Source organism: Dendrobates tinctorius, unplaced genomic scaffold (assembly GCF_039654945.1).
Source record: "Dendrobates tinctorius isolate UK_male_01 unplaced genomic scaffold, ASM3965494v1 ptg000086l, whole genome shotgun sequence".
In the NCBI taxonomy this organism is placed as follows: domain Eukaryota; kingdom Metazoa; phylum Chordata; class Amphibia; order Anura; family Dendrobatidae; genus Dendrobates; species Dendrobates tinctorius.
In genome coordinates this window covers 53228022-53300110 of record NW_027361754.1, presented here as the reverse complement: position 1 = coordinate 53300110, position 72089 = coordinate 53228022, and the positions used below count along the sequence as shown (strand labels likewise).

General features: G+C 46.3%; 1 long non-coding RNA gene across 1 annotated transcript; it reads left to right on the top strand.

Moving 5' to 3' along the window:
* Positions 1 to 26280: 26280 nt before the first annotated feature.
* On the top strand, positions 26281 to 68339 carry LOC141098065 (uncharacterized). Its single transcript, XR_012234138.1, has 3 exons — positions 26281 to 26696; positions 35780 to 35918; positions 67647 to 68339. It is a non-coding gene; the product is annotated as an uncharacterized lncRNA (long non-coding RNA).
* Positions 68340 to 72089: the final 3750 nt, after the last annotated feature.

Genomic DNA, 72089 nt, shown 5'->3' with positions numbered 1-72089 from the left:
ATCACAGTGAGAACCTGTTGCTAATCCTCAAAAAGCAGAGAAAAAAATAAAAAACATAGAAACTGTGATAAACTCCAAGCACTGATTAGTCAAGAATGGGCAGTCATCAGTCAGGCTTTAGACTAGAAGCTGATATCCAGCTGCCAAGGCAAAGGGCAGAAGTTTTAATAGATAAGGGACAGCCCAGGAAATATTGAGTCTTTACATAAAGTTAATGCATTTGTCAATAAAAGTTTAGGCATCTGACTAAAATATCTAAAAACACTGAAGCAGCAAATTTTGTGAAAACCAAAATTTGTCTCAGCCTCAAGACTTTTGATTACGACAGTAAAACGTCAGTGCGCATGGTCATTTTTATCACATCATAAATCACCCATATCATTGTACTCTAATTCTAATTTTCTGTATAGATTTAATTTAATCAAGGTTTTAGGGCACGAGCACATTACAGGTAAAAAAAAAAAATAAATCAATCAATTTATCCAAAATAACTCTCATTTTACTTGAATGAGATGAAAATAGATAAAAATGTCAGCAGAATCCGACTCTTCCTGCAGAAAACGTGGAAAATGTCAATTTCCCATAATTTTTAAAGTCAACAAGATTTTTGCTGATTACCTTATCTGTACATCACGGAGATAATTTATACACAGCAAATTTGACCTAACTTTGAGTCTTCTGTTGTCAACACTGCACATCATTAGCAACTTAAAGTGAATCGCTTGTTAAATGCTTGTTATCATGACTTTTTTGGTGTAAATTTTTTGCCTTTAATTATTTACCGTATTCATCTTATCTACAGGAAGTGAGCTTTTTTTCATGCCCATGGCTATTAATATTTTACAGTTCACTGACAACATCACTATTACAAAAACCTTAATTTTCCTATTTTTTATTTAAAAAACCTAAAGGCTATTTGTCCACAATCTGGAAGTAGCAGCGCTTTGAAAGCTGTACATCTGCCCCAAACCCAAATTGTAAGAGAAGAAAAATAACTTTTATAACAGTCACTTGTGGGGCAGTCAGGTCCGAGGGGAATCGATGTTCTTGGTCCGGCGCCTCCAATCTTGTTACTATCACTGTCCGCCTTTCTGCTTCGTATGGATGACCCATCTCTACATCATCCACACAATTTTCCCCATCATCGCTCTCCTGCGCAGGCGTACTTCTAACTAGGGCAAAGTAAAGTACTGCAGTGTGCATGCCCCGGGGCTCTTTGACCTTTCCAGTGCAGAGAAGTATGCCTGCGCAGGACCACGATGCTGAGGAGACTGTGTGGATGACGTAGGGATGCGTCATCCACACGAAGCAAGAAGGAGGACGGCCAGACCAAGAACATCAACACGCCTCGGACAGGACCACTCTGCAGGTGAGTATAATAAAAGTTATTTTTCTTTTCTTACAGGTCGAGTTGGGGGCAGATATACAGCATTACAGAATGTACATCAGTCTTGAAAGGTGATGACTGTATCTCATATAGGCCAAACATGGTCACAGCCAGGTTCTGTTTAACTTGAAGCTCATGGGCCCCGATGAAGCATATTGTCTAGATCACGTGAAGTAAATATCCCCCTCTACTCCTCCTTGGTCAGGCCTCATCTGGAACACTGTGTACAGTTCTGGGCACCACATTTTAAAAAAGACATTGAAAAACTGGAACAAGTTCAGAAAAGAGCTACCAGGATGCTGAGCGGACTGCCAAGTATGTCCTACAAGGAACGGTTAAAGGGATCTGGGAATGTTTAGCTTGCAAAAAAAAATAGGCAAAGAGGAGACTTAATAGCGGTCTACAAATATCTAAAGGGCTGCCACAGTGTACAGGGATCATCATTATTCTCATTTGCACATGGAAACACAAGAAGCAATGGACTGAAAATGAAAGGGAGGAGATACAGATTAGATATTAGAAAAAACTTTTTGACAGTGAGGGTGATCAATGAGTGGAACAGGCTGCCACTAGAGGTGGTGAGTTCTCCTTCAGTGGAAGTCTTCAAACAGAGGCTGGACAGACATCTGTCTGAGATGGTTTAGTGAAACCTGCATTGAGCAGGGGGTTGGACACAATGACCCTGGAGGTCCCTTCCAACTCTAACATTCTAGGATTCTATGATTCTATGATATATATACACACATATACATAAATATAATAAACAAGCTTGGTGTCATCATACCTGTACTGACCCAGAGTACCATGATATCAGACTACTTTTACCACACACTGAACGAAGTAAAAACAAAACTAAAAACGATGGCAGGGTTATGTTTTTATTTTTCACCATTTCATCCCACGTGGATCCCCCCCCCCGTTTTTCAGTACATTTGATACCATTTAAAATTGCAACTCATCCAAGGCAAAGCAAGCCATCATACAGCTAGGCTGATGAGTAAAGAAAATGGTCATGGTTCTTGGAAGAAAGGGAGGAAAAAGTGAAAGCGTATAAATGGAAATTGTCCCTGGTTGGGAAGGGGTCATGGAATGTACAGTATATCTAAGCACTCCTTATCTAAGTTGTTAATGAGTAAAGCCTGACTACAACTATGCTTTTCATGCAGTAAACACAAAAAAACATTGTATTCCCAGTGATTGCCAACTGTGTTATCCTATGGAGCTAAGTCACCGTGTTAATTTGCACCTCACTCCTGCAGTCAGCGCAACAATCATATGGTCGAAATGCAGATATTCAGTGTGGTGAATCCAATTTTACAGAGGACAGGAAAAAAGGTTCTTGTTCTTCTCTTCTGGGCTCATCAATACTGGGGTGATAGTCTCACCACATCAAATTCATTTTACAAATTCATTCTACATTCCAAAGTAATGCACAGCAATTAGTGAAACATTAAAAGCATTGAGTTCAATGAATATCGCTGATTATCTTGGCTCCTGTCGAGGGGTGAGATTCTTGGAGCTGATTTGTTGGATGCTGGAAAAATGGGCAAGCGTAAAGATCTCGGCAATAGGGAACAAATTGTGGTGGCTAGACAACCGGGCATTGCTGTTTACAGTATGTATGCATGCATGGTTGGACCCCACCAAAAGTGGTCCAAGTAAGAACAATGGGTGAATCATCAACAGACTCATGGCTTGGTTCTTGTCGAGATGAGGGCTTAACCTCTTCACATCAGATCCTACAGCAGAGCTACTGTGAAAATTGTGAAAAATTTTAGTTGGTGTTTCTAAGATATGAGAACACTCAGTGCTTGGGACTGGCCTTAGTGGTAATGGTAGGACTGTTGGTACTTGACATCTGTGGCTGCAGTGGTCACATGCAGATTAGAGCATCAAAATGTAGTGGACTACCAGAGTGCCAATGCTGCAGCAGTGGGAAATTTTAATGCATTTCCTACTGTTAGGCTGACATGGTGAGATGGATCCACTAAGGGACATGACTGGCTGAACTCACAGACCAAGGGCAATTGCACAGGAGCAGGGATCTGGATAGCGGGCAATGTTGGATGGCAAGCAAGTGGAACAGAACACTCTAGAGACCACAGAGCCAGGAGTAACAATCATAGGAGAGCAGATGCAAGCTCAACACATGTCTGAAACCTGTTATAGAAGCAGGTTGTAGGAGCTGTAAGGGGAGGCCAGAACTATACTCGTGGCCAGAGACACTAAAGCATCTGTGTCCCAGCCTTCCCTCAAAGAGAATTGCATTTCATTGTTCAGTGTACCTGTGTCTCCAGATTCAGGTCCCCCTGGGCACTTCCAAAGCGGTGTTAGCCCTTCTCCGAGGCGACTCCCAGTAATTAAGACACAGTCCAGAGTAACTTGAACATTTTCTCTTCTTATGACTTCACACATTATATCCACAGTTGGCACGACAGGGGATACATATTCAACTTCACTTCTTTCCTCAGCTCTCCCTACTTTGCTGACGCTTCTAGCTTCTATACGGCATACGACCAGACCGGACCGTCTTAGACTGCTTCTCAGTTTCTTCCTGGCCTAACCTCACCATGAAGACAATTCCTTCTTCCTGTTTTGCCCCAGACTTGAAATCATCAGCCACCCGGTTTGGTTGCCTCTGGAAAAGCATCCGACCCATCTGTACTGTTCCTTGCGAAGCTCCAACTTCTTTCTGTTCCTCACTCCAACCCACTCCCACCCTAAAGGCGTCCACCCAGGCTATGAGTCACCACATCTTCACTCTACTGTTCCTGCCCACTGTATTGATGTACAGCGGCCATGAATAACGTGGGCTGGCGCTGCTTAATATTACGGGGCTGCTGAGCCGTCCTGGGCCATGTGGACGCTTCAGGCACCCTGGCCCATCTGAACTAACTTCCCTTCTTCCCTATCCTTAACTCCCGGGAGCCCCTCCTACACCTAATCCTATCCTGCTATGAATTCTATACACTAGAGTGCCTCCTTCTAGTGTCCAAAACAGAGCACTACGCTTTCTCTATACTATAAAAAGCAAACCATGAAAGCCATTAAATATTATCACAACTATGTGACATACATGTATGTCATCCCCTGAGGAAGAAGTAGTTCATGCTTCGAAACGTGTTGGGAGTAAAAACATTGATATTTTAATACATCAGTAATTGTGCATTATGTTAAGCAGTGCACGAAGTCCAAAAAGAGCTCCATAGGATTTGATGTGTCGGCGGTCACTTGTTTGACCCTTGGATGTGCAGCAGCTGATCACTAACTCTATGTGCTTTAACCTCTCCTATAGCAGGTGAGTAGATTTTACATACGCTTATAATTTTATCATCGGATAAGACCCTATTTGTGGTTTTGTGTTCCTATAGTGCAAAAGATAAAACGATGGTAATACCCATAAGAGGTAGCAGTACCATGTCACACATGTGGTAATACATGTAAACATGTAGCAGTACCAGTTAGCAAAGAGTAATAAATACAACATGGAACATCTTCACTTAACCCCTTTACACTCTCCTTTCCTTAAGTTTGGTCATCCCTGACCAAACACTTTTAAAAACTTTAATATTTACAACACATACTCCGTGCAGGGAGATTATATGAGGTAGTCACATCTGGTACGCACCAATGTTTATGTCCAACGCATGGGACAGCAGTCCTGAGAATAAGCTCCCCCTTTTCTTGAGAGAAGCACAGTCCTTCTTCTTGTGGTCTCCAGCCAAGAAGACAGTCTCCGCTTTTCCAGCAGAATGGGCGCAACAACAAAAAAACAACGAGTCCATGGGCTCCAAATGTAATGCCTAGCTCGCAGTCCTCCAGGCCAAGATGCACAAATAAAATAGATCAAAAACAAACAGTTTTCATAGCCATTTTTGCCGTACAACCTCCCCATCCCCTCGTTAGGTGACCAATCTGATTTTTCCTCCACCCTGAAGGACGCAGAACAGTCCTTCAACACGTTCCATGAATAACGTAACACAAAAAGGAAAAAAAATTTCAATGGCGTGCTTTCCGTGTCCTCTTCGTTGGAACCCATACTCTGGTATGGGCCAAAGTGGATCCTGCAGCCGCAGAGTCCACAGTCCAGCCTGGCATGGCAGCAGCAGCGCAAAACTGCAGCACAAACAAGGACGGGTTCTCTTTCGCTTGGGCAGAACAGGGCATATCCACCCTTAATCCAGCATCGGCCCCGGGTTCAGTTCCCTGCACCTGGTGACTGATCGCCAGGTCTAGAGGACCACTCTCTGTTTCGCATGGGGGCGGGACTGGCCAAGCCCGGTGGAGTCGGATCTGGGGTGTACTCACCACCTCCCTGTAGAACATCCTGCACACCCTGGTCCCGCGGCTGTTGTGTTCCTCTGCACTGGCAGCCAAACAATCCGGCTCCCAGAGGCATAGCACCGTACCACTCCACTCTTCTGGCGCAAGCCCCTCTGGGACGTTCTCCATTTTCGGCTCTCTACTTTTCGTCGCCCGGCAACTCAGTTCCAGCTGCTGAAGGGGAGACTCCGGGCCCCTCCACAATGGCTCCAGTGGCTGAAAAAAACTCTGACTCCACCTGGGAAAGTTCCTCTCTCCACCGACATTCCAGTCCCCACTTCCCCATTCTGTCTCCCTTCTCCAGCAGGTATCGACATACTCGGTCATACAGTACATGGCTCATCCCTTCAGTCCAAACCAGTTTTCAGGGGGACCTCCTCCGACAACTCCACCCATCTGTTGTAAGTCAGTGGGAGGGGGCGAGGTATTCTCTTCATCTGCACCCACCAGGGGTGGACCAGGGCATACCGACAGGCTGGTCTTAGTACCAGGGGATGACGGCAATGCCCACGAAGGACGCGGTTCTTGTTGTTGTTTACTTCTTCTCCACAATCTCCCACCAATTCCACAGCCGCCATCTTGATCACAGTAATGGTGTCAGATTTTATCATCAAATAAGCCAAATCCAAGTCAGTAGTCAAGTCTGGTGTTGTCACAAAATCTTTAGTAGGCATAACCAGTATTTCTTCACCAGATCCAGCAACCACTTGCTCCTTTTCCCGATCACTTTCCAGGGGCACAGCAGTCGCATGCACATCATCATCATCAACTCTTCTTTTGGGTCCTCTGCATTGTGAGGTAGTCGTATCCTGCCGATTACGCCAAATGTAAGGGGAGGCCAGGACTATAGTCATGGCCAGAGACACTAAAGCATCTGTGTCCCGGCCTTTCTTGACAGAGAATTGCTTTTCACTGTTCAGCGTACCTGCATCTCCAGATTCAGGTCCCGCTGGGCACTTCCCAAGTGGTGTTGGCTCTTCTACGAGGTGACTCCCAGTAATTGAGACACAGTCCAGAGTAACTTGAACGTTTTCTTTACTTATGACTTCACACATTATATACACAGTTGGTACATCATGAGATACACATTCAACTTCACTTGTTTCCTCAGCTCTCCCTACTTTGCTGGCGCTTCTATATGGCATAAGTCCGGACCGGACCATCTTAGACTGCTTCCCAGATTCTTCCTGGCCTAACCACGCCATGATGACAATTCCTTCTGCCTGTATTGCCCCAGACTTGAAATCATCAGCCACCCAGTTTGGTTGCCTCTGGAAAAGCATCCCACCCATTTGTACCGTTTTTTGTGAAGCTCCAACTTCCTTCTGTTCCTCACTCCAACTGACTCCCCCCCTAAAGGTGTCTGCCCAGGTTATGAGTTGCCATATCTTCTCTCTACTGTACTGGCCCAATGTTTTGATGTCCAGCAGCCGTGGATAACATGGGCTGATGCTGCTTAATGTTACATGGTGGCTGATCCGTCCTTGGCCTATAGCCCATGTGGACACTTTGGGCACCCTGGCCCCATCTGAACTAACTTCCCTTGTTCCCTATCCTTAACTCCTGGCAGCCCCTCCTACACTTAACCCTATCCTGCTACGAATTCTATACACTAGAGTGCCCCCTCTAGTGTCCAAAACAGAGCACTACACTTTCCCTATACTATAAATAACAAACCATGAAAGGCAGTAAATATCACAAATATGTGCAAGTAAACGCAATAATACAGTAAAACGTGAAGACAAAACGATGGTAATACCCAAAAGGGGTAGCAGTACCATGTCATATGTGTGGTAATACATGTAAACATGTAGCAGTACCAGTTAGCAAAGAGTAATAAATACAACAAGGAACATTTTTACTTAACCCCTTTACAGAGCCACAGAAGATGACTGCAGTGATGATTTCTATGTAATGTGAACAGCCTGTAAAAATCAGTGCAGCATTTGATTAGTAAAACAGCAGGAAGCAAGTTGTGAGTTAAGCATCAAGTCTAAGGGTCAGCAATTGCAAATTGGAAAAATCATAAGACTTAGCAAAGATGAATGAGGCAAAATATGAATAATCTCTAAATATCACCGGTAGTTCATAATGCAAGCGATGGGATAACCAGCTGGTCTGGTGCCAATTGTAGAAATCACAGAAGTCTGAGGAGATAATAATAACAGAGAAAACTGGATGTTTGCAGAGTCCGAACACATTACTGTATTAGTACTCAGACACAGGGATGTGTCCAACTGTGCCTTAAATGGCCTAGTGAAATGATGTCACTGTGACATGCCGGGCAAGTTGTTAAGCCCCACGTGGAGTGCATCAGCTGGCAGCCATAGGGGAAGGGAGTGGAACCCGGTCCAAAAGCTGAGATAAGTACATACTACCTTCTCTCTCACCATTTTTCAAAAATATTAGCCAACTCTTTAACATATAAGCAGCATATTACAGGCTCCAGGCATTAGAAAAAAATTCCAGTGTCTGGGTTATATCCGCTACATGGACCAGGAGATGCAAATGAAGCAATGCAAATAAAGGTCAACCATTAAATTATTATGGGTATGCTCCATGCAGAGTCAAAGCATCAAGTACCTACATCGTCTGTACATTGGACTAGGCACGTGTGACAGGGATGAAAAGCAGAGATGTGGTCTGTATGTACAGGTTTTTTATACATTTTCATAAGAACTCATCAGAAACACATCAAGCAATTGGTTTGGGACCTCGAACACACAAAGCATATTAGATCAGTTCCTACATTCTTGGATTTATTCTTGGATTTATTCTGAAGCACTTCCATAAAACTCTCAGCCCTGAATAGTTCTTAATCCTCAGAAAAATGACAATATTTTCCTTGTTGCCACAGTGATACCTCAAGGTACAATCCGAATTAACAGCTGCATGCTTCCCCACCATCATAGACTAATTTAACAAAGCGGTCTACATCTTTCACCACCTGGGAATTTCCACTGCTATTGTAATTTGCACTAAGTGAATCCATATATATACAGTGTATATAGATATACACTGTATATATATACATTTATATACATCCTTCTCACCCCTCAATGAGGGTGGTCTTTTGTTGTCCTTTGTCAATCTTGGGTCCTCTACAAGAGGCCTGGGAGTTTGAGGGGGTTCTGCACAGGATATTAGTTGTTCCCAGCATTGCGCTTTTCTGGACAGAGAGTTCGGATGTTGCTCCTGGGATCTGTTGTAGCCATTTTCCCAACTTAGGGGTCACTGCTCCAAGTGCTCCTATCGACACTGCAATCACTGTTGCCTTTACCTTCCACATCTTCTCCAGTTCTTTGAAGTCCTAGTATTTCTCCAGGTTATCATATTCCTTCTTTCTGATGTTGCTGTCACTTGGCACTGCCACATCTAATATCATTCCTGTCTTCTGATCCTTGTCTACTATCACAATGTCTGGTTAGTTAGCCAACACCTGCTTATCCGTCTGGGTCTTGAAATCCCACAGGATTTTAGCCCTTTCATTCTCCACCACTTTTTCTGGGTTCTCCCACCTGGACTTAGGGGGTCTTAGCCCATATGCTGTGCAGATGTTATTGCATACAATTCCCTCTACTTGGTTGTGGCATTCAGTACACAATGTTCCTGCTTGCATTTTGCAACCTGCCACTATGTGTTGGATGGTTTCTGAGGTTTCTTTGCATAGTCTGCCCCTTGTGTGGTAGATTCCTTCTGCTGCTACTTAGTGCTTGCTCTTGTGCAGCTATCATTAGTGCCTCTGTGCTGTCTCGGAGTCCAGCTTTCTCCAGCCATTGGTAGGATTTTTCCATGTCAGCCACCTCCATTATCTGTTGATGGTACATCCCATGCAGGTGCTTCTCACAAAATTTGAATATCATCAAGTAGTTAATTTATTTCAGTTCTATCATATAGAGTCATTACAAGCAGAGTGATCTATTTCAAGTGTTTATTTCTGTTAATGTTGATGATTATGGCTTACAGCCAATGAAAACCCATAAGTCATTATCTCAGTATATTAGAATATTTAACAAAAACCTGCAAAGGCTTCCTAAGAGCTTAAAAAGGTCCCTTAGTCTGTTTCAGCAGGCTGCACAATCATGGAGAAGACTGCTGACTTGACAGATATCTAGAAGGCAGTCATTGTCACACTCCACAAGGAGGGTAAGCCAGAAAATGTCATTGCTAAAGAAGCTGGCTGTTCACAGAGTGCTGTATCCAAGCAAATTAATGGAAAGTTGAGTGGAAGGAAAAAGTGTGGTAGAAAAGCGTGCACAAGCAACCGGGATAACCGCAGCCTTGAAAGGATTGTTAAGAAAAGGCTATTCCAAAATTTTGGGGAGATTCACAAGGACTGGACTGCTGCTGGAGCCATTGCTTCAAAAATGACCACACAGAGGCGTACCCAGAACATGGGCTACAAGTGTCGCATTCCTTGTGTCAAGCCACTCATGACCAATAAACAAAGCTAGAAGCGTCTTACGTGGCCAAGGAGAAAAAGAACTGGACTGTAGCTCAGTGGCAGTGGCGTATCCAGGGGGGGCAGCCGGGGCAGTTGCCCCGGGCGCAGGCAGCAGGGGGGCGCAGTCGGGCCGCCCGGCCGCCTAATGCAGCGGTCCGCAGTATGCCAGTATCTCCCCCTCCCCCTGGCGGCTGCGTTCTGCCGCTACCAGTCCTGGGAGTCGGCGGTTCTCTGTGTCGGCTGTCAAGCTGACAGCCGACGCAGAGAAGGAGGCCGCGCCCACTCCCAGGCAGCAATTGTACTTGGCGTCGCTCTGACCGCCGGGTCAGAGCGACGTCAGCAGCGTGATCAGGTCATGTGATCACGCTGCTGACGTCACTCCCGGCGCCCAGAGCGAACGCTGGTGGTAAGTGTGCTCCTCTGTGGAGCTGAAGAACCACCGAAGATGGGGGGGGGTGTTCATGAGTGGAGATGGGGGTTATTGCGGAGATGGGGCTTAATGTGGGAATGGGGGTTAATGAGCGGAGATGGGGCTTAATGTGGGAATGGGGGTTAATGAGTGGAGACGGGGGTTAATGTGTGGGGGTTAAGGAGTGGAGATGGGATTAATGTGGGGATGGGGGTTAATGAGTGGAGATGGGGGTTATTGCGGAGATGGGGGTTAATGAGTGGAGATGGGGGTTAATGAGCGGAGATGGGGCTTAATGTGGGAATGGGGGTTAATGAGTGTAGACGGGGGTTAATGTGTGGGGATTAATGAGTGGAGATGGGATTAATGTGGGGATGGGGGTTAATGAGTGGAGATGGGGGTTAATGAGTGGAGATGGGGGTTAATGAGTGGAGATGGGATTAATGTGGAGATGGGGGTTAATGAGTGGGGGTTAATGTGTGGAGATGGGGTTAATGAGTGGGGGTTAATGTGTGGAGATGGGATTAATGTGGGGGGTTAATGAGTGGGGGATTAATGTGGGGATTGGGGTTAATGAGTGTGGGGGTTAATGAGTGTGGGGGTTAATGAGTGGAGATGGGGGATTAATGAGTGGAGATGGGGGATTAATGAGTGGAGATGGGGGTTAATGTGTGGAGGGGTTAATGAGTGGGGATGGGGGTTAATGTGTGGGGGGATTTGGGAGTAGGGACGAGGGGTTATTGAGTGGGGATAGGTGTACTTAATGTGTGTGGGGGATTGGGGTTGGGTGGGTATTTGGAGTGGGGATGGTATTTAATGTATGTGAGGAGATTTGAGGACACAAAATGAAGAGTATGTATGAGGAAACAGTATGGGGGATGGGTGCAGACAGTAAGGGGTGCGAACGGGTGAATGCATGTGGACACAGTATGGAGAGTCGGGGATATGTGTGAGCAGACAGTATAGAGAGTGAGGGGGTAAATATATGAGGAGACAGTATGAGGAAGGAGGGGAATAGTGTGAGGAGACAGTATATTGCAGATATTTGTATTTAGGGGCATTATAATGACACTTCTATCTTTAAGGGCATCGTGTGGGGATTTGCTTCAGAAGACCGGAGAAGATGGAAGTCTGCAGAGATGGCTGTGGATGAGAAAACTCATCATGGGGTCTGGACAAGAAGAAGAAAAGGAGAACGACTCCAGAGACGACGTCATCTATAAGGTACCTGGATGTAAATGTTATTTGTGATACTGACTAATTCTCATGTTTATATTCGTTAGGAACATTAAAGGGGTTGTCCAGGTTTGTGCTGAGTCTGCAGACATTCTATGTGACTGCAGACTTCTGAATTCTCACAGTGCTTACTGAACGCTGTCAGGATTCTCTCGTGCCGGTAATTTACATAAATACGGTCACATGCTGACTAGACATGTGTGGCCTCACTCAGTGAAAATGAACGGAGCAAGGCCGGGCACGTCTAGTCGGAATGTGGCCAGTATACAAATCACATACTTGTGCTGACATGACTGTATATCGGCAAGGGAGAATCCTAAATGTGTGCAGTGCATTAGTTGTGAGAATTCAGAAGCTGCAATGTCAGGATTCAGCTCTGCAGGTTCCAGTACTCATCACATGGACACTTCACTCATATGCGATTTTCATAGTTATGGTCCTGTGACATCGAGCTTCTCTTCCTGCTTTCAGTTTTTACTGAACATTGAGAGCATTAGGGAGAGCAGCTCGTGGGTACATGACTAACTGTGCAAGTCGCATATGTACTTGGGGGGGGGGGGGGCGCCGAACCAAATTCTTGCCCCGGGTGCCAGAAAGCCTAGATACGCCTCTGCTCAGTGGTCCAAGGTGTTGCTTTCAGATGAAAGTAAATTTTGCATTTTATTTATAAATCAAGGTCCCAGAGTCTGAAGGAACAATGGAGAGGCACACAATCCAAGCTGCTTGAGGTCTAGTGTGAAGTTTCCACAATTAGTGATAGTTTGGGGAGCCATGTCATCTGCTGGTGTAGGTCCACTGTATTTTATCAAGACCAAAGTCAGTACAGCCGTCTACCAGGAAATTTTAGAGCACTTCATGCTTCCCTCTGCCGACACGCTCTTTGGAGATGGAAATTTCATTCTCCAGCAGGACTTGGCACCTGTCCACGCTGCCAAAAATACCAATAACTGGTTTAAAAACAACAGTATCACTGTGCTTGATTGGCCAGCAAACTTGCCTGATCTTAACCCCATTGAGAATCTATGGGGTATTGTCAAGAGGAAAATGAGAGACACGAGACCCAACAATGCAGACGAGCTGAAGGCCTTGCCTCCATGCCACACCCCATCGATGCAGTAATTGATGCAAAAGGAGCCCCGACCAAGTATTGAGTGCATTTACTGAATTGAACATACATTTCGCCCAACATTTCAGATTTAAAATAATTTTTCAAGCTGGTGTTATAAAGTATTCTAATTTACTGAGATAATGACTTTTGTGTTTTCATTGGCTGTAAGCCATAATCATCAATAGAGTTGAGCGACTTTTGGTTTTTTAGGGTCGAGTTTCGTTTCGTGAAACCCGAGTTTTCCAAAAGTCGGGTCAAGCAAGATCGGCCGATTATAGGGAAAAGTCGGGGTCGTCCCGAAACACGAAACCCAATGTAAGTCAATGGGGAATAAAAGTCGGCAGTGAGAGGAGGACAGGAAACACACCTACAGTGCCCATTTGAATGCCAAAAGTATAAATTCTTCTTACTTAAGCTGGTCAACCTTAATTAACTTCATAATACAAGTTACGCACTGAAAAATGGGGGTTATTTGGCTAAAGTTGTGGGGGGGTAGGGCTGGCTCCAGGTTTTCATGTGCCCTGGGCGAAAGAGCGCTCCTTTAACACATACCACAACTCATCATGCTCCGATACGACAGAGAAATAGCGGTATAGTACAATGAAAAATACTTCACTTTTTACATCTCATGACGAGGCCCATCTATTTCTCCATACAGAATCATTGGTCCCATATAATGTTTGAAACAGTATATGATGAGCTCCACATAATGCTACAGTATATGTTGGTCCCCATGGATGAAGCTCCACTGTCTTTTGGGCCCGAATAATGCTCAAAACATAATGGGCCCCATTTCTAATGCTCTAGTGTATAATGGGCCCTGTAAATGCTGCTCCAGTGTCTGATGTCTACCTTTGGAATGTTCCAGTGTATGGTGGGCCTCATCTATCATTCTCCAGAGTATAGTGCTCCCCAAAAATTGCTGTCCCAACATTGAAAACAATCAAATAAGTCTCCTCGCTAGGGAATCCCTGTACTAGTCTGGACTCCTCGTCGTCCCCATCTTCCATCTCACTGCACAGTATTTCAACCTTGCAAGTGCTGTGATCCTGAGCAAGCAGGGGGGGCCCACTCGTTGGCGACGGCACTGGCACAGGGCCCCTAATAGTACGGTGGTGTGTCTGATGGCGGGTGGGCCGAACCTGCACTTTCATCTGCAGCTTCCTCTTTGTCACCGTGTAAGATGGAACTGTATATGGGAAGGGTAACCTGAGTTTCATCAGGGTCAGATTCAGGCCGTGTAGCGTGCGAGGGGAATGTAGTGGTCTGGGTCAATGTACCAGCAGATTCATCGAGCAGTGGCTGGGCATCAGTGCACTTGTGTCGCCCCCAGGAGTACGGTCGCCACAGTGGCATTACCTTCCTCCTAGGGAGTGTGATGTCATGCTTGGGAGCAATGAAGGATCTCTCTAGCAGGTTAACTGATTGGGCGGCGTTATTCCCACGAGTCATGACCCTCCAAACAGCGTTCATGAAGGCAAAGTGTTTGTTTTACGTGGGCAGTATGGTTGCAAAGCTGAACCTTAAAGGAATGTCCAGAAGGGCACCACCAGGTGTGGAGCCTACGGTTAAATTCGACTCCACCTGGGAAACCTCAACCATGTCAGCTACAGAACAGATGCACACATTGCAAGCTTAATTCCGTTAACGAACGAGACTCCGCCATGCCCCGCGGTCCGAGTCCGGCTTACTAGAGGGACACGTGAGGCTCTGGCACATGAGATTGGCCAATAACTGGTGTGTCATGCCCTTACATGTCCGTGGCTGCATGTGCGCTACACTGAAAAGGCCAGCGTTTGTCGCTTACAGGTGCAGATAACCCGCTGAACAACGTTAGTGATGGGGATCACTGATTACAATTATTACCCGCGAACGATGATTTCCCAGTAAGTGCAGGTCAACCGCAGTTCCGGAATTAGGCCTAACAGTCATTCCTGAAAAAATGAAAAACTTACGTGTGCAAACCACAGGTGCTGTAGCTTGCTTAACAGCTCGCCAGCCGTTCTCACGCCCAGTATGGATTACACGTGATTGCACAAAGGTGAGAAAGGGTACCGTATCCCCGGATAACATGTATGGATAGCGTACACATTCAAAATATATGTCTATACATCAGGAGGCAGGCTCAGACGGTGTTAGGCCCAGTATGGCTTGCACGTGATTGCACAAAGGTAAGAAAGGGTACCGTATCCCCGGATAACATGTATGGATAGCGTACACATTCAAAATATATGTCTATACATCAGGAGGCAGGCTCAGACGGTGTTAGGCCCAGTATGGATTGCACGTGATTGCACAAAGGTGAGAAAGGGTACCGTATCCCCGGATAACATGTATGGATAGCGTACACATTCAAAATATATGTCTATACATCAGGAGGCAGGCTCAGACGGTGTTAGGCCCAGTATGGCTTGCACGTGATTGCACAAAGGTGAGAAAGGGTACCGTATCCCCGGATAACATGTATGGATAGCGTACACATTCAAAATATATGTCTATACATCAGGAGGCAGGCTCAGACGGTGTTAGGCCCAGTATGGCTTGCACGTGATTGCACAAAGATGAGAAAGGGTACCGTATCCCCGGATAACATGTATGGATGGCGTACACATTCAAAATATATGTCTATACATCAGGAGGCAGGCTCAGATGGTGTTAGGCCCAGTATGGATTGCACGTGATTGCACAAAGGTGAGAAAAGCTACCGTATCCCCGGAAAACATGTATGGATGGCGTACACATTCAAAATATATGTCTATACATCAGGAGGCAGGCTCAGACGGTGTTAGGCCCAGTATGGCTTGCACGTGATTGCACAAAGGTGAGAAAGGGTACCGTATCCCCGGATAACGTGTATGGATAGCGTACACATTCAAAATATATGTCTATACATCAGGAGGCAGGCTCAGACGGTGTTAGGCTCAGTATGGCTTGCACGTGATTGCACAAAGGTGAGAAAGGGTACCGTATCCCCGGATAACATGTATGGATAGCGTACACATTCAAAATATATGTCTATACATCAGGAGGCAGGCTCAGACGGTGTTAGGCACAGTATGGATTTGACGGCCCAGACTACACAGCGGAGGAGCAGGGAGAGGTAAAGATTGCAAATGCTGGGGCCCTGCCCAAGCAAGGGGGGCCCAATCGTGGGCATCGGTACTGGCACTGGGCCCCTCATAGTACGGCGGTGTGTCTGACGGCGGGTGTGCACCACCACCGTCAGAGACACTTGATTGCACTATGAGGGACCCTGTGCCAGTGCCCGCGCCCAAGAGTCGGCCTACCCACCTGTCCAGGGCAACGGCATTTGCACGGTATCGTGCGCTAGGTGGTGACCCCGGCCATGGGGGGGGGAGGCAGCACAGTTAGGGAGTTTTAGAAAGTGGCATATGTTGATGTTGGACATTCAGCTGATGCAAAAGGCGAAATAGGTCAAGTCCCAGGAAGAGGTGGACCAAAGCAAGCCATTTTTCTGTCACCCTATGTGTCATCAGGGGAAGGTGGGACAAAATCCTGGAAACCCATGCATGGTTCATTTTAATGAAGGTTAGATCATCCACATTTTGGGTTGACAGACGGGTCCTTTTTTCTGTCAGGATTGATCCAGCTGCACTGAAGACTCTTTCCGATAGCACACTTGCAGCTGGGCAAGCGAGCTCCTGTAAGGCATATTGTGCCAATTCAGGCCAGGTGTCCAGTTTAGCGGCCCAATAGTCAAAGGGGAATGACCTGTGTGGGAGAACATCGATATGGGAGGAAAAGTAGTTTGTAACCATAGTTGACAACTGCTGTCTCCTGTCACTTTCCATCGATGCAGTATTACCAGTTGTGTGAGCGGTACTTGAAAAATCAGTCCACAACATTGTCATGAAACCCCTGTCTCCAATGCCACTTCTGCTGTGTGCACCATGAACACCTCTGCCAAGCTGCCCCCGGCCCGTACGGCTCGTGTGAGAACCATCACCGCTGCTGTGTGTTGGGAATGCCTCAAGCAACCGATTTACCAGAGTTGCTTGTTTATTAGCCAATATTAGGTCAAGGTTCTCCTGTGGCATGATGTTTTGTAATTTGCCTTTATAGCGTGGATCCAGGATGCTGGCCAACCAGTAGTCGTCATCGTTCATCATTTTGGCAATGCGGGGGTCCCTTTTTAGGATCTGCAAGGCATAATCTGACATGTGGGCCAATGTTCCCGGTGTCAATGATGCACTGCGAGTGCTGGTTGGAGGAGCACTTTCTGGCAAATCCACATCCCTCCAGTCACGCACAAACCCTGTACCAGACCTTGCCACGCCAGCATTTTCACTTGCCCCACGAGATGCATCCTCCTCCCCTAAGTAATCATCCCCATCATCATCCTCCTCCTCTTCTTCCTCCACCTCATCCAGGAGAGGTCCCTAAGCAGACAATGGCTGAATGTCATCAAGGATTCCCTCCTCCTCTTCCTCCTCATCAATATTGGCTGCAGAAGCCTGCTCCTTAAGGTGCGTCAAAGTTTGCATGAGCAGAAGCATAAGTGGGATGCTCATGCTTAGGATGGCGTCGTCTGCGCTTATCAGCCGTGTGCATTCCTCAAAACACTGAAGGACTTTACAGAGGTCTTTCAGCTTCGACCACTGCACACCTGTCAACTCCATGTCTGCTCTCAAAGTGCCTGGCCGTGTATCCTCCCACAAATGCATTATGGCCTGCCTCTGCTCGCACAGCCGCTCCACCATGTGCAGGGTGGAGTTCCACCTTGTTGAAATTTCGATAATGAGGCAGTGGTTGGGAAGGTGGAGCAATCGCTGCAGCTTCTGCATACGAACGGAGTGTACAGGCGACCGGCGGATGTGCGCGCACAGTCTTCGCACCTTCTGGAGCAGGGCTGTTAACTCCGGATAATTTTTGAGGAAGCACTGCACCACCAGGTTCAAGGTGTGACCCAAGCAAGGTATGTGGCTGAGTTTTGAAAGGGCTATGGCTGCCACAAAATTACGGCCGTTATCACTAACTACCTTACCTGCCTCAAGATGTACACTGCCCAGCCATGACTCAGTTTGTCGCTTCAAGTACTCGGCCAGCACCTCGGCGGTGTGTTTGTCGCCCAAACACATCATCTGCAACACAGCCTGCTGACGCTTTCCACTAGCTGCTCGATAGGGGGACACCTCGTGTGCAACAGTGGCAGCTGCAGATGGAGTGCTCGTACGACTGCGCTCTGTGGACGAGCTTTCGCTTCTGAAGGAGGAGGAGGAGGAGGGTCGAACGCCTACAGCCAACTGTTTCCTATACCGTGGGCTAGGCAGCACTGTCCCACCACCGCTGTCCCCTGTGGACCCTGCATCCACCACATTAACCCAGTGCGCAGTGATGGACACGTAACGGCCCTGGCCATGCCGACTGGACCATGCATCAGTTGTGAGGTGCACTCCACTCACTGACTGCTTGAGTGCATGGACAATGTGGTCTTTTACATGATGGTGGAGGGCAGGGATGGCTTTGCGAGAGAAGAAGTGGCGACTGGGTAGGTCATAGCGTGGTACTGCATAGGCCATGAGTTCGTGGAAAGCTGCGCTTTCCACCAACCGATAGGGCATCATCTCAAACGAGATTAGTTTGGCAATGTGGGCGTTCAAACCCAGTGTACGTGGATGAGAGACTGAGTACTTTCTTGACCTACTCATAGTGTCTGGGAGGGTGAGCTGGACTTGAGAGCTGCATATGGTGGAAGTAGCGGTGGACAGGGCGGACTGAGAGAGGGTTGATGATGGTGATGGAGTTGGTGTTCTTTCTGATGGCCTAGATTCAGTATTTCGTTGATATAACAGTGGGATTCCCTGACTGCTGTGGCCTTGCAGCGACACCTCAACATTTGCTGCTGTGCTAACCGGTGGGCTTACAGTGGGGGAAACAATGTAGCATTGCTGACTACCTTCTTTGTGATCAGTTGCACATGTGGCACTTGAGGTTTGGTGTTGTGTCCACGCTTGCAAGTGCATGGTGGTTAAATGTCTAAGCATGCAACTGGTATTCAAATTTTTCAGATTTTTCCCTCGGCTAAAGGTCTTTGCGCACTTCTTACAGATAACCTTGGCCTGATCATGAGGATTTTGTTCAAAAAAGTGCCACACTGCACTCTTCCTACTTTGGCAGACATTTTGCGGCCTAGCACGCTGTGATCTTTTGACCCTCGGGACAAGCTGTCCAGCAACTCTTTTGATTTTTGGAACCTGTCTTTGGAGTGCTCCGGGCCTGCCAGATAACAGCTGTTGCGATGTCGATGTCTGCTGTGGATGCTCCTCATCTGAGCTATTGGAAGCAGCACCCTCTTCCCCCAATGGATGCCAATCTGGGTCAACAACTGGGTCAACCATCACCTCCTCTTCAATGTCATGTGCACCTTCCTCTGTGTCACCGTGTATGGTGGTACAGTGTGCGGGAAGGGGCACCTGAGTCTCATCAGGGTCAGAATCTGGCTCTGTACACTGCGAGGCAATGTAATGCTCTGAGTGAATGTACCAGCAGAATCATCTATCAGCGGCTGTGCATCAGTGCACTCCATGTCAGATTCATCTTGGCCAGGGTAATTTACCATTTCACTTGATAATCCAGGCATGGTATGTGAAAACAGCTCCATGGAGTAATCAGTAGTATGGTCTGCGTCATCCTTCAATCTTGGTTGGGGTGAAGGACACAAGGAAAGGTGTGGTTCATGAACATGAGCCTCCAATGACGACTCAGTGCTTTTATTTTTTACAACTTCAGAAGAGGAGGCGATAGAGCTGGAAGCTGAGTCAGCAATGTAAGACAAAACTTTTTCCTGAAGCTCTGGCTTTAAAAGCGGTTTGCCAACTCCTAGAAAACTAAGCCTTCGAGGCCTTGTGGAGCCAGACGATGACCCAGGCTCAACACCTCCTGCTTTCGGTCCTATTTTGCTTTTGCCACTACCATCAGATCCACCACCAACACCATCATTACCAGCTGCCAACCCCCGCCCAATTCCATGGCCTCTTCCACCAGCCTTCCTCATTTTTGGTAGAAATGTAGACAAAATCCAACAAACTATATAGTAATGTAAAACAAGGTACAAGGTGTCTATAGGACAGGGGAGATTTTGAATTTCTGCAGACACTTGTGGACACTGGACACTTTTGGATTGTGTGAGGCCCACTGAATATCAGAGCACTATGTCACAGGCTCGATGGCACAGGTGTGAAAAAAGTGACTACAGGATAAGGGAGATTTTGAATTTCTGCACACACTAGTGGACACTGGACACTTTTGGATTGTGTGAGGCCCACTGAATATCAGAGCGCTATGTCACAGGCTCGATGGCACAGGTGTGAAAAAAGTGACTACAGGATAAGGGAGATTTTGATTTTCTGCACACACTAGTGGACACTGGACACTTTTGGATTGTGTGAGGCCCACTGAATATCAGAGCGCTATGTCACAGGCTCGATGGCACAGGTGTGAAAAAAGTGACTACAGGATCACAGAGATTTTGAATTTCTGCACACACTAGTGGACACTGGACACTTTTGGATTGTGTGAGGCCCACTGAATATCAGAGCGCTATGTCACAGGCTCGATGGCACAGGTGTGAAAAAAGTGACTACAGGATAAGGGAGATTTTGATTTTCTGCACACACTAGTGGACACTGGACACTTTTGGATTGTGTGAGGCCCACTGAATATCAGAGCGCTATGTCACAGGCTCGATGGCACAGGTGTGAAAAAAGTGACTACAGGATAAGGGAGATTTTGAATTTCTGCACACACTAGTGGACACTGGACACTTTTGGATTGTGTGAGGCCCACTGAATATCAGAGCGCTATGTCACAGGCTCGATGGCACAGGTGTGAAAAAAGTGACTACAGGATCACAGAGATTTTGAATTTCTGCACACACTAGTGGACACTGGACACTTTTGGATTGTGTGAGGCCCACTGAATATCAGAGCGCTATGTCACAGGCTCGATGGCACAGGTGTGAAAAAAGTGACTACAGGATAAGGGAGATTTTGAATTTCTGCACACACTAGTGGACACTGGACACTTTTGGATTGTGTGAGGCCCACTGAATATCAGAGCGCTATGTCACAGGCTCGATGGCACAGGTGTGAAAAAAGTGACTACAGGATCACAGAGATTTTGAATTTCTGCACACACTAGTAGAAACTGGACACTTTTGGATTGTGTGAGGCCCACTGAATATCAAAGCGCTATATCAAAGGCTCGATGGCACAGGTATGAAAAAAGTGACTACAGGATCACAGAGATTTTGAATTTCTGCACACACTAGTGGACACTGGACACTTTTGGATTGTGTGAGGCCCACTGAATATCAGAGCGCTATGTCACAGGCTCGATGGCACAGGTGTGAAAAAAGTGACTACAGGATAAGGGAGATTTTGAATTTCTGCACACACTAGTGGACACTGGACACTTTTGGATTGTGTGAGGCCCACTGAATATCAGAGCGCTATGTCACAGGCTCGATGGCACAGGTGTGAAAAAAGTGACTACAGGATCACAGAGATTTTGAATTTCTGCACCCACTAGTGGACACTGGACACTTTTGGATTGTGTGAGGCCCACTGAATATCAGAGCGCTATGTCACAGGCTCGATGGCACAGGTGTGAAAAAAGTGACTACAGGATCACAGAGATTTTGAATTTCTGCACACACTAGTGGACACTGGACACTTTTGGATTGTGTGAGGCCCACTGAATATCAGAGCGCTATGTCACAGGCTCGATGGCACAGGTGTGAAAAAAGTGACTACAGGATCACAGAGATTTTGAATTTCTGCACACACTAGTGGACACTGGACACTTTTGGATTGTGTGAGGCCCACTGAATATCAGAGCGCTATGTCACAGGCAGAAATTGGCTAGTGTATCACAAACTACAAGGTGTATGTAGAATTGGGCAGAATAGGAATCTCCCTAGAGTGTAGGTCTGTAAGAACGGAACAAGTCCTCCACTTATGCTTCCACAGTGACACACAGATAGCTTCACTGTGGCCGTGATAACAGCCGTTACACGGTACTGAGAGGAGCGTGCACGTACACGGCTGTCCGGTGTACGTAAAATTGTCAAGCTCCATGTTTTTTAAGTATACGGACTGACACACGCTGTCTCTCTATAGTTTTGAATGTGATCAAACAGCAAATATATTTAACTGTTTGAAAGCTAGACAAAACTAGTAGGTGCAGGTCTGTAAGAACGGAACATGTCCTCGACTTATTCTCACAGAGTGACACACAGATAGCTTCACTGTGGCTGTGATAACAGCTGTTACACGGTACTGTGTGAGGAGCGTACACCGCTGTATGGTGTGAAAAAATGCACGCTCAGTACCTCAGCAGAACAAAAAAAAAAATTGGGATTGATTTTAAAAAAGCAGTTTGCAGAGCAGTGGGTAAACAGCAATGCAGCTGTCAGGAAGCCTTAGAAGGCAGCCTAACAACCAACACCGCTGATCCACCACAATATAGCCTCCCCTTGCACTGCACACACAGTGACTGGTGTGTTGTACAGGCAAAATCGCTAGCAGCAGAAGCAGTTTTTTTTTCTTCTTCCCTGCCTAACGCTCTCCCTAAAGAATCAGCAGCAGCAACCTCTCCCTATGCTAAGATCGGCAGAAGTAAGATGGCGGTCGGCGTGCACGCCCTTTTATAACCCCTGTGACGCCCACCAAAGCAAGCCAATCACTTGCATGCCCTTCTGAAAGATGGTGGTGACCCCTGCCTATGTCATCACGTTGCCCACAGTGTCCGTGGATCCTGATTGGCTGAAAAAGAGCGCAAAACAAACTTTTGAAATGCGACTTTGGCGCGTAAGTCGCCCACCTCGAGGCCGACCTCATCCTAGGGTCGGGTTTCGTTTCATGAAACCCGACTTTGCCAAAAGTCGGTGACTTTTGAAATTTTTCGACCCGTTTCGCTCAACTCTAATCATCAACATTAACAGAAATAAACACTTGAAATAGATCACTCTGTTTGTAATGACTCTATATAATATATGAGTTTCACTTTTCGTATTGAAGAACTAAAATAAATTAACTTTTTGATGATATTCTAATTTTGTGAGAAGCACCTACATGTACAGTGGGTTCAGAAAGTATTCAGACCCCTTTAAATTTTTCACTCTTTGTTTCATTGCAGCCATTTGGTAAATGCAAAAAAATTAAATATTTTTCTCATTAATGTACATTGTGCACCCCATGTTGACTGGAAAAAAACAGCAATGTAGAAATTTATGCAAATTTATTAAAAAAGAAAAACTGAACTATATAATGTTCATAAGTATTCAGAGCCTTTGCTCAGACACTCATATTTAAGTCACATGCTGTCCATTTCCTTGTGATCCTCCTTGAGATGGTTCTACTCCTTCATTGGAGTCCAGCTGTGCTTAATTAAACTGATAGGACTTGATGTGTAAAGGCACATACCTGTCTATATTAGACTTCACATCTCACAGTGCATGTCTGACCAAATGAGAATCATGAGGTCAAAGGAACTGGCCAAGGTGCTCAGAGACAGAATTGTGGCAAGGCACACATCTGGCCAAGGTTACAAAAGAATTTCTGCAGTAGTCAAGGTTACTAAGAGCACAGTGGCCTCCATAATCCTTAAATGGAAGAAGTTTAGGACATCAGAAGTCTTCATAGACCTGGCCGTCCAGCCAAACTGAGGAATCGTGGGAGAAGAGCCTTGGTGAGAGAGGTAAAGAAGAACACCAAGATCACTGTGGCTGAGCTCCACAGATGCAGTAGGGAGATGGAAGAATGTTCCACAAAGTGAACTATCACTGAAGCCCTCCATCAGATGTGCCTTTACGGCAGCGTGGCACGATGAAAGCCTCTCCTCAGTGCAACACATATGAAAGCCCGCATAGAGTTTGCTAATAAACACATGAAGGACTCCCAGACTATGTTAAATAAGATTCTCTGGATTGATGAGATGAAGATAGAACTGTTTGGTGATAATGCTAAGCGTTATGTGTGGAGAAAACCAGGCATTGCTCATCATCTGCCTAATGCAATCCCAACAGTGAAACATGGTGGTGGCAGCATCATGCTATGGGGGTGTTTTTCAGCTGCAGGGACAGGATGACTGGTTGCAATTGAAGGAAACATGAATGTGGCCAAGTACAGAGATATCCTGGATGAAAACCTCTTCCAGAGTGCTCTGGACCTCAGACTAGGCCGAAGGTTCACCTTCCGACAAGACAATGACCCTAAGCACTCAGCTAAAATAACAAAGGAGTGGCTTCAGAACAACTCTGTGACCATTTTTGACTGGCCCAGCCAAAGACCTGACCTAAACTCAATTGAGCATCTCTAGAGAGACCTAAAAATGGCTGTCCACCAACGTTCACCATCTATCCTGTAGGAACTGGAGAGGATCTGCAAGGAAGAATGGCAGAGGATCCCCAAATCCTGGTATTAAAAACTTGTTGCATCATTCCCAAGGAGATTCATGGCTGTACTAGCGCAAAAGGGTGCTTCTACTCAATACTGAGCAAAGGGTATGAATACTTATGACCATGTGATATTTCAGTTTTTCTTTTTTAATAAATTTGCACAAATTTCTACATTTCTGTTTTTTTTCAGTCAAGATGAGGTGCAGAGTGTACATTAATGAGAAAAAAAATGAACTTTTTTGTATTTACCAAATGGCTGCAATGAAACAGAGTGAAACATTTAAAGGGGTCTGAATACTTTCCGTCCGTAACCACTGTGTGTATATATATATATATATATATATACTGTACATACGTATACGCTATAAAAATGTAAATAACTAAATATAGTATATATATATAATATAAATAAATACGTATTAAATAAATATTTGTAAAACAGTCTCCCTTTCTAAGTTTGTGATTTTTCTACCCTCCAAGGAGATTGATTGTAGTGCTCAGTCTCTGGCAATGTTCCTTCCTTCATCTAGGCCAAAAGTTCAGTTCATTGCCCTGACCAGCGCAAATTGTCTTATTGGCACCCACAGCACCCAGTGCATATTCCCCAAATGTAATCCCTATCTTCACCTGTGCACTATTATATCTGTATTTCACTTTAGTGTGGCAAGCAATTTTCCAAAAAGGTGATGACATGTACACATTTCTACCTACTTTAACACTTTAATGATGCAAGAAACAAAAGGAATTTGAATTCTGAAATACATGACCAATATTTATTTTTTGAGTTTTAAAACTTTGATTTAAAGTATAAACTGTTAGGAATCTGGTTTCTGACACGTCTATACAGAGACCCAGATTCTCACATGCTGCAGTCTCTTGCCAATCTGCTGCAGCAGAAGGGATTGCTGAGGAGATTGTCTCACAACAACTGTCTCCAGAGGCTTAGTCCTTTATTCCATCTATTGGGCATGCTCATGGGACGAGCTCCTATTGGACTTCGGGAGTCAGGTGCTCAGGTCCCGCTCCGGATCCTATTGGCTCTTCCTGGACTCCTGGAGATTTCCGGAAGGTCCCGTGCGCTATAAAAAGTGTGCATGGCCGTTCCGCCATGCGCTAGTGTAGCATATTATGCTGTGTGTGTATGGTGATGGATGCATGGACTGGTGACTGACTTATTATGAAACCCCTTCCCTTGGTTATTACGAATGGTGACAGTGTGTCGGTCTTAGTCAGTTACAGCGCCAGTGCGCCATTTGCATCCCTGCCTCAGCAGCCTAGCGTCCATATTACGCTTGCCTGATAGCAGCGTTTTCTTAGCGGTTGCGTTCCTGCCACTCTGCTGTAGCAGCACAGTGTACGTTCGCAGTTGCGACGTCTCTGTCACAGACGTATACGGTAGGTCTAGACGGAGTTGGTGCCGTCAGCTCACGCCTCTCCTGTGACCAGTTACCGCGTCTGTGTAGCTGAGTCTCTGTGAGTTAAACAGACTCAGCACTTTTGCATTTCTGTTTATCCTTGGCAGCTCTGTGAGCTAAACTGAGCTTGCCGAGTGCACCAGAGTGACGTTAACCCCGTGCACTCTACCGCCTTATATTCTGCCATCTCCTAGCAGCGGTCTTACCATCTGCCGCACGGTGGACCCCGGGTGGCGAAGGCACTTTATTCATAACTAGCTGAAGAGCCCGGCGCTGCCCGGGCATAGTAACTAACTGTGGTTAGTTATAGCAAATTATAATATCCTCCATCCCATAGTCCCGTGCCCATATACCCATCATACATATCCACGATCCCATAGGCCCGTGCCCATATACCCATCATACATATCCTCCATCCCATAGTCGAGTGCCCATATGCTCATCACACATCCTTCATCTCATAGTCACATGCAGCGTCGGACTGGCCCACCAGAGAACCGGTGGATTCTCCGGTGGGCCCTGGCATCTGGTGGGCCCTGGCACCTGCAGGCATACAGGGCCAGCAGTTGCCTAGGGCCCCCGCTGCTCCAGGGGCCCCCAGCCAGTGGTGTGTCGCACACCATGCAGCTGCTATGGGGGCCCCTGCCAGCGGAGCAGCAGCGGGTGACAGGAGGCAGGAGCCCCTGTCCCCGCTGCTAAAGAGAAATGAATATTCACTGCGAAGCAGTGAATATCATTTCACAGTCTCCACCCCCAGAGGCCCCGCCCCCAGCCCAGTAAGCCGCTCTGCAGACTACAGCTGTAAATCAGGGCCGGCGCCGCCCTCAGTCCTCTCTTCTCCTGACTCACAGCCAGTGCGCGATGACGTCACTACATCGCGCACCCGCTGTGTGTCTGGCAGAGGGGGCAGCTCCTGACACTGAGGCCGGGATCAGCGTGGGAGCGAGGAGGAGAGGTGAGTATTGTGTTTTGTTTTTTTTTTATATCTCTCTCGCTCTCTCTATCTATCTATCTCTCTCTCTCTCTCTGTATCTCTCTTATATCTATCTATCTTTCTATCTCTATTATCTATATCTATCTATCTATATCTATTATCTATATCTATCTATTTCTAAATCTATCTCTATCTATCGCTCTATCTTTATATCTATCTTTCTATCTCTACATCTATCTCTATATCTATCTATCTCTATATCTTTCTATATATATATCTCTATATCTATCTATTATGTCTATCTCTATATCTATCTATCTTACTCTATCTCTATATCTATTATCTCTATATTTATTATCTATCTAGCTACCATCTATATCTATCTTTATCTATATATATATCTCTATCTAATATCTATATCTATCTATCTCTATACCTATCTATCTATTTATCTATCCGTTATCTATCTCTATATCTTTTCTCTGTATCTATCTATATCTATATCTCTCGCTATCTATCGCTCTATCTCTATATCTATCTCTATATCTATATCTATATATCTATCTCTATATCTATATCTATTTCTCTATATCTCTCTCTATAGCTATCTATCTATATATCTCTATCTATCTCTATATCTATCTCTCTGTATATCTATCGCTCTATCTCTATATCTATCTTTCTATCTCTATATCTATATATCTATCTATCTATCTTTCTCTATCTATTTATCTCTATATCTTTTCTCTGTATCTATCTCTCTCTATATCTATATCTATCTCTATATATATCTAGTATCTCTATATCTATATCTATTTCTCTCTATATCTCTCTATATCTATCTATCTATCTATTTATCTCTATCTCTATATCTATCTCTTTGTATATCTATCTATCTTTCTATCTCTATATCTATCTATCTTTCTCTATCTATCTATTTATCTCTATCTATCTATCTATCGCTCTATCTCTATATCTATCTTTCTATCTCTACATCTATCTCTATATCTATCTTTCTATCTATCTCTATATCTATCTATATCTATCTATTATGTCTATCTAGCTATCTCTATTATCTATATCTACCTATCTCTATATCTTTCTATCTTACTCTATCTTTATATCTATCTGTTATCTCTATATTTATTATCTATCTTTATCTATCTATCTATTATCTATATCTATCTCTCTATCTATTTATCGATCTCTGTATCTATCTCTCTCTATATCTATCTCTCTCTCTATCTACCGCTCTCTCTATCTCTATCTATCTTTATATCTATATCTATCTATCTCTATATCTATCTATTATCTCTATATCTATCTATCTCTATATCTATCTCTATATCTATATCTGTTTCTCTCTATATCTCTATCTCTCTCTCTATAGCTATCTATATATTATCTCTATATCTATCTATCTATCTTTATATTATCTCTATATCTATCTATCTATCTATCTCTATATCCATATCTATCTCTATATCTATCTATCTCTATATCTATCTTTCTATCTAACACTATATCTCTATATCTATCTCTATATCTCATTATCTATCTATCTCTATCTCTCTCTCTTTATCTATCTATCTATTGATCTATCCATCTATCTCTATATCTATCTCTATATCTATCTATTACATCTATCTATTATCTCTATTATCTATATCTATCTATCCATCTATCTATCTAGCTATCTCTATCTATCTCTATATCTCTCTCTATATCTATCTATCTTTCTAACTCTATATCTGTCTATCTCTATACATATCTCTATCTAGCTATTATCTCTATCTTTCTATATCTATCTGTCTCTATATCTATCTATCTCTATCTATTATCTCTATATCGATCTATCTCTCTATATATATATATATATCTATTTTTATTTATAGCCATCTATCTATATATATTTATCTCTATATCTATCTATATATGTCTATATTATTATTATTATTATTATTATTATTATTATTATTATTATTATTATTATTATTATATATGTATATCTCTATCTATTATCTATCTCTATCTATTATCTATCTCTATCTATATATCTATCTCTCTATATCTTTCTATCTATAGCTATGTATCTCTATATCTATCTATCTATCCATTATCTATTTTCTATCTATCTCTATATCTATCTACCTATCGATCTATCTATCTATATTTCTTTCTATATCTATCTTTATATCTATCTCTATCTATCTCTATCTCTATGAATCTTTCTATCTATATCTATCCATTATCTACTTTCTATCCATTATCTACTATCTATCTCTATATCTATCTATTTCTACTTCTATCTTTCTATCTATATCTATCTAACTCTATATCTATATATCTATATAGCATTATACCCTATGAGGGGGTGCATTATTCCCTATGAGGGGGGCAGTATTATACCCTATGAGGAGGCAGCATTATACCCTATGAGGGGGCAGCATTATACCCTATGAGGAGGGCAGCATTATTCCCTATGAGGGGGGCAGTATTATACCCTATGAGGGGGGCAGTATTATACCCTATGAGGGGGCAGCATTATACCCTATGAGGGGGTGCATTATACCCTATGAGGGGGTGCATTATACCCTATGAGGGGGGCAGTATTATACCCTATGAGGGGGTGCATTATACCCTATGAGGGGGTGCATTATACCCTATGAGGGGGGCAGTATTATATTCTATGAGATGGCTGCATTATATTCTATTAGGGGTCTACATTATATTCTATGAGGGGGCTGCATTATACTATGTGAGGGGGCTGCTTTATATTCTATGAGGGGGCTACCCCAACTCCTGCTACATAATTAAGACATGTACAACCTTATATTATACCCGGATATTAGCGTGTTTTACCGCACAATTGGTGGTCTGGTATTTAATTCTATGCAGCTACATAGTGGGCCCCAAGAATGATTTTCTCTGGTGGGCCCAAGGTGTTCCAGTCCGACGCTGGTCACATGCCCATATACCCATCATACACATTCGCCATCCCATAGTCAAGTGCCCATATACCCATCACACATCCTTCATCTCATAGTCACATGCCCATATAGCCATCATACATTTCCTCCATCCCATAGTCCCATGCCCATATACCCATCATACATATCTGCCATCCCATAGTCCCGTGCCCATATACCCATCATACATATCCTCCATCCCATAGTCCAGTGCCCATATACCCATCACACATCCTCCATCTCATAGTCAACCATTATGACATCATAGTGAGCGGCGGGGCTTGCAACCTATGATGAGACCAGCGTCGCCATGGCAACCATTATGACATCATAATGAGGGGCGGGGCTTGATACACACACACTTTTTCCCCATTATGTAGATAGGGGCAAAATTTTTTGGTGAATTGGAACGCGCGGGGTTAAAATTTTGCCTCACAACATAGCCTAGGACACCCTCGGGATCCAGACGTGTGACTGTGCCAAATTTTGTGGCTGTAGCTGTGACGGTGCGGATTCCAATCCTGGACATACATACATACACACACTTGAGCTTTATATATTAGACTAGCTGAAGAGCCCGGCGCTGCCCGGGCATAGTAACTAAATGTGGTTAGTTATAGAAAATTATAATTATCCTCCATCCCATAGTCCCGTGCTCATATACCCGTCATACATTTCCACGATCCCATAGGCCCGTGCCCATATACCCATCATACATATCCTCCATCCCATAGTCGAGTGCCCATATACCCATCACACATCCTCCATCCCATAGTCCCATGCCCATATACCCATCATACATATTCTCCATCCCATAGACCCATGCCCATATACCATATTCTCCATCCAATAGTCCCATGCCCATATACCCATCATACATATTCGCCATCCCATAGTCGAGTGCCCATATACCCATCACACATCCTTCATCTCATAGTCCCATGCCCATATACCCATCATACATATCCTCCATCCCATAGTCCCGTGCCCATATACCCATCATACATATCCTCCATCCTATAGTCCAGTGCCCATATACCCATCACACATCCTCCATCCCATAGTCCCGTGCCCATATACATATCCGCCATCCCATAGTCCCGTGCCCATATACCCGTCATACATATCCTCCATCCCATAGTCCCGTTCCCATATACTCATCATACATATCCTCCATCCCATAGTCCGGAGCCCATATAGTCATCACACATCCTCCATTCCATAGTCAACCATTATGACATCATAAAGAGCGGCGGCAGGGCTTGCAACCTTTGATGACATCAGCGTCGCCATGGCAACCATTGTGACATCATAATGATGGGTGGGGCTTGATACACACACTACTTCCCCAGTATGCAAATAGGGGCATTATGACATCACAATGCGGGGCGGGGCTTGACACACACACACTTTTTCCCCCAGTATGTAGATAGGGGCAAAATTGTTTGGTGAATTGGAACGCGCAGGGTTAAAATTTCACCTCACAACATACCTTAGGACGCTCTCGGGGTCCAGACGTGTGACTGTGCCAAATTTTGTGGCTGTAGCTGCGATGGTGCAGATGCCTATCCCGGACGCACGCACGCACGCACGCGCACACACACACATACATACACACTTTGAGCTTTATATATTAGATTTTTATTTAGTGCCTTCCGCCACTCCTAACATTACACTAGCGCCAGGGTCTGGCTGGGGATGGCAGATCAGCAGCAATTGTTGCAATGCGTTAAGCAGCTCGGCGACCGGGTGGCCGCTCTTGAGAAGTCTCTCTTAGCTGCACAAGCTACTGATGCTGCCGTACAGGCGTTAACGGATGCAGTAGCTTGTTTGTTGTCCATGTCCACCCTTGCGCCGACAGTAACCCGCCTCCCGTTGCCCGATAAGTTTTCTGGGGATGGCGCCTCCTGTAGGGGTTTAATCAGCCAGTGCTCGATCCATCTGGAGCTGCTGGCTGCACAATTCCCTACGGAACGGGCCAAGGTGGCATTCATTATATCCCTACTGTCGGGCAAGGCTCTGGAATGGGTTACGCCGTTATGGGAGCGTGGTGATCCCGATATACGAACCGCAGCGCACCTGCTGATGGCCATCAAGCAGGTTTTCCTCGGCCCACGGGTCACGCACGACACCTCCCTGCAGCTACTTGCACTCTCTCAGGGATCCCTCTCGGTGAGCCAGTATGCCGTACGTTTTCGGACACTGGCGTCTGAGTTGGAGTGGGCTGATAGGGCCCTTATCCCTGTCTTTTGGAAAGGGTTAGCAGAGCATGTTAAAGACGCTCTTTCTACCAGAGAGATTCCTACGACCTTGGAAGAGTTGATTTCCATCTCCTCGCGCATTGACCTCCGTTTTTTGGAGCGCGGCCTAGAGCGTGCTCACTCAAAACGGAAGGGTACTCCGCTTCCCAAATTTTTTGAGCCGCTAGAGCCACCTGAGCCAGAGGTCCTACCTCCTGAGCCCATGGAGGTGTCTCGTACCGATCTTAACACGGACTCAGACCAGGAATCTGTTTGCGGTTGTCACCACATATGTGCGGTTTCTCCGGAAGCCAGCCCCCCACAATGGTCTGAGTCTGAACCGGTTGTCGAGACCTTTGTCCCTCCTCATCTTAGGGCTCAGGTACTCGCTTGGGCGCATGCATCCAATGCGTCTCACCACTGAGGCTACATGCAGGTCTCGAAGCTCTTAGCCGGAGCATATTGGTGGCCTCATAGGGCTCGGGATGTTAAGAGGTTCATTCAGGCATGTACCTCTTGTGCTCGGCATAGCCTCTCTAGGCGGAGTGGGGTGACGACCGTCGATACACGGCGGCATGCCATGGCCACTCCCGATCCAGCCATTTCCCAGATTTCCCTCCTGAAACTGGGCGACCTTGCCTCCGCTGGTACCTTCCATGTGTCCCAGGTTACCATGTCACCTACCAGGACACCAAGCTCGTTTATAGGCGAGTTTGAGCCCTGTGCCACCGCTAGGCACAGGGTGGTGGATCGGAAGGTTCAGGGGGGGCCCTAGGAGGGGGGGTAATGTTAGGAATCTGGTTTCTGACACGTCTATACAGAGACCCAGATTCTCATATGCTGTAGTCTCTTGCCCATCTGCTGCAGCAGAAGGGATTGCTGAGGAGATTGTCTCACAACAACTGTCTCCAGAGGCTTAGTCCTTTATTCCATCTATTGGGCATGCTCACGGGACGAGCTCCTATTGGACTTCGGGAGTCAGGTGCTCAGGTCCCGCTCCGGATCCTATTGGCTCTTCCTGGACTCCTGGAGATTTCCGGAAGGTCCCGTGCGCTATAAAAAGTGCGCATGGCCATGCCGCCATGCGCTAGTGTAGCATATTATGCTGTGTGTGTATGGTGATGGATGCATGGACTGGTGACTGACTTATTATGAAACCCCTTCCCTAGGTTATTACGAATGGTGACAGTGTGTCGGTCTTAGTTACAGTGCTAGCACACCATTTGCATCCCTGCCTCAGCAGCCTAGCGTCCATATTGCGCTTTCCTGATAGCAGCGTTTTCTTAGCGGTTGCGTTCCTGCCGCGCTGCTGTAGTAGCACAGTGTACGTTCGCAGTTGCGACGTCTCTGTCACAGACGTATACGGTAGGTCTAGATGGAGTTGGTGCCGTCAGCTCACGCCTCTCCTGTGACCAGTTACCGCGTCTGTGTAGCTGAGTCTCTGTGAGTTAAACAGACTCAGCACTTTTGCATTTCTGTTTATCCTTGGCAGCTCTGTGAGCTAAACTGAGCTTGCCTAGTGCACCAGAGTGACGTTAACCCCGTGCACTCTACCGCCTTATATTCTGCCATCTCCTAGCAGCGGTCTTACCATCTGCCGCACTGTGGACCCCGGGTGGCGAAGGCACTTTATTCATAATTTTTATTTAGTGCCTTCCGCCACTCCTAACAATAAACTATAAAGTATAAACTATTCGGACATCCCCTAGTCAATGCTTATATTTCTGTCACGGTTCTATCCCTCAGTGTGTCTCGGATGCGTTACTGTACTGACAGCTCAGCCCTCCAGTCTGGTAAAGGGGCTAGCTGAAGCTGTCAGTACTTTGACAGTTCAGTCATCCAGTCTGGTGCAGGGGTGTGCTAAGCTGTTGTTGTGTTGATTAACAGCTCTGCCATGCAATCGGAGACTTGGGTGCACCGATCTTCTCCAGGTGTTCATTATCTAGTTGAGTGCCAGGCTACTTAACTGAGCTGTTCCTTCCAGATCTCTGCCACATGTACATTCAGCTACTGTGTGGTTTCCATTCTGTTTCAATTTCTGATTTTTCATTGCCTGACCTTGGACCTCGTTCTGATCATCCATCTGTTTAACCCATTCTCCTCGGATCCGTTATCCTCCTGGTATTCTGACCTCGGAACGTTACCTGACTACGCCTTTGTCTCTTCCTTCTGTTTATGAAGTACTCTCATGGCTTCTTACATTGGATTCATTGACTATCCTGACTCATAGTTTGGCCATGAGAAGTTACTCAGCCTGACAGTTTTCCTCTTGTAAAATGATAGCACCTATATTCGCCTCTAGTGCCAATGCCATTCCAGCGGAGTTGGCACTGGCTCTCTCAAGGATCACATAAAATTGTCATGTCACATAATCCCTGTGGCCAATCAGGGTCTGCTTTACTCTCCTCTCCTTTGGATATATCACATACATCTGGAGGAAGCAAGAGGGCTGCAGCAGCTCTCACTTCCACTGGATGTATGTGATTTGTCTGCAGGCATTGTGTGACGTAATAAGGTCACGCCATCCCCCTCCATGGGAGAGCCAGTGGACAGCACTGGAATGGAAAGTATATGTGTTATTATTGTTAAGCTCACTAGGTGATGTGGATCCTCAAAGCCTAAGGTCCAGGTGGGCACCAGAGCCATGGGCGTTGGTGCAGCAGGCAGTTGAGGTACACGAGAAACAGGTAGCAAATATACAGGAGACTGCAGACGGATGGGAGTCCAGGAAGAGGTAGCAGAGGGCATGGAGACTGCAGACAGGTACCAAAGGTCCTGTAAACTACAGACAGCTAGAAGTTCTTGAACAGGTACTGAGCAGATTGTGGTGTTCAAACAAGCGAAAAGTCAATACTGTGACACAGGTGTGTGCCTTGGGAGGCCTTATAAAGGCCAAGGTAGATGGACACATGGGAGCCCATAAGGCTACTTTCAAAGTGTGGAGCACAAAAGAGTTTAGTAGACCAGGGTAAAGGGAGCAAAGCCAGGACCTGGGACGGGTGTGTAACAATTATTTTATAAGAGGCAAACATGCAGATGAAAAATAGGTTGTCCTAGTAGTGAACAACAACATTAATAATTTCTTTGGTTTAAACCTGTATAAAATAAAGGTATTCTGCTGAAATCTTAGCTAGACCAGTAAAGCCCCCATACACATTATATTAATTTCGGCTGAACACGCTGATGTCAACAATTGTGGCAAAGCATCTAATGTGTATGGGAACCCCAACAGATTGTTGGAGGAGATAAGGAGGTGTCTGATTTTGGACTTCCGGTCTTTTTGTTCTCTAAGAGATAAGTTGCTGCTAGAGATGTCTGACGGCGGCTGAGTCACAGAGAGCACATCGGCATCCGTCAGAAGCATTTTTGCCTTTGTATTTTAAACCATGTCCAATTATATAAACCAGAATTTTGTGAGATATTAATTCAATCTCTTCTTTTTTTTATCCCGTGGAATCGTGGATGCATATTTGTGGAACTACCAATAGCATTGCAGGCGGTATGAAAATAAAAAAAGAATAGAATTACCCAATGTAGCAAAAAGTTTTCTCTTCTTATTTTGATATTTGTTTTTTTTCATTGTTGGATCAAAATAGAAATGCCATCTAAACCTTGTCAATCCAATGAAGAAGAGGAAAACTTGACTTTTCTTGTAATTACTATGTGTCCTGCAATAGATATTTTATTGTGTACCCAAATATACCCATAACAAGTCATATCCTGCAATTGGTGTCAATTTACTACAGTAATCTCCACGTGACCGCATAAAAACAGGTGCAGTTGTGCAAAATTAGGTTTATGACATGACACGGCAAAAGAGGAAACAAATGTGGCCAGGAGACCGCATGCAGAATTTAAAAAAAAAAACATGAAAGCTCTTTTTCTTGTCTTGCAGGTCGGATTGGGGGCAGATATACAGCATTATAGAAAGCTGTTTATCAGGCCTAAAAGGTGGTGGCCATATCTCATAAGGGTCAAACTTGGTGACAGATTCCCTTTAAGAAGAAGCCAGTATTATACATGTAACATGATAGGTAGGTTGTAAATTTTGCATTCTGGTTTATTAAATTTAATTAAGTTCCACCTATGTCTTGAATGAATTTCTAATTTCACTTGTCCTTATTATACTGACCTGCTTTATGAATGTTTAAGAATTTGTCTGGATAGGATAAGAAAGATGTACAGTTGTGGCCAAAAGTATTGACACCCCTGCAATTCTGTCAGATAATACTCAGTTTCTTCCTGAAAATGATTGCAATCACAAATTCTTTGGTATTATTATCTTCATTTAATTTGTCTTAAATGAAAAAACTCAAAAGAGAATGAAGCAAAAAGCAAAACATTGATCATTTCACACAAAACTCCAAAAATGGGCCAGAAAAAAGTATTGGCACCCTAAGCCTAATACTTGGTTGCACAACCTTTAGCCAAAATAACTGCGACCAACCGCTTCCGGTAACCATCAATGAGTTTCTTACAATGCTCTGCTGGAATTTTAGACCATTCTTCTTTGGCAAACTGCTCCAGGTCCCTGATATTTGAAGGGTGCCTTCTCCAAACTGCCATTTTTAGATCTCTCCACAGGTGTTCTATGGGATTCAGGTCTGGACTCATTGCTGGCCACCTTAGAAGTCTCCAGTGCTTTCTCTCAAACCATTTTCTAGTGCTTTTTGAAGTGTGTTTTGGGTCATTGTCCTGCTGGAAGACCCATGACCTCTGAGGGAGACCCAGCTTTCTCACACTGGGCCCTACATTATGCTGCAAAATTTGTTGGTAGTCTTCAGATTTCAAAATGCCATGCACACGGTCAAGCAGGCCAGTGCCAGAGGCAGCAAAGCAACCTCAAAACATCAGGGAACCCCCGCCATGTTTGACTGTAGGGACCGTGTTTTTTCTTTGAATGCCTCTTTTTTTCTCCTGTAAACTCTATGTTGATGCCTTTGCCCAAAAAGCTCTACTTTTGTCTCATCAGACCAGAGAACATTCTTCCAAAACATTTTAGGTTTTTTCAGGTAAGTTTTGGCAAACTCCAGCCTGGCTTTTTTATGTCTCGGGGTAAGAAGTGGGGTCTTCCTGGGTCTCCTACCATACAGTCCCTTTTCATTCAGACGCCGACGGATAGTACGGGTTGACACTGTTGTACCCTCGGACTGCAGGGCAGCTTGAACTTGTTTGGATGTTAGTCGAGGTTCTTTATCCAACATCCGCACAATCTTGCGTTGAAATCTCTTGTCAATTTTTCTTTTCCATCCACATCTAGGGAGGTTAGCCACAGTGCCATGGGCTTTAAACTTCTTGATGACACTGCGCACGGTAGACACAGGAACATTCAGGTCTTTGGAGATGGACTTGTAGCCTTGAGATTGCTCATGCTTCCTCACAATTTGGTTTCTCAAGTCCTCAGACAGTTCTTTTGTCTTCTTTCTTTTCTCCATGCTCAATGTGGTACACACAAGGACACAGGACAGAGGCTGAGTCAACTTTAATCCATGTCAACTGGCTGCAAGTGTGATTTAGTTATTGCCAACACCTGTTAGGTGCCACAGGTAAGTTACAGGTGCTGTTAATTACACAAATTAGAGAAGCATCACATGATTTTTCGAACAGTGCCAATACTTTTGTCCACCCTCTTTTTTATGTTTGGTGTGGAATTATATCCAATTTGGCTTTAGGACAATTTTTTGTATTTTTTCATTTAAGACAAATTAAATTTAGATAATAACAACAAAGAATTTGTGTTTGCAATCATTTTCAGGAAGAAACTGAGTATTATCTGACAGAATTGCAGGGGTGTCAATACTTTTGGCCACAACTGTATACTGCAATTGTCCCATAGGTTTCTTTGGGCAGACCGTGATTCAAAATATAGGTTTTTTGGTTATGCATTCATTTTATCTTATATGGTATCAAGAAAAGCTATATACACCTTTATACTGATTATCTTTTTTTTTCTTTAGTTGCTTTCTACATACAAAATTAATCAACTATCTAAAAAGTCTTCAATAGAAAGATATAGATAGGCATTTTGTTGCCAAAGGGCTTTTCACTGACAGTAGGCAGCTGGTCTGCAAAATCGGACAAAAGTCCATCAGATTTCTGCTCCTGATTCTGGCCCAGTTGGAAGAGAATCTGTTAGAAGGTTTTTGCTATCTAATCTGAGAGCAGTGTAATGTAGGGGCGGAGACTCTGATTCCAGTGATGTGTCACTTACTAGGATGCGTTCTGTAGTTTTTATAAAATCTGTGTATTATCATCAGGTGATTATCACTTCAGGATTAGATGTCTCATGTCCCCTAGTCCTCCTGCTCTGTGCAACCCCGCCCACACCAATGATTGGCAGCTTTCTGCATAGTGAAAACAGAAGGCTGCCAACCAGTGGCATGAGTGGTGCTTTACAGGGCTCAGCATTCAGAGCACTGCTTGATCTCCAGCAGAGAAAACAGTTTTTTGTAAAACCTTTAGCACCCAGTAAAGTTAGTGACAGATCGCTGAAATCAGGGTCTCTGCTCCTACGTCTCTGAGATGAAGTATCAAAAACCTGGTGATAGATTTCCTTTAAGAGAGAAGAAGGGGATAAAGATAGAAGCAGGGAGGTGGAGAAGATTGCATTGGGTAGATCAGAAAGCATTTATGTTACTATGGAGGGCAGCTCATTCAGTCTGTCTGGAGTGCACATGATCCTTAATGAGATGTGAAGTAGAAATCCATACAAGAATAAAAACTGTGTTGCTGCATAGTGAAGACAGCAGCCTCCTGGACATATAGAACTCGCATCAAGCATGTATCACTGAGATAGAGAGATTAATGCACAAGAGAATAGTCGGAATTCAGGAGCAGGCTGCAAACTGTATATCAGGGGTCGGAGATGTGAAGAAATGGAGAATGCAGACTAAAACTTTTTAGAACTTTATAAAACCAAAGGTAAATACTAACATATGTAAAAATATGTTTTCTTTATGTTAAAAGGTGCCAAAGACTTTAAAACCTACTACATTATGCATGTTTTATGTTTCTTTTATCTGGGAGTCAATGGCAGACATAGGTAACTTTAACACTCTAAGCATTTTTTGTGAACCCAAAGAAAGTGAAGATGCAAAATCATATTACCTGAGGAGATGGTGATGGTGAACTCAGTCGAGGGGTTCAAGAGAGGCCTGAATGTCTTCCTGGAGCGTAACAATATTGTATCTTACAGTTATTAGGTTCTTTAGAAGGACGTAGATCTGGGGATTTATTCAGACGGAACATAGGCTGAACTGGACGGACAAATGTCCTTTTTCGGCCTTGCTAACTACTTAACTATGTTACTATGTTACATACATTCGATCATGCACGCGCCACTCCTAGCACCGGCATCGGGGAATCCTCACAGTGTGCAAGGGCACATGATATGTGGATTCACGAGTCTGCAGTCACATTGAGTGACTTCAGACTTGTACCCCTTTTAAATCACAATAACAGCCAAAGACCATGAACAAAAGTGAGACTAATTCTAGAAGAAAGCAGGCATATATATATTTTTTAATTTCTATTTTTTTCTCCTTTAATTAAACTCCTTTATGAGGCTCATTTATTTTGAAACGCAGCTAAAAACAAAAGTTTTATTCTTTAAATTAAATTTCAAACTAAATAAAATCATGAGACCTGAAGAACAGTGTTTTCCTTTTTTTTTCCTGATTGCATTTTTCAATCTGACGTCCTACGTGTCTGAGATCCACATGTGAGTGGGTTGAAACAACAGAAATGTAAAAATAACCAAATAATATCATTTGCGAGCTGCGGCGAGGCGAAAGCCTGTCAAGCAGGATGTACATTTTACGTAACAAGTCACAATTACATTCTTTACCCAGCCTGAAAAATCACCATGCTAATAATATAGAAACCCAAGAACCCGCCTCAGACAAACACAAGTTGTAATTAATTGTATTCCTATGTGAAACAACCATGGAGACGACTGCCAGGAAAAACTGAATCGTTTGCTCGCGTAAATATTCCAGACAGAGCATAATGAGAGAAATGAGATGTATCACTGTAGGGAAGGTTATATATGCCCACATATTTTTTTTTTCTATATGAACATATATAATGAGCCGGTGTCTGTGGAGGCTTCACAAGTCTTGCTAGTAATTAGTCACACGCTCATGTCTGAGTAGGTGTGAAGCAGTGCCACCCCACTCAAAGAATGGCTTACCGATGAAGCCAAAATGGATAGTACTGCTAATATGCTGGCTCAGCCAAGATTAAGACTTTCATTAGTGCATCATATTAATATGTTCACATAAGGGGAAAATGAAAGCCTTATTTTTTTTTTTATATCTACTGTTACATATCATTTTTTATTCTTTTTCATTTATTAATTATTCATTTCTTTGGTAACATTTTTGCTTTTGCTGTTTATTATGTTACTTTATATATACTAATGTTAAATGGGTTGCCCAGTGGAAACTTTTTATCATCTATCCATCTATTAGGTGATAACTGATAACTTTGCTAATCTGTGAAAAACAGAGAAAAATTTAAATTCGTAAGACATATCTGGAGAGGGGACATATTACCCTCACATTGAAAAATATGGGCTTAATTATAGCTGGAGAAGAGAGAGAGAGAGTGAACACTTCAACCTCCATTGAAGTAGGGGCCTCCTGAAATTATCAGGTAATGACAACAGGAGATTTGACATGGGAAAAAGACGCCAAGACTGAGCTTTGTTTATGAAGATGTGGGGAAATTTACTTCCCAGAGATAAGTTTCCTCTAATCAAAGCAGGGCTCTGAGATTTTTTGGAGCCAGTGGAAAGTGATGAATATTGGGGTTTGTATTGATCCAATATTTTTGGGAGATATATTTTCGGCATCATAGAGAAGGGACGAACACAACCATTAGGCCATTCTAAACTCTTCAACTTTATGTCAGGTCTAATGAATTAAGCTATCCACATCATATTTGATCTTTTATATAAAGGTAAAATTGTGATTGGAAACATGATGACAATATCTACCCACTGGGACCTCCTAGGGCAAAGACATCCTGTAAGTTGGGGAGCTCATAAAGTTCTAACAGACCTAGCACATCCCACAACCAGCCCCCATATGAACTCACCAATGGGAAGTATGTGGGCGTAACCTTGATTTAATAAATAGAAGAAATGTTTGTATTTTGTCAGCTTTGGAAGCTACAGCTTGCTGTGGGTTCTGTCCATTTTCCTAAGAAGTACCTCCCACTGCTAAGCTCTGAGCCGTGACATCAGGTTTAGTAATTCTCTTTGGCTATCCCTTTTATAACATGTAATTGTATATACCGTATTGTGTTGTTCCGATTGTATATCATCTTTGAATATTTTTTTATTAAGATTGACTATCTTTTATCTTTCTGGATTAAATATGCAAAATGTAATAGCTCTGTTCCTCTTGTTCTCTAAACCGCACCCCTGAAGTAATTCACTACCTTTAATGGATGTCCAACAGGATATATACATACATATATATATATATATATATATATATATATATATATATATATATATATATATATATATATATATACTAGCTGAAGAGCCTCGCTGCCTGGGCATACTTACTAACTGTGGTTAGTTATAACAAATTTTAATTATCCTCCATCCCATAGTCCAATGCCCATATACCCATCACACATCCTCCATCCCATAGTCCCGTGCCCATATACCCATCATACATATCCTCCATCCCATAGTCCAGTGCCCATATACCCATCACACATCCTCCATCCCATAGTCCCATGCCCATATACCAGTCGTACATATCGTCCATACCATAGCCGAGTGCCCATATACGCATCACACATCCTCCATCCCATAGTCCCATGCCCATATACCCATCATACATATTCGCCATCCCATAGTCGAGTGCCCATATACCCATCACACATCCTCCATCCCATAGTCCCATGCTCATATACCCATCATACATATCCGCCATCCCATAGTCCTGTGCCCATATACCCGTCATACATATCCTCCATCCCATAGTCCAGTGCCCATATACCCATCAAACATCATCCCATAGTCCCGTGCCCATATACCGGTCATACATATCGTCCATCCCATAGTCCCGTGCCCATATACCCATCATACATATTCTCCATCCCATAGTCCAGTGCCCATATACCCATCACACATCCTCCATCCCATAGTCCCGTGCCCATATACCCGTCATACATATCCACCATCCCATAGGCCCGTGCCCATATACCCGTCATACATATCCTCCATCCCATAGTCCAGTGCCCATATACCCATCACACATCCTCCATCCCATAGTCAACCATTATGACATCATAATGAGCGGTGGCGGGGCTTGCAACCTATGATGACATCAGCGTCGCCATGGCAACCATTATGACATCATAATGAGGGGCGGGGCTTGATACGCACACACTGTTTCCCCATTATGCAAATAGGGGCATTATAACATCATAATGAGGGGCGGGGCTTGACACACACACACTTTTTCCCCAGTATGTAGATAGGGGCAAAATTGTTTGGTGAATTGGAACACGCGGGGTTAAAATTTCGCCTCACAACATAGCTTAGGACGCTCTCGGGGTCCAGACGTGTGACTGTGCCAAATTTTGTGGCTGTAGCTGCGACGGTGCGGATGCCTATCCCGGACATACATACATACACACATACATACATGCATACATGCATACATACACACTTTGAGCTTTATATATTAGATATATATATATATATTTATACAGGGTGAGCCATTTATATGGATACACCTGGGTGGGCCATGTATATGGATACACCTAAATAAAATGGGGAGGGTTGGTGATATCAACGTCCTGTTTGTGGCACATTAGTATATGGGAGGGAGAAAACTTTTCAAGATGGGTGGAGACCGTGGTGGCCATTTTGAAGTTGGTCATTTTGGATCCAACTTTATAAATGGCCCACCCAGGTGTTTCCATATAAATGTCCTACCCTGTATAATCTAGTAGCTGAAATCAGAGGTGTATATACCATATGCTCACTTTGAGTTCCCCAATAACTGACCTAATAGTGGAAGCAGCCTGGGCCACGACCATCATTTGTCAGTTAATTGCTTAATTGTTGTGATGATTGGAGACCTGCATGACATCCTCGGTTGTTATCCCTGAAACTGGTGGCAGCAGTGGATGTGCTGGTCTTTTTAAATAAATGAATCCAATTCTGGGTGGTTAGTTCCCAGAGCAGATCTTTGCTGTAATTACCTGGTCACTGCAGTAGGTCTCTACTTCAATTCAGTATGAAGTGTCATCTCTCTCTCACTTCCTCAATTATAATTAATCCCATATGTTCAATGTGAGGATGATATGTCTCCTTTCCAAAGATGTCTTATGGATTTTAATTTTTCTCTATGACACCTCCCCCTTTTAGAGGTGGGCTTGGGAGACGATTTTACAGTTCCCCTGACAAACTGGTGACAGTGGTGGGACCTGCTTGACCTCCCTGGCTGTTATCCTTGACACAACAATTAGCAGAATGAGTTCCTTTTATCCCTGTTAGAATGGAGCGACAGTGATCATGCGCATCTGCCGCTTTATTCATTCTCCATAGGGTTGCCAAGTGCTGTGCTCGGCTTTTAACGAGCAGCCGCATACGCATAGGGAATGAATGGAGAGAGGGTTGAGCATGCACACCATGCTGCACCATTTTGTAATGGGGGATAAGTGCACAGTGCTTTGCAGCCCCAAAGAGAATTAAGGGAGCGATGGATGAACATGCACACTGCAACTTCATTCTTAGGCTGGGGTTGATTGAGCGATGATTTTCTCATGCGTGAGAATCAAGTTGATTATGCTAATGATAAACCCGATGGGTAAAAAACGATTTTGTTTTAATTAATATAGATCAGTCTAAATTATTTAAAGACACAAATGTGGTCGTATATTAGGGTATGAATCTCTAAAAATATAGGGCACCATTAATATGAATATAGGGTCTTATCTGATGGAGAAATTGGTCTAGGTGAGGGGTTTAAGAAATGCTCACCTTGTGGCGTTGTGTAACCCACAACTGAGGAATCAAAGTATGGCAGCCGCAGCAGTACCTTCAGGTTGGGAGATTACGCCATGTAGATCAATATTGTGGTTCCTGATGAAAACGTTGTTCCAACTTCTAAATGCGTTGAGAATTAATGGCATGATCTAATCCCCGGATCTCTTGATTCTAGCACAACAGCTCAGGCTCCTATCCTCCTACCACTTGGGAGATAGGAGGTGACTCTTTGGCCAAGAGTTACTGACTTGGCCACTGGACAAGATGTTGGGAATTGATTCAAACCATCTCTATTATTATTATTTATTTATGTAGTATCATTGATTCCATGGCGCTGTACATGAGAAGGGATTACATACAAATTACAGATATCACTTACAGTAAACAAACTAACAATCACAGACTGATACAGAGTGGAGATGACTCTGCCCTTGCTGGCTTACATTCTACAGGATGGTGGGGAAGGAGACAGTAGGTTGGGGTGTTGCAGCAGCTCAAATGTTGGTGAGGCAGTAGCTTCAGTAGGGGTGAGGAGGCAGCAGGGTCATTGCAGGCTGTAAGCTTTCCTGAAGAGGTGGGTTTTCAGGTTCCGTCTGAAAGATCCGAATGTGATTGATAGTTGGATGTGTTGGGGCAAAGAATTCCAGAGGATGGGGGATATCCGGGAGGTCTTGGAGGTGGTTGGATGAGGAGCGAATAAGTGTAGAGGAGAGAAGGAGGTCTTGGGAGGACCGGAGATTACGTGAAGGAAAATATTGGGAGATTACTTCAGAGATATATGGAGGAGACAGGTCATAGATGACCTTGTTGGTCAGTATTAGTCATTTGAACTGGATACTCTGAGGGAATGGGAGCCAGTGAATAGATTTGCAGAGGGGAGAAGCGGAGGAGTAGCGAGGAGAGAGATGAATTAGTCGGGCAGCAGACTTAAGGATGGATTGTAGAGGTGAGAGGGTGTTAGTGTGGTACTCGCAGGTACGCAGGATGCAGCGACGAGACGGAGATGGAGCAAGCTTAAATTCAACCTTTTTATATAAATAGGATGAATAACTGGCAAGCTAACAATCGTTTTCCACACAGGGAGGTAAACAACAATGCACATGAATTACCCAATATATACTACCCAGCCGGTGCCGGCAACTATATGACCTCCATATGGCCAGTTATGAGTCCTGAGATTATTATCAACTATCAACACTTATCCTGCTCTGACGTCCTGCAGAGTTGTTGTCTGGGAGGTGTCTGTTCGGCGTCTCAGCCGCTGGGCCCAGCCGACGAGGAGTTGACGTAAGCTTCTGGCATTTCTACGCCCAGGTGTAGTGGGGGCACAACAGGCTCCAGGACAGTCCCTCAGCGTTGGTCCCTCTGGTGGAGGCGAGATGGTGGCGGTCGTGGGCCTGAATGTATAGGCCACAGCCATGTACCGGAACGGGGCAGTGGCCGCCGCGGGGTGCAGCGCCCGGGCCGCAGCTGCAGTGCGGACCGGGGCAGAGGCAGCCACGGATGGCAGCACACAGGCCGCAGCCGCTGGACGGGGTGGGGCAGCGGCGACCGCGGGTGGCAGCGGGCGGGCCGCAGTCGCAGGCTGGAGTGAGGCAGCGGAAGCCGCGGGTGGCAACGGGCAGGCTGCAGCCGCAGTCAGGGTCAGGGCCATGGTGGTCACAGGTCTCGGTGCCTGGAGTGCGACTGCGGGCGTCTGGTCAGCGTCCCTCTGCTGTGCTGCTTGATGCTGTCCTCTCCCTGGTACCGGTGAGTCCCCGTCCAATCTCCCTGGCAGGTGCTGACTTCTTCCGGCTCTCTGGCGCCACCTAGGCTTCCTGCTCCTTCTCCCTTGCTCCATCGAGTGCTCCTGCTGGCGTCCTGCGTTCCTTTTATAACTGCTCCGCCCCCACTCCTTCTAGAACTGTCTCTGGTCCGTCCTCTAATTATGTCCCCCGGAAACAGTTCTCCTGGGAACCTTGGTGACAGCCCTCTTGGTTCCGGCCCTGTTACATAGCGGAAACTCTCCCTCCTACTCTCCCCCATCCTGTTTGCTCGCCAGTCCTCAGGCGAGGGTTTGGGGAGACTTGTGTTTTTATCTTGATGCTGTAGTCTTTTCTGCCACGTGAACTGATCCTGCTCATAGCGTTCGGGGGTTTTTCCTGCTGTAGACCGCTCAGAGCGTCGCGGTTCGATTGTTGCGGTGGAGTCTTCTGGTGTGGTGGAAGGTGGTTGGGTGGACGGGGCCATAGTGGCATTGGCCCTAGAACTGTCCGCTTGTACTACCGGAAGGTCCTCCTCGTCGTCATTATTCCATACAATTGGCGGAGGATCTGGGGTCTGAGGGGAGGCCTCGGGCTGCTCGAGGTCTGGGGATATACAGGGCCGCAACATAGTGCGATGTCCCATTCGAGTGGGGTGATCTCCCTCTTTTTCAGATTGTATCTCATACACCGGCCCATCTGGACTTATTCATCTCAGTACTCAGTAGGGACTCTCTTTCCAGCGGTGCTCTAATTTGTTTTGGGGGCGCTGGTCTCGCACGAGTATGTGATCCCCTGTCTGGAATTCAGTGGGTTGTGATGGGGCCTTCCCTGGGTGTTCCAAATCCCAGAGTTTTGTTTGGACTAGCCGGTGCAGGGTTTGCAGACGATACCGGTGATTTCAGATCAACGAGGGGACTCCTGTCCATGGTCGCTCTTCCTCCGGGTCCAACTCCACCTCAGTGATCCCCTTGCCTTCTCGGCCGAAGAGTAGTGAGTATGGGGTATAGCCGGTGACTCGGTGTACCCAATTGTTGTATACCCAGACCAGTTCGGGGACGTATTCGGGCCAAAGGGTCTTTCGGTCGTCCTCTAGGGTACGTAACATTTGGATTAGGGTCCGGTTAAATCGCTTGCAGGCCCCGTTCCCCTGCGGATGGTATGGCATGGTTCGGGATTTGTCAATGCCGTATAGACGATGTAGTTCCTCCATTACTTTCCCCAAGAAGCAGGCACCTTGGTCCAAATGAATTTGTTGGGGGCAGCCATATATTTGAATAAAGTTCTTACAGATCGCGTAGGCAGCTGATTCCGCTGTTTGATCTCGGGTTGGAGTCACCACGGCGAAGTTGGTGAAATGGTCCACCATAACCAGTCAGTGCTCGTACCCCTGATGGGCTGGACCGATGGTTAGATAGTCTATCATTAGTAGTTCAAGGGTTGCGGCATGTACGGCATACTTCTTCCACCTCGACTTGTAATTGGGGAAGGTGGGCTATTTGTTGTAGCCACTGAAAAGTCTTTTGTGCCCCAAAATGAGCCCCTTTTTCGTGAGCTTCATGAGCAATTCACTGGGCTGGACCCCCGGCACCACCACCTGCCACGCTACCGTTGGTTCTGTGTGTAGTACTGTCTTCCGGTACAATAGTCCACCTTTGATTATCAGTTTTTCCCACTGGCGTAGCATTAGCAAAGTGTCTCTGGACATAGTCTTTCTTTGGGCGTCATTGGGCAGCTGTTTCATGGCCACCAATCGACGTAGGGGCCGATCTCTCCATCTTCTTGTTGCTGCTGTATCCATTCATCCTGGGACTACTCTTAGATGCCCCTAGTGGGTCTCGCATGGGACTGTTCCCATGTCACCGCTGTGATTTTGGCGGGGCCGAGGGAAAATGGTGTTTCGTCTCCTTCCAGCTCTTCATCTCGGCTCCGTCCGGGAGCCGTGCGTCGAATTTGGGGCAAGGCTTTGGCGTGGACGTTCGCCCCCCATTTGTAAACGATTTTGTACTTGAACTTGACCATTCGAGCCACCCACCATTGCTCCAAGGCCCCCAACTTGGCATTTTTGAGGTGGGCCAGCGGGTTGTTGTCGGTTCGTACCACCACCTCAGATCCTGCTAGGTACTCCACGAATCGCTCCGTCATGGCCCATACCACTGCGAAAAGCTCGAGCTTAAAGGAGCTGTAGTTATCGGGATTGCGTTTGGAGTCATGAAGTGATCGGCTACCGTAGGCGATCACCTTCTCAGGGCCGCCCTGCATTTGAGGCAACACAGCTCCCAGCCCGTGCAGGCTCCCGTCGGTGTGCAGGATGAACGGTTGCGAGAAATCCACGTAGGCCAGCACAGGGGCTACCGAGAGTGCGGTCTTGAGGTCTCTGAAAGCTTCTTCCTGGGGTTCGCGCCATTGGATCTTCCAGCTATTGGCTCCGGATGGGGCTCCCTTCAGCAGGTCTTGCAGGGCTCGGGCTCGGCGGACGAAGTTTTTGACGAAGCAATGGTAATATCCGGCCAGCCTTAGAAAGGCCCGCACATCCTTTACTGTCTCGGGGGTAGGCCACTCCCGTATCAGAGCGACCTTCTTCAAAGACATCTCATGCCCTCGGCGGAAACGACATGTCCCAGATATTCTATTTGTGTGCAGAACAGATGGCATTTTTGGGGCTTTACCTTCAACCCGTACTTTGCAAGTGATCCTCAAACATGGCGGCGTAGATGATGATGTCGTCCAAGTATATTAGGGTGGCCTCGAAGTTTAGGTCAACCAGACACTGATCCATTAGTCGCTGGAAGGTTCCGGGGGCGTTGGCAAGTCTGAACGGCATACGATTGAATTCGAACAGTCCCATGGGCAAGATGAAGGCGGTTTTTGCACGATCTTCCTCCGACATTGTCACCTGCCAGTATCCGCTGGCCAAGTCCAGAGTAGAGAAATATTTCGCCTTTCCCAGGGCTGACATGGACTCCTTGATACAGGGAAGTGGATATGAGTCTTTGATGGTACAGCTTACGGTAGTCCACGCTGAATCGTAGCGTGCCGTCTTTCTTCTACACCAGCATGATGGGGGCTGCCCAGGGACTTTGGCTTTCCCAGATAACCCCCTTTCGCAGCATTTGGCCCAGCAGAGTCTTCACTTCTTGGTATAATTGCGGAGGGATCTGCCAATATCGTTCTCTGATGGGGGCCGTTCCTTCGGTGGGGATGCTGTGTGTGATAGCTGTTGTGCACCCGAAGTCATCTTCGTGGCTGGCGAATGCCTCTCGGTAATGGCCCAGAAGAGCTTCTACCTGATGTATTTGGGTCTGCCCTAGTCCGGAGATTTCCGCTCGCATCTTCTCCAAAATTGCTCGCCCTTCCTGCTCAGGCAGCGACCCTGCAGTCAGGAAGGAATGTACAGTTATGGCCCAGGGGTCCCTCACACTCAGCCCCAGCTGTAATGCCGGGGTCGGGAGCACCTCTTCCAGTGGTTTCACCAGTTTTGCCATTTTGGTGCGGGGTTTTAGGATGATGTCTTGATCCACCAGATTAACCCAGTGTACGAGGGCTGTCCCCTTCCGCACTTTGGCCAGGGTGCGAGCCACCAGGGGCCCTGGGGGTAAGTGCTCAGAGAAGCATGGCTCCATCTGCACCTCTACTCCTTCCAGAGATACATGGGCCTGGACGGGAAGAGCGAAAACTGTCTGTCCTGTCGGCAGTAAGAGCTGGGGAGCTGCAGACGCAATCACTCTCCCCAGCACCTTCCCCTCCTGGCAGGCATCTTGGACTCGTTCCCCTCCCCAGCTGCTGAAAGATCTGCCCCTGCGGTGTACAGGAGCTCCACTGTTTCAAAGTCTCTTGGGCAGGCTCACTGAGGAGAAGGCTGCCGAACTCCTTTAGTATATTAATGCCTTGGGTGACAGCGTGTTTCTCGCTTGCGTCTCCCCGAGTCAGAACCACGCCTCGCCGGCCTAATTGCTTGCCGCCCATCGAGATCTGCATCCAGGCTACTCTGACAACGGGGATTGGTAGGTGGTTGGCGGCCACCAGCTTTATCACGGACCCCCATTGGGGCCTTGCGGCTTCGGGGAAGTGCTGCCAGTAGTAGGTTTCCGGCATGGTAGTAACTTGTGACCCGGTATCCACCAAGCAACGTACCGCACGGCCTTCGAACTCTGCCCAAATCAGTGGATGTCATGCCACCTCTGTGTGCTCACCCTGCCTCCGTTCCCGCGCCGCAGCCCTCCGCTGCCCTGCAGCGGCGGCGGCCTCTTCTGACAGGTCTGCGGCTGACGGCATCTCTGCATGCTATGCGCATGCGCCGTAGGCCACGGCTGCGCCTCCATCCTGTCTCGTGCTCCGGCGGTGCCCTGACACAGAAGCACCGCCGGACCAATAGGTGACCGGGCAGGGGCATATCAGGCCGCTCTCCTATAATGGAGGCCCCTGATCTTCGTGTTTCACAGCACACCAGGCCCCCTGTTTCGCTACAAAGTGCTCCTCACCTCTTTCATGCTTGTCTCCCACAGTCCTACTCCGGTCCTGTCTTTCGTGTCCCTGCTCCATCCTGCTGTCCATGGTCCAGTCCTGCAGTCCTACTCTGGTCCTGTCTTCGGTGCCCTTGCTCCGTCCTGCTGTCCGTGGTCGAGACCCGTTGTCCTACTTCGGTCCTGTCTTCCGTGTCCGTGCTCCGTCCTTCTGTCTGTGGTCCAGTCCCGCAGCCCTACTCCGGTCCTGTCTTCCGTGTCCCTGCTCCATCATGCTGTCCGTGGTCCAGTCCCGCAGTCCTACTCTGGTCCTGTCTTCCATGTCCCTGCTCCGTCCTGCTGTCTGTGGTCCAGCACCGCAGTCCTACTCCGATCCTGTCTTCCATGTCCCTGCTCCGTCCTGCTCTCCGTGGTCCAATCCCACAGTCCTACTCCGATCCTGTCTCCTGTAGTTTTGTGGTCTTACTCCAGTCCGTTCTGAGCCTCCCCTCTCAGTACCAGCTATCGTGGTACCCAAAACCCTGGGCCTGCTCCAAATGATCCTTGTATAGGGGTCGGCTCCACCTGGCGGCTCGCCCGGGGCCCTCGGTGCTACGATCCAGAAGGTCCACTCCTGGAGACTTTCCTCACCTGACCATCCCGCTAACAGTAAGATCAGGCCATGGATCCTGCCGGTACTCCTGCTGCCACTCAAAAAGAGTTGCTCTTTTTGCTGGAGAACCAGGGTCGCATAATGTCTGTCATGAAGTCCATGGACTCCCGTTTGTCGGTCCTGCAGGTGGCCGATCCTGGAAATGCCACTCAGCTGGCCAGTCTTCAACAGGAGCTGGGTCAGCAACGGGATACTCAAGCCCATATTTTAAGTTATGTGGCCTCCATTGATAGCCGTTTGTTGGCCCTCCAGTCTGCCGCCGCGGTCCCGACTCCACCTCCCGTTTCTGCAACTTTCTCATCGCCTCGCCAAGCCGCCTTGGTTCAGTGGCGACCCCAAACTCTGTAGGGGGTTCTTAAACCAGTGTAGCCTCCATTTTGAATGGTTGCCTCAGCAATATCCCTCTGATCGGGCCAAAGTAGCCTTCATTATATCCCATCTGGAGGGAGAGGCCCTGTCCTGGCTGAATCCTCTCTGGGAACGGGGCGATCCCGTTGTCTTGAGCCTTCCGGTCTTCTTGGATACTTTTTGCAGGGTCTTTGATGAACTGGTTCGGTTAACCTCTCTTACCGAGTCTCTTTTCAACCTTCATCAGGGTTCCCTCACGGTCGGACAGTACGCGATCCGCTTTCATACTCTCTCCGCTGAGATTGGAATAACGCGGCATTGGTGGGTGCATTCTGGCGTGGTCTATCGAGCAGGATAAAGGATGAATTCGCAGGTTGGGATACCCCGACCACCCTGGAAGACCTTATCTCCCTGGCCACCCACATTGACCTACGGTCCCAGGAACGCGCCCGGGAGTCAGCAAGAGACAGGAGGTCCACTAGACCGGCCTCCCTTTCCAATCGGTCTGCTAGTCCTCATCCAGCCGGTTCCTCTCCTCTGTCGAACCCATGCAGGTGGATCGCCTCAAGTTGGCGGAGTTGTGTCGGAGGGAGAGACGGGCGCAAAGCCTATGCCTCTATTGCGGAGGTTCTTCGCATTTTGTCCACACCTGTCCAGAGAGACCAGGAAACTCCTCCACCTAGGTCAGGTAAGAGAGGCCTCCCTAGGTGCTAATAATTCCTCTCAACCTCTTAATATGACTGTTCTTGTGGTTTCAGGGCAGAGACGTCTGAGTGTATTTGGGCTCGGCAGGTAACTTCATCTGGCGTGAAGAGGTGGACAAGTACCAAATTCCTGTGATCACCCAAAGTAATCCTTGCCTGATTGCTGCAGTGGATGGCAAACCGCTACAGGAAACCGTCACCTTGGTCATTGAGGAAGTGGAGTTGCAAGTCAGAGCCTTACATCGAGAGAAGATGGCCTTTTACATTTTACCAAAGCTCTCCCATGCGATTCTACTTGGTCTCCCCTGGTTAAGGACACACCAGCCGGTCCTCGACTGGTCTTCGGGGGAGGTACTCCGCTGGGGGCATTCGTGCCAAGATTGCTGCCTGACTCCTGTCCGTCTTGCTGCCGCTCCCCAACCGCCCCCTGATCTTGTGGGCCTTTCTTTAGCCTACAGTTCCTATGCAGACGTCTTTGTTAAGAGGGAGGCGGAGGTTCTTCCTCCACACTGGCCTTTTGACTGCCCAATTGAACTAATCCCCGGTTCAACTCCCCCAAGGGGCAGAATCTACCCACTGTCTCCCGCAGAGACCTCAGCCATGTCCTAATACGTCCGGGAGAACCTCGCCAAAGGGTTTTTACGGAAATCCTCTTCGCCCACGGGAGCCGTGTTTTTCTTCGTCAAGAAGAAGGATGGATCTCTGCGGCCGTGCATTGACTATAGGGGCTTGACTGAGATTACCATCAAGAACAGGTATCCTCTCCCACTCATTCCGGAGTTGTTTGACCGTCTCAGAGTGGCCCGGGTCTTCTCCAAGTTGGACCTTAGGGGAGCCTATAATCATATCCGCATCCGTGCAGGTGACGAGTGGAAGACTTCTTTCAACACTCGAGATGGCCATTACGAGTACTTGGTCATGCCCTTTGGTCTCTGCAATGCTCCAGCTGTGTTTCAAGAGTTTGTCAATGAGATCTTCCTGGACCTCTTGTACTCCTGTGTGGTAGTTTACTTGGATGACATCCTTGTTTTCTCACTGGATCTTTCATCCCACAGAAAGAGTGTTCGCCTGGTGTTACAGCGTCTTCGGGAGAATTGCTTGTACACTAAGATAGAGAAATGTCTCTTTGAGCAAACCTCTCTGCCGTTTCTGGGCTACATTATCTCTGACGCTGGATTAAGGATGGATCCTGAGAAACTGACTGCCATCCTCAAATGGCCTCGTCCCGTTGGGGTAAGAGCTATACAACGGTTTCTCGGATTTGCCAACTATTACAGGCAATTTATTGCCCATTTTTCCGCAATAACTAAGCCTATTTCTGCTCTCACTCGAAAAGGGACAAGTCCCAATTCTTGGACTACGGAGGCAGAAGAAGCCTTTCAGACTCTAAAACGGGCTTTCTTCACTGCCCCGGTGTTGCACTGCCCTGAAAGCAACCGACCCTTTATGCTTGAGGTGGATGCTTCCTCAATAGGTGCCGAGGAAGTACTGTCCCAGAGATCCGCCTCTGGTCGACTGCGCCCCTGTGGCTTCTTTTCAAATGCTTTCTCTCCATCCGAGTGCAACTACTCGATCGGCGACCGCGAACTGTTGGCCATAAAATTGGCCCTGGAAGAATGGCGTTATCTTCTGGAGGGTGCTGTCCACCCCTTTGTAATCTTCTCTGACCAAAAAACTTGGCCTATCTCCAGTCTGCCCAGAGACTTAATCCTCGTCAGGCTAGGTGGTCCTTATTTTTTGCCCAATTTGATTTCGAGCTCCGTTTTCGCCCTGGCAACAAGAACACTAAAGTTGATGCCTTATCCAGGGTCTTCCAGCCGACCGAGACAGTGGAGAAACCTTCGCACATTATTGAGCCCACTAGAATCATCACTGTGGCTCCGGTGAATTGGCTTTCTCCACCTCCAAGCAAGACCCTTGTGCCTGAGAATCTCAAGAGAAAGGTCCTACTATGGGGTCATTCCTCCAAACTGGCTGGGCATGCCGCAACCAAGAAGACGCTTGCCCTTATCAAGCGTCACTACAGGTGGCCTACGCTTCGCCAAGATGTGCTTGATTTCGTGGCCTCTTGTCCCTCCTGCACTAAGAATAAAGTGCCACGACAACTTCCATCTGGTTTATTGCTTCCTTTGCCAGTCCCTGCGGTTCCCTGGGAACACATCGTCATGGATTTCATCACCGTCTCGCCCCATTCTTCCGGTTGTACTGTAATCCTAGTGGTGGTGGACCGTTTCTCCAAGATGGCCCACTTCATCTGTCCGGTCTCCCCTCAGCTCCTGAGTTAGCCAAAGTTTTTATCCATCAGATCTTCAGACTCCATGGACTACCTCAACGTTTCGTGTCTGACCGGGGAGTTCAGTTCACCCCCAAGTTCTGGTGGGCACTTTGTAAGCTCATTGTTATGAGCGGTGGAACGCACTAAATAAAATTAAAATAAAGTGCGTTCACCGCTCGGGGTCCACCGCGCGGTAGATGGGGTAACCACTGCTAAAAGAGGCAGGGCACTCAGGCGGTAATGTGCACAGGGTTTTAGCTGCACTCAGTGCACTAAAGCAGACTCTGTTATATGCACAGAGCTGCCAACAAAAACATAAATACCGCTGAGTCTGTATAGAGTCACAGACTTCAGCGATGTGGACACGGTATTAGAGGTCACAGAAATAGCCTTAAACACCAGGACTATCCCCTCTAGACCTACCTTAAAAAATAAGGTACGAGGTGTCGCAACTGCGAACACCCGGAAGGCTGCAACCGCAGCGCGGCGTGAACAGAGCCGCAAGCAAGGTGCTGCAAGGACGATGGCGCAATGCAAGACGCTTAGCTGCTGAAAAGGTATAGCTGGAGCGCGCTGGCGCTAGCGCTGCTACTGGCGGCTGCCCAATCACTCACACAATCGTAATATCCGAGGGACGGGGTTTCATAATAAGTCATCCACCAGTCCAAGCATCAATACCAAACACACAGCAGCAAGTATGAGAAATACTAGCGCATGGCGGAACAGCCATGCGCACTTTTTATAGTGAGCGGGACCTTCCGGAAATCTCCAGAGCCCTGAGCTGAACCAATGGAATCAGGAGCAGGACCTGAGCACCTGACTCCTGAACTCCAATGGGAGCTCATTCCAGAAGCATGCTCAGAAGCTGACTGAAAGGACAGCCTCTGGAGACAAATGTGAGGATCTGGATCTCTGCATAAGTATGGCAGGACACAGATTCCTAACATTACCCCCCCTCCTAAGGCCCCCTCCTACCCGAGCCCTCCGGGCAAATACCCTGTGCCCTACGGTGGCATAGGGCTCAAACTCGTCCGAGGGCGAGCTTGGTGTCCAGGTAGGGGTTACAGTAACCCGAGACACCTGGAAGGCATCAGAGGAACCGAGGTCACCAGGTTTCAAGAGGGACACTTGGGAGATAGGAGCGGGAGTGACAGAGGCACGCTGCTGCGTGTCGGCAGATGTCGCCACCATCTGTCTAGGAGGGTTAGGCTGAGCACATAAGGTGCAAGCCTGAATAAATTTTTTTATCTCCCGAGCTCTATGGGGCCACCAATACGCATCAGCCAACAGTTTTGAGATCTGCATATAGCCCCGATGGTGGTGCGTATTAGGCACATGCGCCCAGGCGAGCACCTGAGCCCTGAGATGAGGAGGGACAAAGGTCTCGATAGCCGGTTCAGACTCCGACCTTTGCGGGGAGCCGGCTTCTGGAGAAACCGCACAGACATGGTGACAACCACAGATGGATTCCTGGTCAGAGTCTGTATAAAAGTTGGTGCGAGACACCTCCATGGGCTCAGCAGGTAGATCCTTTGGCTCGTCTAGCTCAAGGGGTACAAAAAATTTGGGAGTCGATTTGCGCTTGGAGTGAGCTCGCTCCATACCGCGCTCCGAAAAACGGAGATCGATACTTGAGGAGACGGAGATTAGCTCTTCCAAGCTAGTGGGAATCTCTCTAGTAGAGAGAGCGTCCTTCACATGCTCTGCTAGACCTCGCCAAAAAACGGGGATTAGGGCCTTGTCGGACCATTCCAACTCGGACGCCAGTGTCCGAAAACGGACGGCATACTGGCTAACTGAGAGTGACCCCTGAGTAAGGGCGAGTAACTGCAGGGACGTATCATGCGTGACCCGAGGGCCGAGAAAAAACTTGCCTGATGGCAGTTAGCAAGTTAGCCGCGGACCGAATCTCGGGGTCACCACGCTCCCACAGAGGCATAGCGCATTCCAGCGCCTTGCCCGACAGTAGGGAGATAACAAAAGCCACCTTGGCCCGCTCGGTAGGGAATTGCGCAGCCAGCAGCTCCAGGTGTATCGAGCACTTGCTGATAAAACCCCTACAGGAGGCGCAATCCCCAGCATATTTATCGGGCAACGGGAGGCGGGTAACTGTCGGTGCAAGGGCGGACATGGACATACGTCCTACCGCATCTGTGAGTGCCTGGATGGCAGCATCTGTAGCCTGCACAGCTGCGAGAGGCCTCTCAAGGGTAGCAAGACGAGCCTTCGAGCTGACGCGCAAGCTGTAACAGCTGCTGCTGATCTGCCATCTCTAGCCAGACCCTGGCGCTAGTATTATGTTATGAGCGGTGGAACGCACTAAATAAAATTAAAATAAAGTGCGTTCACCGCTCGGGGTCCACCGTGCGGTAGATGGGGTAACCGCTGCTAAAAGAGGCAGGGCACTCAGGCACTAAAGCAGACTCTGTTATATGCACAGAGCTGCCAACAAAAACATAAATACCACTGAGTCTGTATAGAGTCACAGACTTCAGCGATGTGGACATGGTATTAGAGGTCACAGAAATAGCCTTAAACACCAGGACTATCCCCTCTAGACCTACCGTAAAAAATAAGGTACGAGGTGTCGCAACTGCGAACACCCGGAAGGCTGCAACCGCAGCGCGGCGTGAACAGAGCCGCAAGCAAGGCGCTGCAAGGACGCTGGCGCAATGCAAGACGCTTAGCTGCTGAATAGGTATAGCTGGTGCGCGCTGGCGCTAGCGCTGCTACTGGCGGCTGCCCAATCACTCACACAATCGTAATATCCGAGGGAATGGGTTTCATAATAAGTCATCCACCAGTCCAAGCATCAATACCAAACACACAGCAGCAAGTATGAGAAATACTAGAGCATGGCGGAACAGCCATGCGCACTTTTTATAGTGAGCGGGACCTTCCGGAAATCTCCAGAGCCCTGAGCTGAACCAATGGAATCAGGAGCAGGACCTGAGCACCTGACTCCTGAACTCCAATGGGAGCTCATTCCAGAAGCATGCTCAAAAGCTGGCTGAAAGGACTTAGCCTCTGGAGACAAATGTGAGGATCTTGATCTCTGCATAAGTATGGCAGGACACAGATTCCTAACACTCATGAACTTTTCTCTCGACTTCTCTGCTTACCATCCGCAGTCCAATGGGCACGTGGAGCGAACCAATCAGACATTGACTGGGTGCCTACGCCATTTTTCCAACGCCCACCAAAACGACTGGGTTGATCTGCTTCCCTGGGCAGAGTTCGCCTACAACAACCATACTGGCGAATCCTCGTCCAAGTCTCCATTTTTCATCGTATTTGGCAGACATCCTGGTGTTCCTCTCCCTGTAACCCCTGCCTCCAAGATACCCGCGGCCAACTCCTTGTCCAAGATCTGGGCAGAGACCAACACGTCACTCAAGAAGGATGAAAAATTATGCCGACAAGAAGAGATTGGATCCTCCACTGTATCGTACCGGGGAAAAAGTCTGGCTCTTGTCCAAGTATATCCGGCTGAAATTGCCCTCTTAGAAGTTGGGTCGGCAGTACATCAGTCTTTTTGAAATTCTTGGTCGTGTCAATGAAGTCACCTACAAGTTGACGTTGCCTGCTTCGCTCCGGGTCCCGAACACCTTCCATGTCTCTCTCCTGAAACCTGTGGTGCTGAACTGCTTCCACTCCGTACCTGACCCCGTTTCTCAGCCGGTTGGTACTGATAATGTCTTTGAGGTGGAGGATATCCTCGCCATGAAAAAGGTTACAGGTAGGACCCTTTTACTTATTGATTGGAGGGGCTTTGGTCCTGAGGAGAGGTCCAGGGAACCCCGGGAGAATATCAATTCTCCCCGCATTCTCAGGAGATTTTTTTCCAAGCTCAGGGGAGGGCAACTTAAGGGAGGGGGTACTGTCATGCCACCTCTGTGTACTCACCCTGCCTCCGCTTCCGTGCCGCAGCCCTCCCCACGACTGTCACACCTTGCTCCTGTTCCCGAGTGCGCACCTCACTCCCTATCTCGGGGAAGGTCATACGCAGGTTCACCCTTACCCGCTCCCGCAGGGCTTGCTTGGTCAGGGGGTCTCGCAGTCCGATCACTAAGAGGTCTCATAGGGTTATATTGATGGGTCCTACACCTACCCCATCCTTCCTTTCAATGGCCGTGTATAGCTCTTGCAGGACGTTCATGTATTGTGTGACCATCTCCCCTTCCCCCTGCATATGGCTGAACTGCCGGGTTCTCAGTCGGGTCCCTATGAGTCTCCTCCAAGATCTGTAATACCCTGACAAAGATGTTTCGTTGTTCCGGGGGCCTTAACATCACGGAGTCCCGGGCCTCCCCGTCCAATGCCATGAGGGCCACCTCGGCCTCCGGAATAGGGATTATCGGGTGCATCCTGAACAACCCCCGCATGCGTTCTGTCCAGCTCCACAGCATGGTATTACTGCCTGTGAACCTGGGCAGGTTGCTCAGCATAGCCTCTAAAGATAAGCTGGACCGGGGGCTACCCTCACCCCTTTGGTCTGCAGCTTCCCCGCTCGCACTTGGAGAGGCAGCGGGCAGGCCGCGTGAGGCAGCGGGCAGGCCGCAGCAGCGGAACGGAGTGAGGCAGTGGCGGCCGCGGGTGGCAGCGGGCAGGCCGCAGCCACAGGCTGGAGTCGGGCAGCGGCGGCCGCGGGTCTCGGTGCCTGGAGTGCGACCGCGGGCGTCTGGTCGGCGTCCCTCTGCTGTGCTGCTTGATGCTGTCCTCTCCCTGGTACCGGTGAATCCCCGTCCAATCTCCCTGGCAGGTGCTGACTTCTTCCGGCTCTCTGGCGCCACCTAGGTTTCCTGCTCTTTCTCCCTTGCTCCGTCGAGTGCCCCCTGCTGGCATCCTGCCTTCCTTTTACAACTGCTCTGCCCTCACTCCTTCTAGAACTGTCTCTGGTCCGTCCTCTAATTATGTCCCCCGGAAACAGTTCTCCTGGGAACCTTGGTGACAGCCCTCTTTGTTCCGGCCCTGTTACATAGCGGAAACTCTCCCTCCTACATTAGCAGGGAGGCCACAGAAAAGGATGTTGCAGTAGTCAAGGCGGGAGATGATGAGGGCGTGTACAAGCATTTTAGTAGATTGAGGGTTGTGGAAAGGATGGATTCTAGAAATATTTTTGAGCAGGAGGCGACAGGAAGTGGAAAGAGCTTGGATGTGCGGTTTGAAGGACAGGGCAGAGTCAAAGGTTACTCCGAGGCAGCGGACTTCCGGTATGGGGGAAAGCGTGCTGTTAATTGTGATAGATAGGTCAGGTATGGAAGATCTGTGTGATGGAGGAAAGATGATGAGTTCAGATTTGTCACATTGAGTTTGAGGCAGCAAGAGGAGAATAAGGAGGATATGGCAGATAGATACTTCGTGATTCTGGACAGCAGAGAGGTGACATCTGGGCCAGAGAGATAGATCTTTGTGTCATCAGCATAAAGGTGGTACTGGAATCCATGGGACTTTGAGTTGCCCCTGGCCAATTGTATAGATTGAGAAGAGTAGGGGTCCTAGAACAGAGCCTTGGGGGACTCCAACAGAGAGAGGGCAGGATGAGGAGGTAGTGTGGGAGTGGAGTCGCTGAATGTGCAGTTGGAAAGATATGAGGAGATCCAGGATAAGGCGAGGTCTTTGATGCCAAAGGAGGAGAGGATCTGTAGTAGGAGGCCGTGGTTAACTGTGTCGAAAGCAGAGGATAGGTCAAGAAGGTGGAGTATTGTCCGTTAGCTTTGTTAGTAATTTTGGTTAGGGCTGTCTCAGTGGAGTAATGGGGGCGGAAACCAGATTGTAGATTGTCAAAGAGCAAGTTAGATGAGAGGTGGGAGGAAAGTTCAGCGTGGATGTGGTGCTCCAGGAGTTTGGAAGCGAATGAGAACAGAGATATTGGGCGATAGCTAGACATAGCGGTTGGGTGGAGGGTTGGCTTTTTAAGGATAGGCTTGATTGTGGCATGTTTGTAGTCTGTAGTACTATATCTCTATAACTCAGAAGTTCCATATCTTCCCCGTGCTGGTTTTGAAGAGAAAATAAACACTTTTTGCAAATATTAGTCGGAATATTGGAATAATTGCAGTAAGAGCAAGATGGATGTAGCATTTTCACTTTGGATAGTTGATATAATTTTATAATTTTATTTGCAGCTCTATGTGAAGCCACAGAAAACTTTTACCAGCCACTACCAATATTTCCAAATGTTATTTTGCAAGTTTCAAACAAATCATAATAAAAAATAATAGAAAAAATATTATATATATATTCAATTGGGTCATTAGGCTGGTTGAGATCACCTTGTTGCGGTGAGGCTCCATGAGGGGGAAGCAATAAATGTCTACTAGGTCGCCCAAGGCAAGCTGCTTGCAGGCAGTTAATGCTGGTAATTGACTTGTTGGGCGTCAATTATCCACAGTTGGATTGTCTATCTAGCTGTAAGCACATAAACTGGAGAACAAAAGGATGTGCACTGTATAATAAAAAAGTGAATGATGAGATGTCTACGTGATTCTCATTTCTAAGCCCGGTATGGGGCTAATGATGATGATTACTGACTGATCTCCCACAATGAGATATGGACTCTGGGAGCTGAGGCCCCTCAGTCGTTGCAGATTCCTGGGCCCCCGCCACTGCCTTGGTTACAGAAAACATGTCGGCTAAAGAATGTGGACAGTGTTGTAGTACGGCTGCTGTGATAATGAAATAATAAAGTGATTTTATTCATGGTGTATTAATCAATTACAAAATAGGGAAAGCCAGCTCTGACTCTGCCAACTGTGAGGCCCTTTATTCTCCCACTTACAAGACCCCAAAGAGGCCCCAAATAAAAGTCTTCTGTAAATGACAAGAGATACGCCGAGGCTTTTTTATTTCTTGGAATGTGTCAATAACAATAATAGCAAAAGCGACAATAATGTGGATTTGATGAAAAAAAGAGATGCACCTGCTGCACTCTGGCCACAGGCCGATGTAGAGCCCAACTGCTTAAAGGGATCTGTCACTGGCTTTTCTTCCATATAAAGTACAGCCAGCACTTTTAAGCCCTCTTTACAACATTCTAGTAAGCTGTAATTATGTTCCCTGTCTGTCTGCAAGATAAATAAAGACCTATTATTATACCCACAGATGGCACGGTCTGGTCTGATGGGCGTCGCTGGTATTGATCCATCACCTCTTCTCTTCCTACCTTTGCCGTCCTTCTTTTTGCTTTGTGCAGATGACGTGTCTTATGTCATCCACACAGTATCTCCATCGTGCTCTTTGTTCTGCCTTGACGAATGCAGAGGAAGATACTGTAGTGCGCATGTGCCGGGAAAGGCCAAAGAGCGTTGATTACCTGTAGGTAAAGCCGGTGTATGTGCACTACAGCACCTTTCTCTGCATTCGGCAGGACAGAGAGAAGTGTGCCTGCGCAGGAGTGTGATGGAGGACACTGTATGGATGATGTAGGTCACGTCATCCACATGAAGCAAAAAAAGTGCGGCAATCGTAAGAAGAGAGGAGGAGCTGTATCAAGTCCACAGACGCCCATTGGATCGGACCGTGCCATCTTTGGGTATAATAAAAGGCATTTTTTGTGTTATGCAGAGGGGATTGGGGACATGCACACAGCTTACTAGAATGCTGTTACGGAGGGCTTACAGGTGTTGTCTGTACATTATATGAAAAAAAACTTGGCAACAGGTTCCCTTTAAAGGAAAAATGGTCTATTAATAGTGTGATACATAAAGTACTACTATAGTCTCATTCATACCTAGTATATTACATAGGGCTGTTCAAATATCTGATTTTTTCACGTCCCGAGAGGTGTGTTCAAAATCATTTAGATATATCTGATATTGATCAAACGATCAGATCAAAATCGGCAACGCTAGTCTATGGGTCAGAGAAAAAAAATTTGACCCCACTCGGATGCCATTCATGTGCTTTCTGTTTTTCATGGACTGATAGTAGAAAGGGGAGAAAGTTTTTTTTTCCTCACCCGAGAAAAACTGATGAAACTCGGACCAAACTCGGATTAAGCCAGGTGGTAAGTATTCCACTAGCCAGCTAGGACCAAATTAGGACCAAATTTAGATGGAACTCTAAGGAAACACTGATGAAACTCAAAAAACAAAATAACTGGTGAAACTAGAACTGTTTATCTTGTCCGTAAAAAAACGTGAATGAGCCCTAATTCTGAGAGACTCAGAAAGAGAGTCTTATAGATTTATATTATTGTTTCGTACACACGACCGATTTTCTTCAATGAGTGCATGTGGAGGCATGTCCGATTTTCATCCGAGTGTCAGAACAAAATCGGCAACGTAAGTCGATTGACCTGTGAAAAAAATCGGACTAACAAAATAGAGGTGGGGAAACTTTTCTTTCTCTCCACTTCCGAGAAAAATTGATGCCACTCTGATCAAAGTCTGATCAGAATAATCGGACTCAAACGTGTCGAAAACAGTCGTGTGACCCTACCCTTAGAGAGGATCCATTAGTCTGTGATGTGAGCCGTCACCTGGTCAAGAAGATGATCGAAGCAGCGCTAGAAACGGCAGACGACAGCAACCAGTAAATATTTTAATACCTGCCTAAATGGTCCTTAAATGACATGTAGTCTACATATAGTGCACAATCCTATGTCTGTCCTATGAGGTGGTGGACCCAGGTCCCAGTTTACAGAAGCTTTAAGCCCCATTTCTGAATAGAAACATAAAATTTTGCCATTTTGAGAAAAAAATAGTTTAAAAAATATTTGGAACATAAGGCTGTAACAATGCACATGAAAAGAATTTTATGAAGAAATTCAGTCTAAAAGTGATTATGGTAATTTGTGGTTCTCCAGGACAGTTCAGCTTGTGCTGGACATAAAAGAAGTTCATGAAAACTTTTATCGCCCCCCAAATCCCCTCTCATTAATATTTATGTATAAATCTTGGAATGAGGCTACGTGGCTTCTTCAGGCCATATGGCCTTCAGTGCTGCTGCAGGTGCCGGACCACCCATCCATTGTTCCAGGTTGTGGCAGCTGGGATATCAAGGGGCAGTTGCCGTCCGTAGTAGGTATTATGTTATGTCATGTTTACAGAGAGATTGTGCCAACGCTTAGTTGTGGGTCATTGACTTTTGGCAGCGTCGCTTCCCATCCTCATCCACAACTTCTAGTCCTTCCATTAGATTAGGCCAATCTGGCATCAGATTCTGACTTTGCTCCCAAAACTGTCCTGTAATAAATTTCATCTTGCTGCCTTATGTCTACAGTTCCTGACACATTATGTCACCGGCTTTAAAGGGATTGTCCACCATTATTCAGAATTTACATATTTTACCATAGATCGATTTTTAAATCCTATAAATCCATTTGTCTATTTTGCTTCTTCTGGGTTTCAGAGATGTTTGCCAAGTAGAGAAATGCAGAGTGGCTCTGTCTTAGCCGGCATGGCTTTTTCTAGAATTTCACCATCAACCATATGAAAACTTTAACGACTTAACTTGAACGTTGGCTGTAAATAAAAAACATGTTCTGTACATTACAACTGCAGATTATTTCATTTTCAAAAGGGTTTCCGAATGTAGAATTGTTCAAGAAAATAGGAAGCAAAATATTCTTTGACGGCAAATTAGAAGATTGGTAGAACCTACCGTCAATCACCAATCACTCTTTTATAAAAGTCATCATCTTAAAGGGGTTGTCTTACGAAGAAGGATAATCAATGTTACTCATTGATTTCACACCTGATTCTACTATGACGAGACTACAGTTCTGATTCCATCCATGAGATGAGATGAAACTTTGGCACCGGGGGACCTAACTGCTCTGGGGAGAATTTTGGCACCCTCGTCATTGACTTTCCCAACTGTCAATTCAAGAAGGATTAGTTCTGTTTCATTTTAAAAGGGTAATCGTTGTTTTAATTTTTTTTTTCCATTAATTAAAACTACATGTGAAAATAAGAAAGCCAACGTGATCCATGTGTTGTATTTCCACGCCCTATTCCGGACTCCATAGAGACTCACCTGTGTGTCCATATTGCTCTAAGACTTGTAGTGGCGCTCTGAGCTTTGTGACGTCTCCTGGATATCTGTGGTTTCCTGTGGGTCGCCCTCCCAGGGCTGTGGGGTACTCGGTACCGGACCGGTATCAGTGGGATGTGTCACAGCAGCAGTGACCCGGACTGTGGCCCTGGGTGCCCAAGTAATAGGAGGATGTGAATAATGGAATGTAGTTAATGGAATAGTTCGTGACGCCACCTGTGGTGTTCGGCAAAGGGAGGTGTTAAGCCGACGCTGCAGACAGATCCTCTGGGACAGATGGTGTGGTGCAGCAATGATGTTATAGCCCTCCACAGCAATGCCAGGCGGATGGACGCAGGAAGGAATGGAGGACACCAGAGCATGTAGTTCCAAAGCTTTACTCACAGTCTGTAATGCCCGCTTCTGTGCCGTGTCCTCCGGGTCAGGGACTCAGTCAACCTCCAGGCAAGATGGAATGCTCCCTTCCAACACTCCACCAACTTATGTGCCTTTTCTGAACGTCTCCTCTATAGCGCCTTTAAGTGTGAAGATCTCCTAATACTGAGTTACACTGGAGTTCCTCCTGACAGATGTTCCCAAGAACTCTACTTGTACGGCAGACAGCTGTAGCCTGCTTCGGGGACTCTCTACTCCTAAGTCCCGGCTCTCTATCCGTGTTGCTGTTGTGCCCTCAAGTCTTAGATGGGAGTAGTGCATTTACAGCCCACTACTCCACCGGTGTCTGCTGCAGAACCATTAGTGTCCATACAACCTCGGGGAACGGGCCCCGGCCTTGCGCTTAGAACTTCTAGGCAGGGTTCTTCCTCTAACCCACGTCCTCTGTGTTCCCTTTCACTCCTACGTTCCGTACTTGTCTTTCCCTCCTGTGGAAGCTCAGGCTTCAGTTCAATGTGTTTCTCCTTCTTTCCTTTGCCGTGCCAGCTGGCTCAGATCACTGAGGCAGCTGCAGCACTCCTTCCTCCATCCCTCTTCCAGGGATCCCCACTCATCTCCGAGTGGCTTACTCTCTCCGACTGACCTACTGACTGACTGACCTCTAATCCTAAACCATCCCGCTCTTTTATGTATTCTCAACTCCACCCACCTCCCAGCATGTTTAGTGTTCCAAGTAGGGAATCACCAAAGGTGCTCTGCTTCTCTCTAAGCAAGGAGCCGCAATGTGGTTTTGCTGAACTACTCTATTGTGTGGTATGCGAGTGTTGGAGCGTGGTCAGGAGCCTCCAACTTACCTGGATGGTGGGGCACCACACCCTAAGAGAAGGTGCAGTACCTCTGTGGCGACTAAGCCTCAGGGGCGCCACACCTGCCCATGAGTTACTTGTCTGCGGTTTGCAATAACCTTATTACCTGACAGTGGACGACTTCACCTGCTTATGCCTGTGGTTTCCAGTATTGCTGACTACTTGCCTGCAGTTTCCAGGATCAACCTGCCTGCAGCTTTCTAAACTTTGTCTCTCTGGAGTTTTGTCTGCTACCTGTCCACGGTCTTCTACGACCTCTTCTATGTGTCCACCTGCGGTTCTCAGGATGTCTTTCTGGCTCTCTGAGGCTTCCATGGTATTAGATTTTCTTGTCACTCCGGCATTGTCTGCTACCTGTCTGAGGCGTACAGTAACCCTGCTATCTGTCCGAGGCATACAGGAACCCTGCTACCTGTCCGATGTGTACAGTAACCCTGCTATCTGTCTAAGGTGTACAGTAACCCTGCTACCTGTCCGAAATGTACAGTAACCCTGCTACCTGTTCAAGATATACAGTAACCCTGCTACTTGTCCGAGGTGTACAGTAACCATGCTATCTGTCCGAGATGTTCAGTAACCCTGCTACCTGTCCGAGATGTACAGTATCCCTGCTACTTGTCCGAGGTGTACAGTAACCATGCTATCTGTCCGAGGCATACAGTAACCCTGCTACCTGTTCCACGAGTACAACAGCCCTGCTACCTGTTCCAGGCGTACAGTAAATCTGCTACCTGTCCCAGGTATTGCAAAGAAAAGGAGACACAAAAGCGCAATAGGGTCTTATCCACGTTACAAGGAGAGATTACAACAAGAAATTTGCTCACCTGGTTAGGATGAGAAAAAGCATAAAGGCTGGCGGCTGCTGCAGATCCACGGGTCTTCAGTGACCAGAAGAAATCACGCATTCAGGGGAATTTGTAGTTATATTCGCACTGCGCAAGAAAGAATTCCAGGAGATAGATGTCAAAGATTCACAGTGGTTTATGCAACAAGTTTCGGGGGGTCTCAATACCACACCTGCTACCTGTCCGAGATATACAGTAACCCTGCTACCTGTCCGAGTACAGTAACCCTGCTACTTGTCCGAGGTGTACAGCAACCCTGCTATCTGTCCGAGGCGTACAGTAAACCTGCTACCTGTCCCAGGAGTACAATAGCCCTGCTACCTGTTCCAGGAGTACAGTAAATCTGCTACCTGTCCCAGGAGTACAGTAAATCTGCTACCTGTCCGGGGCGTACAGGAAGTACGGAAGACCTTTGTCTCTCTGCTCCTTCTCTCCTGTCTGCAAAACTACACACAGTCATAATAGAGAGGTGGACTTTCAGGTTAAGGTACGTCATTGGACGATGGCAGGAACAATACGTAGTGGGAAGTGAGTGAATGGAAGTTCCAGCTCCTTTTGTGCTGGCAGAATGTTGATCAAGACCACTCCACTAGGTGTCTCATTTCTGTGTAACTTACTGGCCACTGTTTCCTTTCAAGTGTGATCTGTTTCAAGATGGACTACAGGTACTGGGGAGGACCTTTGTCTCTTTGATCCCTGTCTCCTGTCTGCCAAACTGCATACAGTCATAATAAAGAGGTGAGCTTTCAGTTTAAGGTAAGTCATTGGGCAATTTCAGGTGCAATGCATGGGGTGAAGTGAGGGAATGGAAGTTCCAGCCCCTAGAGTGCTGGCAGAATGTTGATCAAGACCAAGAAATCACTTCCTTCTTTTTTGTGTAACTTACTGTCCACTGTCGGTTGTGTAGTGTAATCTGTTTTGAGATGGATTACAGTAAGTGGAGAGGGTCTCTGTCTCTCTGGTCCCTCTCTCCTGTCTGCCAATCTGCGTACAATCATAACAGAGAAGTGGGCTTTCAGTTTAAGGTAAATAAGTCATTGCACAATGGCAGGCGCAATGCATGGTGGGAAGTGAGCAAATAGAAGTTCTAGCGCTTAGAGTGCTGGCAGAATGCTGATCAATAGGATCCATCCAGTCTAAAGAGTAGATGTCAACAGAGTGGAAGAATTGGGATGGTTCCTGGATGTATTAGACTGGTATCTGCAGTTTTAGCTTTCTGTGGGTGGGATGGTGACAGCCAGACAACGCTTTTCCACATGTTTTGTGTGGAAGGTCAGGTATTTTTTACACTTACACTACATTTTCTATTCTTATGACGGGATATCAATGTATGATTGTGGAAGTCCAATTTCTGGGACCCTCAAAAATCAGCAAAATAAAGAGTCCACTTTGCTCTTGGAAGTGTAGCATGCCATTATGGTTTTGACTGAGTTCACAGCTGTATCAAGAATTCTGTTTTTCTGTTCTATTTCAGGAGGAAAAATCCGCAGCAAATCCACAACGTGTGCGCATAGCCTTACAGATGAGCCTCTGAGTCTGTTTAAATAATGACGGGGATGAGGTGAAGTGCTGAGGCTCCTTCATTGTGCTGACTGATGGGGGTCCCTGGCTAATTAAACCTTGGTGATATATTCAAATGATAAGCTATCCATGTTTTTGTCCTGGGGAATAGAGATTTTTCCATTACTGAGATGACAGTTATCGCTTATAGAGTTCTATGGAGAACTGTAACTGAAATTTCAAGAGAATTGCAACCGAATGTCTGTTTCTGCTTCTAGCGCCCCCCCCCCTCCTCCATAGATTTTTAAAAGCACCAACTGTCATCTCCTATCTCAGTAACGGGAAAATCTGTGTTCAGAATCATTGAGATAGGAGATGACAGTTGGTGCTTATAAAGTTCTATGGAGAACTATAAATGTGATTCCAGCAGAATGTTTGTGTTTTCCTCTGGTTCCTCCTTTCCTCTCTCTATAGAATTTTAAAAACACCAACTGCCATCTGCTTTCTCAGTAAGAAAGGAAAACAAATTTTACAGATTTTGCCCATGAATTAAGAGTGAACGATCCATCCAGGAAGAGAAAGAAGCAGATTTATCTGTCAAGATATATTACAACGTTGTTTATTTGCATGTGCTCTATTGATTTATGAAATAAAAAATAAAATGACAGACGCTCTGTAAGTTAGTTTAGATACCATAGTTATCCATATAAGTGATGACTAAAAGAGCAACATCACAAGATTTGCTAACAGCAGCTATCTTACTTGTTGATGGTTTCCCAAAAAAACAAAATAAAATTTTCTTTCTGCAAAACTGAAATATAAGAAATAGTGATCAGCGAGCCACTACTTGGTACTTGCCTGAGCAGCTCAATGCTCGAGATGCTCGGAGCTCGCTGAGTATTTCCGGGGTTGCTTGGCGGGAGCTCGGGTCCCCGTCCTGCAAGTTTGGCGCTCTTTAGAGAGCCAATGAACATGCAGGGATTGTCTGCCACACACTGTAATGCAACCGCCATGTTGGTTGTGGCATTACAGTGATTGACTGACCGCACAGCGTCATCAGGTCTATATAAGACCTGGCGCCAGCATGCTCGTCACAGTCTACTCCGTAATCAGGCAGTGTAGGGAGAGTTGCTGCTGAGCTAGGGAGAGATTTGCTTGGTTTTTACTTAGTGTGGGTATACCATATCTAAGGCCGGGGTCACACTTGCAACTGCAATGCGAGAAACTCGGGCATAGATACCCGGCACTGCCACCGGCACTCGGGACCGGAGCACGAAGCTGCAAAGAAATACATGCAGCCGCACATTCCGATCCCAAGTGCCGGGTATTGATGCGAGAGACTCACGTGAGTTTCTTGTATTACAGTTGCAAGTGTTACCCCTACCTAATACACATATTCATCTCAACCAACAGTCCTTCTGAGGACTAATAAAGGTGCATAGATATCAGTGCTAGGCAGGCAGTGTATGTGGCAGACTTCAGTGCATACAGTAAGAGGGTCCATTCCAGTTTTGTCTGCTGCTGCTGCTATTACAGATATTTCTAGACATAGCACCAGGTATCAGGGGCCAGAATTATTTTTTTTTACAGGCCAGCTATTTAAAACTGTGTTTTGTCCATCACACGGATCAGGGACAAAAAGTGCACTCAAAATTCTGTCATTTCTGCCCTCCCTTTAAATTTTGTTGCAGTGTGTTAGCGAAGTTATGGACACCAGTTTGCTGGTAAAAATAGTTACCTACAGGCCAGCTATTTCAAACTGTGGTTTGTCCGTCACATGGATCACATATAAGTTTGCTCCAAATTCAGCCATTTGTAGTGAATGTGGAAAATATTGTCCTCCATTTAAAATGGGCAAGGCGTGTGGCAAGGGACGGGGAACTGGATGTGATGGTGATGGTGCGTGCAGAGGCCAAGGCCGTGAGCAAGCTCAAATTGTGCCACAAACAACACCTACATCTTCTCGCCTGACCTTCCTGTCTGAATTACTAGGGGGCCGCAGCACACCACTATTAACCCCTTTACCCCCAAGGGTGGGTTTGCACGTTAATGACCGGGCCAATTTTTACAATTCTGACCACTGTCCCTTTATGAGGTCTTAACTCTGGAACGCTTCCATGAATCCCAGTGATTTTGACATTGTTTTTCTCATGACAAATTTCATTCATATGACTTGCGTTTATTTGTGAAAAAAATGGAAATTTGGCGAAAATGTTGAAAATTTCACAATTTTCCAACTTTGAATTTTTATGCCCTTAAATCACAGAGATATGGCACACAAAAAACTTAAGTAAAATTTCCCACATGTTTACTTTACATCAGCACAATTTTGGAATTTTTTTTTGTTAGAAAGTAATAAGGGTTAAGCTGACCAGCGAGTTCTCATTTTTACAACACCATTTTTTTTAGGGACCACATCACGTTTGAAGTCACTTTGAGGGGTCTATATGATAGAAAATACCCCAAAGTGACACCATTCTAAAAACTGAACCCCTGACGGTACTCAAAACCACATTCAAGAAGTTCATTAATCCTTCAGGTGCTTCACAGGAATTTTTTGAATGTTTTAAAAAAGAACATTTAACTTTTTTTCACAAAAAAATTACTTCAGGTCCCATTTTTTTTATTTTACCAAGGGTAACCGGAGAAACTGGACTGCAAAAGTTATTGTGCAATTTGTCCTGAGTATGCTGATGCCCCGTATGTAGGGGTAAACCACTGTTTGGGCGCATGGCAGAGCTCGGAAGGGAAGGAGCACCGTTTAACGCAAAATTGGCTGGAATTGAGATAGGGCGCCATGTCACATTTGGAGAGCCCCTGATGTGCCTGAACAGTAGAAACCCCCCACAAGTGACCCCATTTTGGAAACTAGACCCCCCCAAGGAACTTATCTAGATGTGTGGTGAGCACTTTGAACCCCCAAGTGCTTCACAGAAGTTGTAAAGTAAAGCCACAAAAATAAAAAAAATCATTTTTTACCACAAAAATGATATTTTTGCCCCCCAATTTTTTATTTTCCAAAGGGTAACAGGAGAAATTGGACCCCAAATGTTGTTGTGCAATTTGTCCTGAGTAGGCCGATATCCCATATGTGGGGGTAAACCACTGTTTGGGCGCATGGCAGAGCTTGGAATGGAAGGAGCACCATTTGACTTTTTCAACGCAGAATTGGCTGTAATTGAGATCAGACGCCATGTTGCGTTTGGAGAGGCCCTGATGTGCCTAAACAGTGGAAACCCCCCAATTCTAACTCCAACCCTAACCCCAACAAACCCCTAACCTTAATCTCAGCCCTAACCCTAGCCCTATCTCTAACCTTAGCCCAAACCCTAGCCCTAACCCTAACCCTAACCGGAAAATGGAAATAAATGCATTTTTTTAATTTTATTATTTTTCCCTAACCAAGGGGATGATAAAGGGGGGTTTGAGTTAATATTTATAGTGAGTTTTTATGTTTGGCAGCTGTCACACGCTAAAAGATGCTTTTTTTGCCACACCACATTTTGAGAGCTATAATTTATCCGCGTTTTGACCCACAGAGTCATGTGAGATTTTATTTTTTGCGAGACGAGTTGATGTTTTTATTGCTACCATTTTCGGGCACGTGACATTTTTTGATCGCTTTACAGAATGAACAAAAACCAGCATTTCATGAATTTCTTTGGGGGCGGGCGTTTACACCGTTCCACGTGTGGTAAAATTAATAAAGCGATTTTATTCTTCGGGTCAGTACGATTACAGCAATACCTCATTATATCATTTTTTAATGTTTTGTCTCTTTTATACAATAAAAACATTTTTATATAAAAAATAATTATTTTTGCATCGCTTTATTCTGCAAGCTATAACTTTTTTATTTCTTCATTGATGACTGTATTGTGGCTCGTTTTTATGCGGGACAAGATGACGTTTTCAGCGGTACCATGGTCATTTATGTATGTCTTTTTGATTGCGCGTTATTGCACTTTTTGATCAGCGGTATGATGATAAAGCATTGTTTTTTGCTTTGTTTTTTTTAAGGGGTTCACTAGAGGAGTTAACTAGTGGAGCAGTTTTATAGGGCAGGTCTTTACGGACACGGCGATGCTAAATATGTGTACTTTTATTATTTACAAAAAAATAATTTATTAGGGAATATTTTTTTTTTTTTTTTTATTTATTTAGGAACTAGATGTGTGCCCGATGCTATCGCATCGGGAGGGCAGTAACATCATGATGGGGGAAGCTTTGTGGCACTGGGGGTGGTGGCCCACCCACTTCCGTGCAGTCACATCCGGCAGGAAAGACGTTGTTTTGCGGCCTGTGCTGGAGATGGTGTGCGGTGCCACCAGAGGGAGGCCGCACCCAATCTCCAGCACAGGCATCAAGTCGCGGTCTTTTCCTGCCGGCTGTGACTGCACGGAGGTGGGTGGGCATG